Source organism: Hydra vulgaris, chromosome 12, assembly GCF_038396675.1.
Source record: "Hydra vulgaris chromosome 12, alternate assembly HydraT2T_AEP".
NCBI classification, from domain to species: Eukaryota; Metazoa; Cnidaria; class Hydrozoa; order Anthoathecata; family Hydridae; genus Hydra; species Hydra vulgaris.
Window position 1 is genome coordinate 74088236 of NC_088931.1, and position 72089 is coordinate 74160324.

Genomic DNA, 72089 nt, shown 5'->3' on the forward strand with positions numbered 1-72089 from the left:
GTTCAACTGTCTCATCTTGTGATCTTAGTGTTGATGGTTATCTTCCTTTAATTCGTAAAGACTCCAATAGTCACATGCTTCACCTGGACATTTACATTCTTAAGAATTCACCCATTTATCGTGAAACTAGATTTGAATCCACAGACTATTCTTTCATGTGCATTCGTTTAGCACCACTTCAATCTATTGCCTTTTTCTTTGTTCTATATCGCTCTCCTTCATATCAAGATTGGACTCTTTTTGATGTTATTTCTGATCATATTGACCAAGCCCTCTCTCTTTATCCATCAGCTCATATAGATGTTGTCAATGAATTTAATGCTCACCACTCTGAATGGCTTGGCTCTAGTGTCAGTGACTCTGCAGGTTTTAAAGCCCACAACTTTTGCCTTTCTCAATCCCTAACTCAAATAGTCAACTTTCCAACTCGCAGTCCTGACAACCCGAACCATTTACCTTCTCTACTCGACTTATGTCTTGTTTCTGATCCTAGTCAGTGCTCAGTTTCTCCACATTCCCCTTTAGGTGCTTTTGATCACAGTTTGATCTCTTTAAAACTAATATCTCATTCTTCTTCATCACCTGAATCCCCCTATTATCGAACCTTTTATTTTCAAATATTTTCAAAAATTCTGGAGAGCGATCTGATTCGTCTAACTACCGTCCCATTCGTCTTCTTCCTATAATAAACAAGGTTTTTGAGTTTTTAATTAACAAACACTTAATTTCTCATCTTGAATGTAATAACTTACTTTCTGACCATCAATATGGATTTCGATCTTCTCGTTCTACAGTTGATTTGCTAACAGTAATAACTGATAGGTTTTATCGTGCATTAGATAAAGGTGGAGAGGTTAAGACCATCGCTCTTGACATTTCAAAAGCTTTTGATAAAGTTTGGCATGCTGGTCTTCTCCATAAGCTTTCTTCTTATGGTGTATCCGGCAACATCTTTAAGATTATTGAATCCTTCCTTTCCAATCGTAGTATAAAAGTTTTCCTCGATGGACAGCACTCTTCTTCGAACTCGATAAAGAAATGCAACCTTAGCAGATTAGCATCTGCTAAGGTTGCATTTCTTTATCGAGTTCGTCACTTTCTTACTTCGGATTCTATTCTCTATCTCTATAAATCTCAAATCCGGCCTTGTTTGGAATACTGTGCCATATCTGGGGCGGTTTTTCTAATGATGCCCTTTCTCTTTTCGACAAGGTGCAAAAACGCATTGTAAACATAGTTGGACCTGCTCTTTCAGCCAACCTCCAACCATTGTCACATCGTCGTAATGTTGCTTCTCTTTCTCTTTTCTGCAAATACTATAATGGGCACTGCTCTAAAGAGCTGGCGTCTCTTGTGCCATCTACTAAAATTCATTCTTGTGTTACTCGTCATTCAATTAAGTGTCATCCTTTTTCTGTGACTGTTCCTAAGTGTTCCAAAAACGCTTATTCGTCTAGTTTTTTTCCTCGAACATCAGCTCTTTGAAATTCGCTTCCTTCATCTTGCTTTCCTGATTCATATAATTTGCAATCCTTTAAGTCATCTGTCAATCGTTATCTTGCTCTACAATCTTCATTTTTTTTCTTTCAGTAACTTCCAACTTTAATTAGTGGCTGCTTGCAGCCTTGTTGGAAGCGCAGATGTTTAAAAAAAAAAAAAATGTAACTAATACAATTACTGCAAAAAAAGTTTGATTTAATAAACGGATTCGGAAAAAAACACATCTAAACTTCTTACAGTATTTGTGTTAATAAATCCCTGTGTAATCAGTCCCTGTGTAATCAGTTGCTGTGTAATAAGTAAAAAAGTTTAGTACAGGAAGTAATCCACTATTTAGGATGGTAGTCTTCCGATAAAGTGATAGAAGATGGAAATGGAAAGCAGTTTCTTAGACCAAGTTAACTGGCCATCTTTTGGACAGGGCAATCATTCTCCCGCTTCAAAACTGTTACACGAGTGGTGCGGTAAAATTTCCAAGTATGTCTTAGAACTATCAAACAAAATAAAAGATCTTGAGGATAAAGAAAAAAATGATTTGAAAATTATTAATGGCATGAAAGATGATCTAAGTAAATCAAAGCAAAATGTAAATTCAGCCAAATGGGTGAAAATTGTTACAAAATGTAGCAAAAGTGGTAAAAAGCCACCTGAACAACTAGTGGTTGGTTATGCGACCATAAATGAGCTGCACGATAGAGAGAAGAGAAAAAAAAATTAATTGTTCTCGGAATTACAGAATCAACTCTAACAGATATTTTCAATATAAATGCGTATATTGTCTTCATTAATTTTTGTACAGTATAAAATATATATAACAAAACAAAACATTTATTGCACAAAATAACTAAACAAAATATTTATTGGACAATAAAACTGATAAATTTCAAGTTCAACATACTACGCTATGTATATGCCTAATTAATTAATTAATTAATTAATGTAGAGTCCATATGCCTTGTTCATTTGCAGAAACATCATTATTGTGCCCTCTTCTTACCCTTGTTTCAGTTGCTAACCTGCGATTCTGGTTTATCCAAGATTTAACAAAAGGAATGGAATCAAAATTTGCTATTGGTTTCCCCAATAAACTTATTGTCATTAGATTGGACATATGTTCCACAGTAAGGCTGGTTCTTAATTTTGATGCAATTAAATTCATAAGGCTAAAACCTCTCTCAACTTCTGAACTGCTAATAGCAATTGTGGTCGCTATTTTTATTACTATATTATACGCTATATTACTTTAAACTTTAAAATTTCACATAATTTTCTAACCATGTCTTCACCTTCTAGCCATGGTGACATAATTTTATCTAATGACCAGGTAGAAGGATCTAAAATCTCAAAAAGCTGCACAAATTTTTCATAGTCATCAATGTCAATGTTCTCATTCTTATCCTCATCCATACTTATATGACAAGCCAATAAAAGTCTTGCTTTCATATTCTTTGCCACACTATCTAATAATTGCTCTCTGGGAAGAGACACAAATTTATTATTGTAATCAAATGGTATGCATTTGAACTCATTTGATGAAATTCAATTTTGAACTTTTTTTTTCATAGATAACAAAACTATCATTCTTGTGTAGTTCTATAGCTCTTATTGAACGCTTAATTAATTGATCAGCTTTCGATATGGTAATTCTTCTTAATTGTAGCGCATTGGATAGTATTGAAAAATCTTCTAAGATATCTATCATTAAAGCAAAATCTTCAATAAAATGTATATATCAGCTAATTTTTTGGCCATTCCTGAATTTGATTTGGACTGGATAAAATGTTCATACAACGCTAGGTATGCTCTCCACACAGCAGTAGCTGCTCGTAAGCTACAGGATGCCCAAAGAGGTCCAAAAACGCGACCAATTTTTATAATTTTAAGTTCAAATCACTAGAAATAAATTCCAATTCGGCTTGGTTTTTATTTGACTGATGATATATCGCATATATTTTGTCTATAAATATTTTAAAATGATTTACTTGTTTAATGTCGCTTATGGAATCATCTAGTGCCAATTGCAATCAGTGATTCAAACAATGCCACACAATTATATTTTGAAACATTTCAGTTAATTTTGTGGCTACTCCAGATTTTCTTCCTAACATTGCCGATGCACCATCTGAACAGAATCCTATGAGATTTCTTTGCAAATAATTTTTATCAAATCCATAATAAGACAGTCTATTAAGGTATTTTCGGCAGTTGTTGACCTCAATTCTTTTAAATCTACAAAAATCGTGAGAGGTTCAATTGCAGACTGTACTTCACATTGTAAATATATTACCAAAGTACTTTTTTTAGCAAGTGTAGAAGCTTCGTCAATTATGATACAAATTTTTGAATTTTGATTGATAATATTTTTAAAAAAAGTTTTTTTAATCTGCATCGCAATATGTTCGACAATTCCAGTGGCAGTGCGTCTGGAATGTAAACAATTTCCTATATTAACACCATTTTTTTCTTGTAATTTCAAAGCTGCTTCTATATCAGACAATGGTCTGTTTCGTTTAACAAGACTATAAGCTGTGTTGAAAATTTTTACAGTAATGTTAATTGCTTCAGAATTTAATATTTTAACTACATTGGGTAAAACTTGTTTGTTAGATTGAATAATTGTTTCTTGAATTTTTAAATGTGACATGAAGTGGAATGTTCTTTAATTTTTTGCGTAGAGAAGCTTGCCTTGTGTCTTTTTTAGTTCCATTAGGAATTATTGAACATGAGATCCATTCATTTGATACGTGAATATGTTTTTTTCTTTCTATTCCTAAGGTTTTTATTTTTGAACAGTCTTTACAACCTAATTTGCCATCTTTTACCACAAACCATTTATATTGTTCTGTGAACAAACTCACTTGTTTTTTTGTCCAATAATCTGGTAGTTGACTATTGCGTACTGTGCATAATTCCAATGATATTGTAGTTGATGCTGATAAACATGAAGCTGATATTTTATTTGAAATTGATTGTATAGGTTCAATATCTGCAGAATTTATTGTTTTCTCTAGTGTTTCTTCATTGAGTTTCGTTTTTTTGACATTTGCGAAGGACAATAAATTTCCTTGCACTCTCTTCATTTAAAAAAAAAAAAAAAATTTAAATGCTGCCATTATATTCACACAATTTTTAAATGAATGAATTTATATTATTTACAAATAATAATTTACAATTGTTTATTTATGTAAACTAAAAATATGATTTAACTTATATTACTTACCTTAGCAATTAGACTAATTAATTGTATTTTGTATTTTCAATTCAGTAAACAAAGTAAGTTTTTATAGTAAATATAATCTTAGGAATCTCGAAATTCAAATTTCGAGAATTCCGGTAATCGTTTTCATAATATAGTTTTGAATTCCGAAAATTTTACCTGCGAATTCCGAAATTAAAATTGATTTTTTCGTGCTCTATGCAACTTTTATATTGTGTTTTTGTTTGTTTACATATAAATGTTCTACATTCTAATTCTATAAGAAGACATTGTTAGTTCTAAATTCTATAAGTAGACAGAGAAAACATTCTTAAATTGCAGTTAACAGTGTCATATCTTCATTTCATTTGCTGTAATATTTTACGATTTGGAACAATGTTTGTTTATTCGAGTGCACTCGCACTCGCGCCGGCCTTGCACCGCATTAGTGCGGTGCAAGGCTGGCGCGAAGGAAGGGGGGAAGAAGGCATGTGGTAGAGGAATGAGCCCCCCATCCTCATGAATAATTTTTGTGTTAATTTAGTCGGCAAAATTGACTTTTTTAGACAAGTCAGTCGGCAAATAAAGACCTTTGGAACAATTAGTCGGCAAAATTCAAATAAAGAGGACCGCTTTTTTTTTGTTACTTAGCAAAAAATTTAATGACCCCCCTTCACGTGACACCTACTACTACTATTGATTTATTTAGATTAATAATTTTTAAATAAGTATCATCAATATTTTGTACGTAGTTAAGCATTAGAAAACAAAAACTAAGCTCTTAACATTAATGCAAAAGTTGCAAAACAAAATTCAATTAAGTTTATTGTACAACATACCGTCCAGCTCAACTCAACAATTTATAAGTCGGAGCTTTAATTCAAGAATTAAATCTGAAATGAAATTCTTCGAATAGCGCGTCTACTAATTTTTGATTTTGATTTCGCCATTGAGGGTGGAGTCTGAGCGAGCCTTCTCAGTTGCTGGTAACTTTTGTATAAAAGTTCGATCGAGACTCGGAGACTCAGCTTTAAGCGATTTCTGCTTCCTCACAGCGTATTTTAGACAAATAAAACAATAATTAAATATTATTAAATTGGAATTCCGAATTCCGAAAAGATTTATTTTCGAATTCCGAATTCCGATTTTTTTTATTTTCGTTAAAATTTGCATTCCCTATATAATCTGTAGAAAACGAACAAATTATAAAAATAATAAAGTTGTAACAAGTAACGAAGGAAATAATAAAGCGGGCGATACCAAGTGCAGTGTGCCAAAGCTTCACAACTTCTGACTCAATCACAAGCAAGAGCTAAAAACTTCGTATTTTACGTACGCACATGATGTATGTATTATGTGGCGCACATGATATGTTTGCGAGTGTGTGGCACATCAGCGCGATGTGCATATTTTGCATAAACATATTATCAAAATGGCTTATTTTTGGTTTTAGGGTTAATTTAACAAGCGGCTCGCCGAGTTTCAAAAATTTCAACAACCGGCTCGCGCGAGCTGGACCGAGCCGGCTTCAGCCCACCCCTGGATAGAACTGGTGATCATAGAGGTCTATGCTTATTTATGAAAAATTCGCTAGATTTGTATGAGGTGGTTGACACTGATTTTAATTTAAGCAAAATTGAAAAAGTTTTGGCAGTTGTTTATTTTGGTCTAGATAAATACCTAGTAGATTGTCTATATATTATTTTGTTGATATGGTAGATTTTGACAATATTTTTAAGATAGAAAGAAAATATGTTGATGTTAATGCCTTTATAGATGCACTAATTATGGGTGATTTCAATTTTTTAGCTATTAAATGGTCAAATCGTAGTATAGCATCAATTTCAAAAGACAGTGGCATAGAACATAAATTCTATAAAGCTTTAAGTGATCCTTTCCTCTATCAACAATGATAATAGAACGCCAAAGTGAACGCATGCTTTTTTCGCTGCTTTAAGAAAATAAAATAAAAAATCGTTAATAGTATTAATAGATATTTATATTATAATAATTTATACTTATTAAACATGTCTATCACACTTGTTGAAGTTAAAAAATTGATAACGGAAATGTTTATGAAGTTTAAGATCGAGACGGAAGAAATGCTGAAGCAACAAGAAAATACTTTTATCAACATAGTTAGTTCTAACACAAAAATATTAAATGATCGATTAGACAGAGTTGAACTTAACATCCTTCAAAACTCAACCAAAATAGCATCAATTGCATAGGAAGTAGAAGAAATCAAAGAAAGTTTAAATTTTCATGAAGATCTTTTCGATAAAAAAATAAAAACCGCCATTGATTGTCTCGCAAAAGAAAATCTGGCAAACATCAAAGTACAAAATAACAACTATGAACTTAAAAAAATAAATAACAAACTCAGAGAGATTGAGGATAGGTCAAGGCGTAATAATCTAAGAATTGATGGTGTCCCTGAAAATGACAATGAAAGCTGGGCTGAATGTGAAAAAAAGGTAAAAGAAATATTCAACAACATATTAGGAGTCAAAAGTGTAAACATTGAAAGAGCACATAGAATAGGCAAAGTTGTTCACAACAAACATAGTACAATAATCCTAAAACTTCTGGATTTTAAAGAAAAAACTGAAATTCTCAACAACTCTTACAAATTAAAAGGTAAAAATATTTTCATATATGAAGATTACTGTAACGAAACGAATGTTATACGAAAGACACTACGTGAAAAAATGAAAGTAGAAAGACAAGCTGGCAAATACGCGTACATTTCATACGACAAACTTATTGTACGAGATTGGAATTCCAAAAAAAGTAATATCTTATCTTTTTAAATTTATTTTTTATTTTTTATGGTCTACAATAAGTTGATCACTAAGTCTTCCTAAAAGATTTTCAAATTGTCGCATACTATTATTTATTGCTAAATCTAAATTATAGCGAAAATGGAAACAGCTAATAATGATTTCGAAAAAAAAGTTAATTTATTTGAAACGTATAGATTACACCTAGACGACGAATCCGATCCGGATATTAATTATTTTAATGAAATTAATTCTCCTGAATTTGAAACCTCTTATTTTTATCCTAGTAACGTGAGCAAATATTTAAAAGGCGATAATAAAAGTGATTATCTTAATGCAGTCCACATTAATATACGTAGCTTAAAAAAGAATTTTGAAAACTAAATTTTATTAGCGAAGCGGAAAGTTTTTTTAATTTAATTTGTTTAACTGAAACGTGGTGTTTACAAGCAGATTTTAAAAATAATTCAAATCTCCATCTCCCAGATTTTGATCCAGTAATTTTAGAACGAAGTACTAATAAGCGAGAAGGAGGAGTTTTATTTTTGTTAAAAATAACCTTCTGTATAAAGTTCGAAGCGAAATGTGCGTTTCTGACGAAAACAAAGAGATTTTAACAATTGAACTTATCAATAGGCGTTCAAAAAATATACTAATAAGCTGTTGTTACAGGCCACCAGCTGGAAGAATTGAAAACTTTGGCAAATTTTTACTAAAAAACATAAAGCAAACTGATCTTGAAAAGAAAAAAAATTACTTGATAGGGGATTTCAACATAAACTCCTTTGATTATTATGAAAATCAAAGTTCGAGAAAATTTTTTAATGGTTTATTTGAAACTGGAACAATACCTTTAATCAATCGCCCGACTAGAATCACAAGTCATTCATCATCATTAATTGATAACATTTTAACAACCGATTTTTTTAATAAGTCGCTAAAAAAAGGAATTATAAAAACCGACGTTTCCGATCACTTCCCAATTTTTTTTTTATATGTGTTAATTTAAAAAAAGAAAAGCAGGGAAAAGTTTTTATAAAAAAACGGCTTATCAATAATAATAATTTAAATTCTTTCAGAGAACAACTATCACTTGTAGATTGGGGTTATATTAACTTTAATGATAATATCAACATAATCTACGACAATCTTTTCAAAACTTTTCACCTTTTTAAGCGATAAAGAAATATCATCTCCTTGGATTACTAAAGGTCTCAAAAAATCGTCAAAAATTAAGCAGAAACTTTACATAAAATACCTAAAATCAAAATCTGAAAAACATAAACAAAATTATAAAACTTATACAAACTTATTTGAAAAGCTTCGCAAAAGCGCAAAAAAAAACTACTATTCAAACTTGCTTAATAAATATAAGCACAACTCAAAACGCGTCTGGCAAATCATGAAGGAGGTGTCTGGAAAACTTAAACCAAATAAAAATTTACTTCCAAATTTTATACAAATTGATAACAAATTAATAAATGACTCAAATGATATTGCATTTGAATTTAATAAGCTTTTCACCACTATCGGTACAAAATTAAGCGATAGTATTTCATTCGTTAAAGATAAATCTGTTGATGAGTTCGAAACATCAATAAGCTCTAATCTAAATTATACTGAGTTAACTTTTAATGAATTTGAGGTTGCTTTTAAGTCATTAAAACGTAATAAAGCTACTGGGTATGATGATATTAACACAAATATTGTGATTGATTCCTACGATGTTATAAAAGATATTCTTTATAAAATCTTCAGAGCATCCATTGCACAAGGGTCTTTTCCAGATAAACTAAAAATAGCAAAAGTAACTCCAATCTTTAAGACAGGGGATCGTACAAATATAACAAATTATCGCCCTATTTCAGTTCTTCCAGTTTTTTCAAAAATTTTAGAAAGAATAATGTACAACCGAATCTACTCATATCTTGTTGAAAATAAAATTCTATACGAAAACCAATTTGGTTTCAAAAAAAATAATTCAACCGAGCATGCCATTCTTCAACTAACGCGCAATATAACTGACTCTTTTAAAGACTCTTGTTTTACACTAGGAGTGTTTATTGATTTGTCTAAGGCATTTGATACTGTCAATCATCAAATTCTGTTAAAAAAACTAATATCATATGGTATTAAAGATAAAACCCTATTATGGTTTGAATGTTATCTTACTAACCGTAAACAGTTTGTTTACAATAAAGATTCTACATCTCATCTATTAATGAATATAACATGTGGTGTTCCACAAGGATCCATACTTGGTCCACTTATTTTTTTAATATACATAAATGATCTTCATAAATCATCAAACTTAACAACAATAAATTTTGCAGATGACACTAACTTGTTTTTGTCTCATAAAGATATTAATATGCTTTTTACTAATATGACAAATGAATTAAAAAAAGTATCTGTTTGGTTTAAACAAAATAGATTGTCTCTAAATATAGAAAAAACTAAATGGACACTTTTTTATCCACCTTCAAAAAAACAGAAACTGCTTCATACCATGCCAGACCTTTTAATTGATAATATAATAATAAAAAGAGAAAAAGTTACTAAGTTTCTTGGAATATATATTGATGAGAATCTATCTTGGAGAAATCATATTGATAATACCTCCAATAAAATCGCTAAATGCATTGGAATTCTCTATAAAGCAAGAAATGTATTATGTAAACACCAGTTAACACAATTATATTATTCATTTATACATAGTCATATAAACTACGCGAATATTATTTGGGGAAGCACTCATAGAACAAAACTAAAATCTCTTTACCTTCATCAGAAACACGCAGCTCGCGCAATAAATTTTAAAAATCGGTTTTTTCATACGAAACAACTTTTTAAAGAAATGAATATTTTAAATGTATATCAACAAAATGTCTTTAACATTATATGTTTTATGTTTAAATGTAGAGAAAATTTGTTGCCAAACGTATTACAAAATCTTTATTGTATGAAACCTAAAAACAAATATAATCTTCGAATTAATAACAATCTTATTGCCCCTTTTTGCCATAAAAGCAAAGACCAGTTTTTTGTTTCTTATCGAGGTCCTTATCTCTGGAACAAAATAGTCTTACCAAATTTTGATTTTTCTACCCAACTGACTTTTGCCTCATTCAAACAAAAACTTAAAAGAATTATATTTTTAATTGAAAATATTTTGATTTACTTTTAATTGTTTTTTTGTTTTGTTTGTTTGTTTATTCGTTGTTGTTCTATTTTGTATATTTTATTTATTTTTTAATCTTGGCTTTTTAAAATTTTATCTTGGTTTTTACATGTTTTTGCATAAAGTTGTATTATTATTATTATTTCACTTAAGACATTGTATTTTTATCAAAAATTAACCATATAATGTAAAGGGCTTCATGACAAGATCCACATGATCTTCTAGAAGTCCTGTCGTTACTAATGTAAAAATTGTAAAATATAATTGGTTATTGTAATATTTTTAAACGGCAAAATATTTAAAAAAAAAAAAAAAAAAAAAAAAACATATAAACGTACCAACTTTTCAATTGGCTAATGGCTCAACCTCAAATGTTCTAGATTTAATATTCACAACAGAATCAGGTAGTGCATATGCTGATAATCCAAGTTTTGTGTTTGGTGACATAAACAAAGGTCATCAAATTATTTACTTAATTTTAAATTCGTCTTAAAAAATAATGTTAGCAGATTAGCTTCTAGCAACTTCAAGTTTTTGCATAGTTTTTGTATATGTTAAATTTGAAAAAAATTCTGATTTTAAGTCCAATATCGATTGGGTAAAGTTGTACGAAAACAAGTCAGTGCAAGACATGTACAACAAATTAATTTACTAAACCACTGAAGCTTGCAAAGCTCAACAACTCCTTAGATTAGTAACGAAATCAAGCAATTAATAAGAAGAAAAAGAAATTTAAGATACATAAATTGTGCTCACAGATGGAATGATGTTAAACTGACCAAAGAATATATGCAGTTATGCAAATTAATTAAAACAGAAATATACAATGCTCGACTTTTATTTGAAAAGAATCTAGTGTTAACCTCTAAACTTAATCCTAAACTGTTATATAAGTATTTAAACAGGTTAAATTCAATAAAATATTCAATAAAGGCCATTAGAATGCCTAATGAAGATTTATCCCATGAACCAAATAAAATTGTAAACTGCCTAAACAAACATTTTCAGGATGTCTTTTCTATTGAAGAAAAAGGAGATCCTTCACCTTTTCATCTCGAATTAAATGATGTAATTAAATTTGAAGATATTGAACCTGATGATATTAGATTTGAGTTAGTTTTATCTAAACATAAATGACTAAAAGACAATATATCACATGGAGCTGATAAACTTTGTCCAATAGGCTTCAAGAACTGTGCTATATCGTTTACTTTACCTCTTTCTCTTATATTTAGAGAATCACATAAAACCAGTCAACTGCCAATCCAGTTCAAGTCAGCAAATGTAACACCTATATATGAAAAAGGTGACAAAACAGTGGCCAGCAATTATCGCCCTATTTAATTAAATTCTATTCCTTTTAAAATGTTAGAACCTATTATAAAAGAAAGAATTGAAAAACATTTTACGAAAACAATTTACTAACAATCCAAAAGCATGGTTTTGTAAAAGGCAAAACTTGTACCACAAATTTGTTAGTGAATCTTGACTTTATTTCTTTATACAACAGCAATGGTATACCTGCTGATGTAGTAATGCTAGACTTTGCTAAAGCTTTTGATAGTGTTTCTCACAAGAGACTATTTACTAAATTGAATGCATTTGGTATTAATGGCTTAGTTCTAAAATGGATGGAAGCTTTTCTAAATAATAGAAGACAAAGAATAATTCTGAGTGAAGTTGTTTCTGAGAAGGTTAAAATTTTTTAATGGCGCGCCACAAGACTCTGTTATTGGTCCCTTAATGTTTATTATATACATTAATGATCTGCCAAGTAAATTAATGAATAAATGCAAATTGTTTGCTGATGATACTAAGATTTTGTCTGAGGTAATTTCAGATTAGTACACCTCAAGTCTACAGAGGGATTTAAGTATATTATTTAAACGGACTGAAGACTGGCTCTTAAAGTTTAATGTTGATAAATGTGTAGTAATGCACTATAGAGTAAATAACAAAATGAATCTTCTATATATTAATTGCATAAAACTACTAAAATCAAACAGCGTAAAAGATCTAGATGTAATATTTTCTAAAAATCTCAAGTGGAAAGATCAAGTTATTTCTGTAACTAATAATGCAAATAGAATGTTAGATTGAATTAGAAAATCGTTTACAAGATTGGACTGTCATTTAAGTAAATCACTATATGTAACCTTTATTCATCCTTTTCTAGAGTTCTCAGTACCAGTATGGTCCCCGTATCAAAAAAGTGATTGTAAAGTAATTAAACAAGTTCAGCGTCGAGCCACCAAACTGATTAAAACAATTAGGTAATTCAGTTACGAAGATCGACGAAAAGTTTTGAAAATGACAACTTTAACTAAACGAAGAGAAAGAAGTGATATGATCCAACTATTTAAAATAATGAACAACATTAATGAAATAGAACATAACATACAAACTGTTCAAAATCATATTAAAGGTCACTGTTTCAAGTATTATAGGAAACAACAAAAAATCTGGGAAGGCGTAATTTCTTTTACAGTAGATCGGCAAACGGTACTCATTGCCTTTGAAACTAGTCAAATCATTGTCTGTAAACTCCTTTAAAGCAGGATTCGACTGTTGAACGAACAACAATCGATTGAAGCGGCTGTTACAGTGTGCTTAAAAGCATGCTCACTGGCCAATCCAGTTACAGCAATAAATACTAACTAACTAATTAACTAACTAACTAAGTATAATAAGTCTTAATATCAATAATCATAATAAAAACAATAAAAGTAATATAAATATTTCATTAAAAAGAAGCAATAAACAAACATTAAAAAAAATTTTCAATAGCACTCACAAATAAAAACGTGTCCCACACAAAAACAAACATTTATTCACAAAAAGTATAAAGTTTTCATAATAAATGAAAATATTCAAGTAAAAAAGGAAATCGTTTCACCCAGCAAACACTTAGCGTTCTTCAAAATTTATAAAATTTAATAGTTATAATTTTTCGTTCCTTCAAAAACGGAGCAATTTTTATATTTTATTTTAATTCTTTTTAACTACTTTCCATTTTCAAATGTTTTTATTGTCTTTCTTTTATTTATTTTTCATGTTTTTTCTTTTGTTTATTTAATTTGATTTTTAATTTTATGTTAATGTTTTCTGCTTTTTTATTTATCTTTTTTTTTTCTTTATTCTCTTTTAAAATTGTGTATAAAATTGGTTCAGGACACCAGTAGCTACAAATGCAGCCTTAAAACTCATTTTTGTTTCTACTTACAACCAGAGGTCTCTAAATTACTAGCGCTTCGTTGGGTCAGACGACTTTAACACAGGTGAGACACCCTGAATGCGAGATAATTTCAAGTTCTTATATGAACTATATCAGGAGTATCCTCATTACAAAATAAGTTCACGTAAGCCTCAAATCAGCTGGAAGAAACTTTCAAATCCATAGCAAGATAAAATTCTTCTGCGATATATATTGCTATAGAATTTTTTAGTAACAGTGGTGCAGCACTTTGCTCCAGCATGCGATTTTATCTGCTACGAATGGGCAAATGCTTGGTTCCATTCGCAAAACTGCAATAAGGCGTCCTTCAATTAATGTTTATCTAATTCATCAACATAAAATGCAGTTAAGTGTTTAAAGACATGCGTCTTTCAACACTTAATTTCCCTAGTCAGTTGAAGAATTATCAATTGACATTTCCAGATGTAACTAAAAGTTTCGGAACATGCTGTAAAACTGATAGAGAAACTTTCATGCGAAAATTAAACTTTTGAATCTGAAGTTTACGGAAAAAAGTACTCTAGCATTTCTTGAACAGATAACTATTTCAATCCTGCAGATTTTGTTAATCTATTAGGAGCATGGAATGAACATCCAAAAGCAATAAAATCTTTAAGACATTTTGGTCTACAGAGCCAACACCAATTACAACACAACGGTCAAATATAGGTACAGAACGTGTGGTAAAAGTGATGCAAAAAAAAGATTTAGTTATAGCATAGAAAAACTTTACATTAAATATTTATTGCCAAATATACTGTAAAAATATTTTAATTATTCATGTTTTATTGGTTTTCCGTAACAAAGGGTCTGGACGTCCGGCGACCGGACAAATATCTTTAGCACTGTTTGTCCGGCGATCGTACCACGTGATCCCCGTAAAAAGTGTAATTTGTGTAATTTATACGTCGCGTTAGTAATTCTAAAGATGGCATCTATTTTCATATGGGTGACCAATTTACTTCACTTAAAGAAATCCAGGATACTTTAGAAAATTACATGAAAAAATATCATGTCCTATATTATAAAAGAAATACAAGAACTATATCCGGTTTCAAAAAACATTTTCTATCAAAAAAACATCTTCATACTCCTAACTGCCTTACGTATGGAGAATTAGGATTCAACTGCATCCACGCCGTGGTTGATTTAAACTTCTTCCCACCGCGGACCACGGTGGGAAGAAATTTAAATCAACCACTGTTACAAGACTAAAGCAAAGGTATGCCTAACTTATTTAATTTTATATCTGCTTTTATGTATTAAATTACAATTTCATCAGTGGTAATTTTATCATTAATATTACCTAAGTTTACTTAAATTTAATAAATTATTTACAATAAAGCTCGGTGTTGATTAAAGTTTATTTTATACTCAATTATATAAACATAAATTGCTTAAATTAAAATTTTTTCTTTAAATTATTATGTATTTTTTCATAAATGATTTATGCTTGATTTCAGTGGCAAATTAGAATTAATACTGGGATTACATTATTGCAATTATAGAATGAGAGCTAAGGGTTTTAGATTAGATAAATAAGAGAAATTTATGTATTGTAAAGTGAAGAATGAGCAAGTATAAAATACTGAAGAGTGACCATATGAAGTGTGTAGAAAGAGTGTTGAAGAATGCTTTTTTGTTTCCTAATATTAAGAACACAATGTGCTCCTAGTATTATTACCAAAGTGGCCATCATATTATAATGGATTTTAGCATAATGTGAAAGTTAGAAAATAGATTGAAAAAATAGTGAAGGAAAGATAAAGTGTGTTGGAAAGCTTTTTTAATCTTAAAGATGAAATTGGATCAGCTGGTGGAGAAATAGTTTCTACGACAAGAGTATGGGATAAGTTTACAAAACTTTCTATGTTTCTTACAGTATAAGGTGCATTATTATATAGTAAAGGAAAGTTATGTACTACATGAATCCAGAGTATTAAGTGATAGTGAAACACTGGTCGTGAGGGTTGATGTTGTATAAAGTCTGGAACAAACAAAACTAATGATCAAATTTATGTTTTGAATCTAAATGATAAGAAAAGAAGTGATGATCTTAAAAAATATTGGAAATAGTAAGTGTATCTGATAGGATGCATCAGGAAAGATTAAGGTGGTTTAGACAAGTAGAGTGATAAGATATAGATATTGGTTATCATCATTTAGAGAGTTAGTTTCAATAGTCTAAGTTAAAGAGTTGGTTAGTTTCAGTAGTCAAAGTTAAAAGTTAATTTAATGCATATATATATATATATTAATGTATATATATATATATATATATATATATATATATATATATATATATATATATATATATATATATATATATATATATATATATATATATATATATATATATATATATATATATACTATATATATATATATATATATATATATATATATATATATATATATATATATATATATATATATATATATATATATATATATATATATATATATATATATATATATATATATATATATATATATATATATATATATATATATATATATATATATATATATATATATATATATATATATATATATATATATATATATATGTTTCAATGTCATATCTTGTTGTACGTGAATATATATATATATATTTTTGAATATAAAGCATAAAAAACAGCTGCGTACAAACTAAATTTATTCTTCGTAATATTTCGATCTGCTTTTGCACAGATCGTCATCAGACGTAAAATATAATACAAAAAACCGTTACAAATATTACTTAAAAACGTCAAAGAAGACATTAAAAAGAAGCCATAAATGATTACATAATAACGTAAATATAAAACTAGCAAATATTATTTGACTCCTTTTTTTGGATAATTTTTTGAAACAGAGGTCTCCAACTGTTTGTAGAAATTTTAATGCCATTGTCACGGTTCAGAAGTATTGGAGCATTTTTTATTTCTTGGTATGTTGAGGCGTAATTAATTTCAAGTGATTCTCTAACTTTGCGTTGATCGTACTCTGATTTTATTGCTAGAGTTTTCGGATTTGACCAATCAAACATGCCATTACATTCTCGACCATGTTCGGTTGCACCAGATGCATCCCATTTACCTTTTAAATAGTTTTTTTGATGTTCAATGCATCTCGTTAAAATCTTCTTTTTTGTTTCGCCTATGTATATACTGCCACAAGAGCATGTGAGTTTGTAGACACCGGGATTGCTATTTGGAATTAACTTAGACTTGTTGTTGCATAAGATGTTTTTTAACGTAGGTGGTGTAGTAAATATTATTCTGACGTTGTAAGGTTTAAGTTCTTTTCTTAGTTTTGGACCTATTCTTGGGAGCCATGGAAGTTTAACTGTATATTTAAATGTTTCTGTTTTATTATAATTTATTTTAGAAAGGTTGATTCTTTTCTGAATATAGTTCTTAGCAGTTGTTTCAAGCTTTAATCTATCGTGTCCATTTTCTGCAAACATATTTATTAAAAACTGTATTTCATCATCAAGATATTTTTTGGAACAAATTTTAACGGCACGAGATAAAAAACCTTTAAAAACACCCATAACTATTTTTGGATTAACGTTTGATGTAGGTTTTATTTGTATATTAGTGATAGCCGACTTTCTATGGATTTTGAAGTTATAGTATGAGTTATTAGTATTGGTTACAGTTATATCCAAGAAGTTTAATTCCTTTTTATTGTTTTCTTTTTCTGAAGTATATTTTATTGTTGGATCTTGTTCATTTAACAACTCCAGAAACTTATCATGATTTTGTATTGAGTCGAACCTTGCATGACTGTCATCTACATACCTTCTGTAAGTCTTTGGCGAAAATTGACCAACCTCAGCAATAATAAGAGCTTTTGCTTCCAAATGCTGTAAAAACGCTTCGGCAACTACGACCATTAAGGACAAACCTATAGGTCCCGAATTCGGTATAGATCTTATCTCATTTTTGTATAAAAAATAACATTGGTTAAGGCAGAGTTCGATCATTTCATGTATATCACTAAGAGTTAGTTTGGTTCTTTTTTTAAGATTATCAATATCGTTGTTTAAAATATCGATAATCACAGGAATTGCTCTGTCAATTGGAATGGAGGGATATAACGCCACCACATCAAAAGAAACTTGAATTTCACTTGGATCAATTAACCAAGATTTTGCTTCGTTGACAAACGAGGAGGAGTTTAATAATCTTGTTTTGTTTTTGTTTAAGGTTGGTTGTATAATTTTTACAAGATGTTCTGATGATCCATATGGTGGGGTACCTATAGTAGAAACGACTGGCCGCATTGGATAGTTCTTTTCTGGCTTGTGAGCTTTTATGACCCCATATAAACGTGGAGGTACGCAGTCAGAAGGGTACATTTGAAAATAAGTCTTGTTATCTAACTTTTTTTGTTTTCGTAACCTGCATAATAGTTTCTGGAATTTAGTCATAAGGGTTTGAGTCGGGTCATAGTTGATAGTTACTGAGTGTTTAATTTCCTCTTCCAATTTATAAAATGCGTCCTCTTCGTTTATAAGTACAAATCCTGTTCCTTTATCAAATGGATAAACTGCTAAACCATTCATTTTTTTCTTCAAATTATTTAAAGATAATCTTTGTTCTTTTGATAAATTATCGGGTAATCTATGTTTGATATTTTTAATAAGAATTTTACTCACGTTTTGTCGAATCTTTTCTGCATCAGATTTTTTACTCTTTTTTTCTAAATGTAAAGCAAAAGATTCGATCGGCGTTAAAATTTCCATATAAGGCAACTTTTTAAACGACGGTGCAAAATTTGGTCCAAGATTTAGGAGATTTATTGTGGAGGTGTCTAACCGAGTTTGCGATAAATTTAAGATTCCAGATTTAACTATATTTTTATTCAATCCGTTTGATTGTTTTTGTTTATTGTAAGTCATTTTATAAAGTTTTTCAAACTTATCTTTTAAATGTTTCTTTGTAATTTTATAATGATGGTTTTTTGATTTTTCAGTAACATTTTCAATAATTTTATAGTGATTAGGTGTCAAAATTTTTTCTAAATTATAACAAATATTTTTTATAACATTCTTACTTGTAAAAAATCTATATTTTGCTTCGTTTCGGGCGTGTATCAATAAATTTCTTTGATATTGTTTAGTAATATTTTCTGCTTTTTTCGATTTAATTGGTGATCTTACTTTTAATGATGGTGGAATTATATGATTGGAAACGCACCTTTGAAGAAAGATTAATTGGTTTTTTGATATTGCATTTCTAATTTTTTGTTCTTGAAGTTTTACTGTCGAATTATATATCTCCTTGCTGTAGGAATTAGTTATAAAATGTTTCAATGTCATATCTTGTTGTACGTGAATATATATATATATATTTTTGAATATAAAGCATAAAAAACAGCTGCGTACAAACTAAATTTATTCTTCGTAATATTTCGATCTGCTTTTGCACAGATCGTCATCAGACGTAAAATATAATACAAAAAACCGTTACAAATATTACTTAAAAACGTCAAAGAAGACATTAAAAAGAAGCCATAAATGATTACATAATAACGTAAATATAAAACTAGCAAATATTATTTGACTCCTTTTTTTGGATAATTTTTTGAAACAGAGGTCTCCAACTGTTTGTAGAAATTTTAATGCCATTGTCACGGTTCAGAAGTATTGGAGCATTTTTTATTTCTTGGTATGTTGAGGCGTAATTAATTTCAAGTGATTCTCTAACTTTGCGTTGATCGTACTCTGATTTTATTGCTAGAGTTTTCGGATTTGACCAATCAAACATGCCATTACATTCTCGACCATGTTCGGTTGCACCAGATGCATCCCATTTACCTTTTAAATAGTTTTTTTGATGTTCAATGCATCTCGTTAAAATCTTCTTTTTTGTTTCGCCTATGTATATACTGCCACAAGAGCATGTGAGTTTGTAGACACCGGGATTGCTATTTGGAATTAACTTAGACTTGTTGTTGCATAAGATGTTTTTTAACGTAGGTGGTGTAGTAAATATTATTCTGACGTTGTAAGGTTTAAGTTCTTTTCTTAGTTTTGGACCTATTCTTGGGAGCCATGGAAGTTTAACTGTATATTTAAATGTTTCTGTTTTATTATAATTTATTTTAGAAAGGTTGATTCTTTTCTGAATATAGTTCTTAGCAGTTGTTTCAAGCTTTAATCTATCGTGTCCATTTTCTGCAAACATATTTATTAAAAACTGTATTTCATCATCAAGATATTTTTTGGAACAAATTTTAACGGCACGAGATAAAAAACCTTTAAAAACACCCATAACTATTTTTGGATTAACGTTTGATGTAGGTTTTATTTGTATATTAGTGATAGCCGACTTTCTATGGATTTTGAAGTTATAGTATGAGTTATTAGTATTGGTTACAGTTATATCCAAGAAGTTTAATTCCTTTTTATTGTTTTCTTTTTCTGAAGTATATTTTATTGTTGGATCTTGTTCATTTAACAACTCCAGAAACTTATCATGATTTTGTATTGAGTCGAACCTTGCATGACTGTCATCTACATACCTTCTGTAAGTCTTTGGCGAAAATTGACCAACCTCAGCAATAATAAGAGCTTTTGCTTCCAAATGCTGTAAAAACGCTTCGGCAACTACGACCATTAAGGACAAACCTATAGGTCCCGAATTCGGTATAGATCTTATCTCATTTTTGTATAAAAAATAACATTGGTTAAGGCAGAGTTCGATCATTTCATGTATATCACTAAGAGTTAGTTTGGTTCTTTTTTTAAGATTATCAATATCGTTGTTTAAAATATCGATAATCACAGGAATTGCTCTGTCAATTGGAATGGAGGGATATAACGCCACCACATCAAAAGAAACTTGAATTTCACTTGGATCAATTAACCAAGATTTTGCTTCGTTGACAAACGAGGAGGAGTTTAATAATCTTGTTTTGTTTTTGTTTAAGGTTGGTTGTATAATTTTTACAAGATGTTCTGATGATCCATATGGTGGGGTACCTATAGTAGAAACGACTGGCCGCATTGGATAGTTCTTTTCTGGCTTGTGAGCTTTTATGACCCCATATAAACGTGGAGGTACGCAGTCAGAAGGGTACATTTGAAAATAAGTCTTGTTATCTAACTTTTTTTGTTTTCGTAACCTGCATAATAGTTTCTGGAATTTAGTCATAAGGGTTTGAGTCGGGTCATAGTTGATAGTTACTGAGTGTTTAATTTCCTCTTCCAATTTATAAAATGCGTCCTCTTCGTTTATAAGTACAAATCCTGTTCCTTTATCAAATGGATAAACTGCTAAACCATTCATTTTTTTCTTCAAATTATTTAAAGATAATCTTTGTTCTTTTGATAAATTATCGGGTAATCTATGTTTGATATTTTTAATAAGAATTTTACTCACGTTTTGTCGAATCTTTTCTGCATCAGATTTTTTACTCTTTTTTTCTAAATGTAAAGCAAAAGATTCGATCGGCGTTAAAATTTCCATATAAGGCAACTTTTTAAACGACGGTGCAAAATTTGGTCCAAGATTTAGGAGATTTATTGTGGAGGTGTCTAACCGAGTTTGCGATAAATTTAAGATTCCAGATTTAACTATATTTTTATTCAATCCGTTTGATTGTTTTTGTTTATTGTAAGTCATTTTATAAAGTTTTTCAAACTTATCTTTTAAATGTTTCTTTGTAATTTTATAATGATGGTTTTTTGATTTTTCAGTAACATTTTCAATAATTTTATAGTGATTAGGTGTCAAAATTTTTTCTAAATTATAACAAATATTTTTTATAACATTCTTACTTGTAAAAAATCTATATTTTGCTTCGTTTCGGGCGTGTATCAATAAATTTCTTTGATATTGTTTAGTAATATTTTCTGCTTTTTTCGATTTAATTGGTGATCTTACTTTTAATGATGGTGGAATTATATGATTGGAAACGCACCTTTGAAGAAAGATTAATTGGTTTTTTGATATTGCATTTCTAATTTTTTGTTCTTGAAGTTTTACTGTCGAATTATATATCTCCTTGCTGTAGGAATTAGTTATAAAATGTTTCAATGTCATATCTTGTTGTACGTGAATATATATATATATATTTTTGAATATAAAGCATAAAAAACAGCTGCGTACAAACTAAATTTATTCTTCGTAATATTTCGATCTGCTTTTGCACAGATCGTCATCAGACGTAAAATATAATACAAAAAACCGTTACAAATATTACTTAAAAACGTCAAAGAAGACATTAAAAAGAAGCCATAAATGATTACATAATAACGTAAATATAAAACTAGCAAATATTATTTGACTCCTTTTTTTGGATAATTTTTTGAAACAGAGGTCTCCAACTGTTTGTAGAAATTTTAATGCCATTGTCACGGTTCAGAAGTATTGGAGCATTTTTTATTTCTTGGTATGTTGAGGCGTAATTAATTTCAAGTGATTCTCTAACTTTGCGTTGATCGTACTCTGATTTTATTGCTAGAGTTTTCGGATTTGACCAATCAAACATGCCATTACATTCTCGACCATGTTCGGTTGCACCAGATGCATCCCATTTACCTTTTAAATAGTTTTTTTGATGTTCAATGCATCTCGTTAAAATCTTCTTTTTTGTTTCGCCTATGTATATACTGCCACAAGAGCATGTGAGTTTGTAGACACCGGGATTGCTATTTGGAATTAACTTAGACTTGTTGTTGCATAAGATGTTTTTTAACGTAGGTGGTGTAGTAAATATTATTCTGACGTTGTAAGGTTTAAGTTCTTTTCTTAGTTTTGGACCTATTCTTGGGAGCCATGGAAGTTTAACTGTATATTTAAATGTTTCTGTTTTATTATAATTTATTTTAGAAAGGTTGATTCTTTTCTGAATATAGTTCTTAGCAGTTGTTTCAAGCTTTAATCTATCGTGTCCATTTTCTGCAAACATATTTATTAAAAACTGTATTTCATCATCAAGATATTTTTTGGAACAAATTTTAACGGCACGAGATAAAAAACCTTTAAAAACACCCATAACTATTTTTGGATTAACGTTTGATGTAGGTTTTATTTGTATATTAGTGATAGCCGACTTTCTATGGATTTTGAAGTTATAGTATGAGTTATTAGTATTGGTTACAGTTATATCCAAGAAGTTTAATTCCTTTTTATTGTTTTCTTTTTCTGAAGTATATTTTATTGTTGGATCTTGTTCATTTAACAACTCCAGAAACTTATCATGATTTTGTATTGAGTCGAACCTTGCATGACTGTCATCTACATACCTTCTGTAAGTCTTTGGCGAAAATTGACCAACCTCAGCAATAATAAGAGCTTTTGCTTCCAAATGCTGTAAAAACGCTTCGGCAACTACGACCATTAAGGACAAACCTATAGGTCCCGAATTCGGTATAGATCTTATCTCATTTTTGTATAAAAAATAACATTGGTTAAGGCAGAGTTCGATCATTTCATGTATATCACTAAGAGTTAGTTTGGTTCTTTTTTTAAGATTATCAATATCGTTGTTTAAAATATCGATAATCACAGGAATTGCTCTGTCAATTGGAATGGAGGGATATAACGCCACCACATCAAAAGAAACTTGAATTTCACTTGGATCAATTAACCAAGATTTTGCTTCGTTGACAAACGAGGAGGAGTTTAATAATCTTGTTTTGTTTTTGTTTAAGGTTGGTTGTATAATTTTTACAAGATGTTCTGATGATCCATATGGTGGGGTACCTATAGTAGAAACGACTGGCCGCATTGGATAGTTCTTTTCTGGCTTGTGAGCTTTTATGACCCCATATAAACGTGGAGGTACGCAGTCAGAAGGGTACATTTGAAAATAAGTCTTGTTATCTAACTTTTTTTGTTTTCGTAACCTGCATAATAGTTTCTGGAATTTAGTCATAAGGGTTTGAGTCGGGTCATAGTTGATAGTTACTGAGTGTTTAATTTCCTCTTCCAATTTATAAAAAATATCTTGATGATGAAATACAGTTTTTAATAAATATGTTTGCAGAAAATGGACACGATAGATTAAAGCTTGAAACAACTGCTAAGAACTATATTCAGAAAAGAATCAACCTTTCTAAAATAAATTATAATAAAACAGAAACATTTAAATATACAGTTAAACTTCCATGGCTCCCAAGAATAGGTCCAAAACTAAGAAAAGAACTTAAACCTTACAACGTCAGAATAATATTTACTACACCACCTACGTTAAAAAACATCTTATGCAACAACAAGTCTAAGTTAATTCCAAATAGCAATCCCGGTGTCTACAAACTCACATGCTCTTGTGGCAGTATATACATAGGCGAAACAAAAAAGAAGATTTTAACGAGATGCATTGAACATCAAAAAAACTATTTAAAAGGTAAATGGGATGCATCTGTTGCAACCGAACATGGTCGAGAATGTAATGGCATGTTTGATTGGTCAAATCCGAAAACTCTAGCAATAAAATCAGAGTACGATCAACGCAAAGTTAGAGAATCACTTGAAATTAATTACGCCTCAACATACCAAGAAATAAAAAATGCTCCAATACTTCTGAACCGTGACAATGGCATTAAAATTTCTACAAACAGTTGGAGACCTCTGTTTCAAAAAATTATCCAAAAAAAGGAGTCAAATAATATTTGCTAGTTTTATATTTACGTTATTATGTAATCATTTATGGCTTCTTTTTAATGTCTTCTTTGACGTTTTTAAGTAATATTTGTAACGGTTTTTTGTATTATATTTTACGTCTGATGACGATCTGTGCAAAAGCAGATCGAAATATTACGAAGAATAAATTTAGTTTGTACGCAGCTGTTTTTTATGCTTTATATTCAAAAATATATATATATATATTCACGTACAACAAGATATGACATTGAAACATTTTATAACTAATTCCTACAGCAAGGAGATATATAATTCGACAGTAAAACTTCAAGAACAAAAAATTAGAAATGCAATATCAAAAAACCAATTAATCTTTCTTCAAAGGTGCGTTTCCAATCATATAATTCCACCATCATTAAAAGTAAGATCACCAATTAAATCGAAAAAAGCAGAAAATATTACTAAACAATATCAAAGAAATTTATTGATACACGCCCGAAACGAAGCAAAATATAGATTTTTTACAAGTAAGAATGTTATAAAAAATATTTGTTATAATTTAGAAAAAATTTTGACACCTAATCACTATAAAATTATTGAAAATGTTACTGAAAAATCAAAAAACCATCATTATAAAATTACAAAGAAACATTTAAAAGATAAGTTTGAAAAACTTTATAAAATGACTTACAATAAACAAAAACAATCAAACGGATTGAATAAAAATATAGTTAAATCTGGAATCTTAAATTTATCGCAAACTCGGTTAGACACCTCCACAATAAATCTCCTAAATCTTGGACCAAATTTTGCACCGTCGTTTAAAAAGTTGCCTTATATGGAAATTTTAACGCCGATCGAATCTTTTGCTTTACATTTAGAAAAAAAGAGTAAAAAATCTGATGCAGAAAAGATTCGACAAAACGTGAGTAAAATTCTTATTAAAAATATCAAACATAGATTACCCGATAATTTATCAAAAGAACAAAGATTATCTTTAAATAATTTGAAGAAAAAAATGAATGGTTTAGCAGTTTATCCATTTGATAAAGGAACAGGATTTGTACTTATAAACGAAGAGGACGCATTTTATAAATTGGAAGAGGAAATTAAACACTCAGTAACTATCAACTATGACCCGACTCAAACCCTTATGACTAAATTCCAGAAACTATTATGCAGGTTACGAAAACAAAAAAAGTTAGATAACAAGACTTATTTTCAAATGTACCCTTCTGACTGCGTACCTCCACGTTTATATGGGGTCATAAAAGCTCACAAGCCAGAAAAGAACTATCCAATGCGGCCAGTCGTTTCTACTATAGGTACCCCACCATATGGATCATCAGAACATCTTGTAAAAATTATACAACCAACCTTAAACAAAAACAAAACAAGATTATTAAACTCCTCCTCGTTTGTCAACGAAGCAAAATCTTGGTTAATTGATCCAAGTGAAATTCAAGTTTCTTTTGATGTGGTGGCGTTATATCCCTCCATTCCAATTGACAGAGCAATTCCTGTGATTATCGATATTTTAAACAACGATATTGATAATCTTAAAAAAAGAACCAAACTAACTCTTAGTGATATACATGAAATGATCGAACTCTGCCTTAACCAATGTTATTTTTTATACAAAAATGAGATAAGATCTATACCGAATTCGGGACCTATAGGTTTGTCCTTAATGGTCGTAGTTGCCGAAGCGTTTTTACAGCATTTGGAAGCAAAAGCTCTTATTATTGCTGAGGTTGGTCAATTTTCGCCAAAGACTTACAGAAGGTATGTAGATGACAGTCATGCAAGGTTCGACTCAATACAAAATCATGATAAGTTTCTGGAGTTGTTAAATGAACAAGATCCAACAATAAAATATACTTCAGAAAAAGAAAACAATAAAAAGGAATTAAACTTCTTGGATATAACTGTAACCAATACTAATAACTCATACTATAACTTCAAAATCCATAGAAAGTCGGCTATCACTAATATACAAATAAAACCTACATCAAACGTTAATCCAAAAATAGTTATGGGTGTTTTTAAAGGTTTTTTATCTCGTGCCGTTAAAATTTGTTCCAAAAAATATCTTGATGATGAAATACAGTTTTTAATAAATATGTTTGCAGAAAATGGACACGATAGATTAAAGCTTGAAACAACTGCTAAGAACTATATTCAGAAAAGAATCAACCTTTCTAAAATAAATTATAATAAAACAGAAACATTTAAATATACAGTTAAACTTCCATGGCTCCCAAGAATAGGTCCAAAACTAAGAAAAGAACTTAAACCTTACAACGTCAGAATAATATTTACTACACCACCTACGTTAAAAAACATCTTATGCAACAACAAGTCTAAGTTAATTCCAAATAGCAATCCCGGTGTCTACAAACTCACATGCTCTTGTGGCAGTATATACATAGGCGAAACAAAAAAGAAGATTTTAACGAGATGCATTGAACATCAAAAAAACTATTTAAAAGGTAAATGGGATGCATCTGGTGCAACCGAACATGGTCGAGAATGTAATGGCATGTTTGATTGGTCAAATCCGAAAACTCTAGCAATAAAATCAGAGTACGATCAACGCAAAGTTAGAGAATCACTTGAAATTAATTACGCCTCAACATACCAAGAAATAAAAAATGCTCCAATACTTCTGAACCGTGACAATGGCATTAAAATTTCTACAAACAGTTGGAGACCTCTGTTTCAAAAAATTATCCAAAAAAAGGAGTCAAATAATATTTGCTAGTTTTATATTTACGTTATTATGTAATCATTTATGGCTTCTTTTTAATGTCTTCTTTGACGTTTTTAAGTAATATTTGTAACGGTTTTTTGTATTATATTTTACGTCTGATGACGATCTGTGCAAAAGCAGATCGAAATATTACGAAGAATAAATTTAGTTTGTACGCAGCTGTTTTTTATGCTTTATATTCAAAAATATATATATATATATTCACGTACAACAAGATATGACATTGAAACATTTTATAACTAATTCCTACAGCAAGGAGATATATAATTCGACAGTAAAACTTCAAGAACAAAAAATTAGAAATGCAATATCAAAAAACCAATTAATCTTTCTTCAAAGGTGCGTTTCCAATCATATAATTCCACCATCATTAAAAGTAAGATCACCAATTAAATCGAAAAAAGCAGAAAATATTACTAAACAATATCAAAGAAATTTATTGATACACGCCCGAAACGAAGCAAAATATAGATTTTTTACAAGTAAGAATGTTATAAAAAATATTTGTTATAATTTAGAAAAAATTTTGACACCTAATCACTATAAAATTATTGAAAATGTTACTGAAAAATCAAAAAACCATCATTATAAAATTACAAAGAAACATTTAAAAGATAAGTTTGAAAAACTTTATAAAATGACTTACAATAAACAAAAACAATCAAACGGATTGAATAAAAATATAGTTAAATCTGGAATCTTAAATTTATCGCAAACTCGGTTAGACACCTCCACAATAAATCTCCTAAATCTTGGACCAAATTTTGCACCGTCGTTTAAAAAGTTGCCTTATATGGAAATTTTAACGCCGATCGAATCTTTTGCTTTACATTTAGAAAAAAAGAGTAAAAAATCTGATGCAGAAAAGATTCGACAAAACGTGAGTAAAATTCTTATTAAAAATATCAAACATAGATTACCCGATAATTTATCAAAAGAACAAAGATTATCTTTAAATAATTTGAAGAAAAAAATGAATGGTTTAGCAGTTTATCCATTTGATAAAGGAACAGGATTTGTACTTATAAACGAAGAGGACGCATTTTATAAATTGGAAGAGGAAATTAAACACTCAGTAACTATCAACTATGACCCGACTCAAACCCTTATGACTAAATTCCAGAAACTATTATGCAGGTTACGAAAACAAAAAAAGTTAGATAACAAGACTTATTTTCAAATGTACCCTTCTGACTGCGTACCTCCACGTTTATATGGGGTCATAAAAGCTCACAAGCCAGAAAAGAACTATCCAATGCGGCCAGTCGTTTCTACTATAGGTACCCCACCATATGGATCATCAGAACATCTTGTAAAAATTATACAACCAACCTTAAACAAAAACAAAACAAGATTATTAAACTCCTCCTCGTTTGTCAACGAAGCAAAATCTTGGTTAATTGATCCAAGTGAAATTCAAGTTTCTTTTGATGTGGTGGCGTTATATCCCTCCATTCCAATTGACAGAGCAATTCCTGTGATTATCGATATTTTAAACAACGATATTGATAATCTTAAAAAAAGAACCAAACTAACTCTTAGTGATATACATGAAATGATCGAACTCTGCCTTAACCAATGTTATTTTTTATACAAAAATGAGATAAGATCTATACCGAATTCGGGACCTATAGGTTTGTCCTTAATGGTCGTAGTTGCCGAAGCGTTTTTACAGCATTTGGAAGCAAAAGCTCTTATTATTGCTGAGGTTGGTCAATTTTCGCCAAAGACTTACAGAAGGTATGTAGATGACAGTCATGCAAGGTTCGACTCAATACAAAATCATGATAAGTTTCTGGAGTTGTTAAATGAACAAGATCCAACAATAAAATATACTTCAGAAAAAGAAAACAATAAAAAGGAATTAAACTTCTTGGATATAACTGTAACCAATACTAATAACTCATACTATAACTTCAAAATCCATAGAAAGTCGGCTATCACTAATATACAAATAAAACCTACATCAAACGTTAATCCAAAAATAGTTATGGGTGTTTTTAAAGGTTTTTTATCTCGTGCCGTTAAAATTTGTTCCAAAAAATATCTTGATGATGAAATACAGTTTTTAATAAATATGTTTGCAGAAAATGGACACGATAGATTAAAGCTTGAAACAACTGCTAAGAACTATATTCAGAAAAGAATCAACCTTTCTAAAATAAATTATAATAAAACAGAAACATTTAAATATACAGTTAAACTTCCATGGCTCCCAAGAATAGGTCCAAAACTAAGAAAAGAACTTAAACCTTACAACGTCAGAATAATATTTACTACACCACCTACGTTAAAAAACATCTTATGCAACAACAAGTCTAAGTTAATTCCAAATAGCAATCCCGGTGTCTACAAACTCACATGCTCTTGTGGCAGTATATACATAGGCGAAACAAAAAAGAAGATTTTAACGAGATGCATTGAACATCAAAAAAACTATTTAAAAGGTAAATGGGATGCATCTGGTGCAACCGAACATGGTCGAGAATGTAATGGCATGTTTGATTGGTCAAATCCGAAAACTCTAGCAATAAAATCAGAGTACGATCAACGCAAAGTTAGAGAATCACTTGAAATTAATTACGCCTCAACATACCAAGAAATAAAAAATGCTCCAATACTTCTGAACCGTGACAATGGCATTAAAATTTCTACAAACAGTTGGAGACCTCTGTTTCAAAAAATTATCCAAAAAAAGGAGTCAAATAATATTTGCTAGTTTTATATTTACGTTATTATGTAATCATTTATGGCTTCTTTTTAATGTCTTCTTTGACGTTTTTAAGTAATATTTGTAACGGTTTTTTGTATTATATTTTACGTCTGATGACGATCTGTGCAAAAGCAGATCGAAATATTACGAAGAATAAATTTAGTTTGTACGCAGCTGTTTTTTATGCTTTATATTCAAAAATATATATTATATATTCACGTACAACAAGATATGACATTGAAACATTTTATAACTAATTCCTACAGCAAGGAGATATATAATTCGACAGTAAAACTTCAAGAACAAAAAATTAGAAATGCAATATCAAAAAACCAATTAATCTTTCTTCAAAGGTGCGTTTCCAATCATATAATTCCTCCACCATCATTAAAAGTAAGATCACCAATTAAATCGAAAAAAGCAGAAAATATTACTAAACAATATCAAAGAAATTTATTGATACACGCCCGAAACGAAGCAAAATATAGATTTTTTACAAGTAAGAATGTTATAAAAAATATTTGTTATAATTTAGAAAAAATTTTGACACCTAATCACTATAAAATTATTGAAAATGTTACTGAAAAATCAAAAAACCATCATTATAAAATTACAAAGAAACATTTAAAAGATAAGTTTGAAAAACTTTATAAAATGACTTACAATAAACAAAAACAATCAAACGGATTGAATAAAAATATAGTTAAATCTGGAATCTTAAATTTATCGCAAACTCGGTTAGACACCTCCACAATAAATCTCCTAAATCTTGGACCAAATTTTGCACCGTCGTTTAAAAAGTTGCCTTATATGGAAATTTTAACGCCGATCGAATCTTTTGCTTTACATTTAGAAAAAAAGAGTAAAAAATCTGATGCAGAAAAGATTCGACAAAACGTGAGTAAAATTCTTATTAAAAATATCAAACATAGATTACCCGATAATTTATCAAAAGAACAAAGATTATCTTTAAATAATTTGAAGAAAAAAATGAATGGTTTAGCAGTTTATCCATTTGATAAAGGAACAGGATTTGTACTTATAAACGAAGAGGACGCATTTTATAAATTGGAAGAGGAAATTAAACACTCAGTAACTATCAACTATGACCCGACTCAAACCCTTATGACTAAATTCCAGAAACTATTATGCAGGTTACGAAAACAAAAAAAGTTAGATAACAAGACTTATTTTCAAATGTACCCTTCTGACTGCGTACCTCCACGTTTATATGGGGTCATAAAAGCTCACAAGCCAGAAAAGAACTATCCAATGCGGCCAGTCGTTTCTACTATAGGTACCCCACCATATGGATCATCAGAACATCTTGTAAAAATTATACAACCAACCTTAAACAAAAACAAAACAAGATTATTAAACTCCTCCTCGTTTGTCAACGAAGCAAAATCTTGGTTAATTGATCCAAGTGAAATTCAAGTTTCTTTTGATGTGGTGGCGTTATATCCCTCCATTCCAATTGACAGAGCAATTCCTGTGATTATCGATATTTTAAACAACGATATTGATAATCTTAAAAAAAGAACCAAACTAACTCTTAGTGATATACATGAAATGATCGAACTCTGCCTTAACCAATGTTATTTTTTATACAAAAATGAGATAAGATCTATACCGAATTCGGGACCTATAGGTTTGTCCTTAATGGTCGTAGTTGCCGAAGCGTTTTTACAGCATTTGGAAGCAAAGCTCTCATTATTGCTGAGGTTGGTCAATTTTCGCCAAAGACTTACAGAAGGTATGTAGATGACAGTCATGCAAGGTTCGACTCAATACAAAATCATGATAAGTTTCTGGAGTTGTTAAATGAACAAGATCCAACAATAAAATATACTTCAGAAAAAGAAAACAATAAAAAGGAATTCAAACTTCTTGGATATAACTGTAACCAATACTAATAACTCATACTATAACTTCAAAATCCATAGAAAGTCGGCTATCACTAATATACAAATAAAACCTACATCAAACGTTAATCCAAAAATAGTTATGGGTGTTTTTAAAGGTTTTTTATCTCGTGCCGTTAAAATTTGTTCCAAAAAATATCTTGATGATGAAATACAGTTTTTAATAAATATGTTTGCAGAAAATGGACACGATAGATTAAAGCTTGAAACAACTGCTAAGAACTATATTCAGAAAAGAATCAACCTTTCTAAAATAAATTATAATAAAACAGAAACATTTAAATATACAGTTAAACTTCCATGGCTCCCAAGAATAGGTCCAAAACTAAGAAAAGAACTTAAACCTTACAACGTCAGAATAATATTTACTACACCACCTACGTTAAAAAACATCTTATGCAACAACAAGTCTAATTTAATTCCAAATAGCAATCCCGGTGTCTACAAACTCACATGCTCTTGTGGCAGTATATACATAGGCGAAACAAAAAAGAAGATTTTAACGAGATGCATTGAACATCAAAAAAACTATTTAAAAGGTAAATGGGATGCATCTGGTGCAACCGAACATGGTCGAGAATGTAATGGCATGTTTGATTGGTCAAATCCGAAAACTCTAGCAATAAAATCAGAGTACGATCAACGCAAAGTTAGAGAATCACTTGAAATTAATTACGCCTCAACATACCAAGAAATAAAAATGCTCCAATACTTCTGAACCGTGACAATGGCATTAAAATTTCTACAAACAGTTGGAGACCTCTGTTTCAAAAAATTATCCAAAAAAAGGAGTCAAATAATATTTGCTAGTTTTATATTTACGTTATTATGTAATCATTTATGGCTTCTTTTTAATGTCTTCTTTGACGTTTTTAAGTAATATTTGTAACGGTTTTTTGTATTATATTTTACGTCTGATGACGATCTGTGCAAAAGCAGATCGAAATATTACGAAGAATAAATTTAGTTTGTACGCAGCTGTTTTTTATGCTTTATATTCAAAAATATATATATATATATTCACGTACAACAAGATATGACATTGAAACATTTTATAACTAATTCCTACAGCAAGGAGATATATAATTCGACAGTAAAACTTCAAGAACAAAAAATTAGAAATGCAATATCAAAAAACCAATTAATCTTTCTTCAAAGGTGCGTTTCCAATCATATAATTCCACCATCATTAAAAGTAAGATCACCAATTAAATCGAAAAAAGCAGAAAATATTACTAAACAATATCAAAGAAATTTATTGATACACGCCCGAAACGAAGCAAAATATAGATTTTTTACAAGTAAGAATGTTATAAAAAATATTTGTTATAATTTAGAAAAAATTTTGACACCTAATCACTATAAAATTATTGAAAATGTTACTGAAAAATCAAAAAACCATCATTATAAAATTACAAAGAAACATTTAAAAGATAAGTTTGAAAAACTTTATAAAATGACTTACAATAAACAAAAACAATCAAACGGATTGAATAAAAATATAGTTAAATCTGGAATCTTAAATTTATCGCAAACTCGGTTAGACACCTCCACAATAAATCTCCTGAAATCTTGGACCAAATTTTGCACCGTCGTTTAAAAAGTTGCCTTATATGGAAATTTTAACGCCGATCGAATCTTTTGCTTTACATTTAGAAAAAAAGAGTAAAAAATCTGATGCAGAAAAGATTCGACAAAACGTGAGTAAAATTCTTATTAAAAATATCAAACATAGATTACCCGATAATTTATCAAAAGAACAAAGATTATCTTTAAATAATTTGAAGAAAAAATGAATGGTTTAGCAGTTTATCCATTTGATAAAGGAACAGGATTTGTACTTATAAACGAAGAGGACGCATTTTATAAATTGGAAGAGGAAATTAAACACTCAGTAACTATCAACTATGACCCGACTCAAACCCTTATGACTAAATTCCAGAAACTATTATGCAGGTTACGAAAACAAAAAAAGTTAGATAACAAGACTTATTTTCAAATGTACCCTTCTGACTGCGTACCTCCACGTTTATATGGGGTCATAAAAGCTCACAAGCCAGAAAAGAACTATCCAATGCGGCCAGTCGTTTCTACTATAGGTACCCCACCATATGGATCATCAGAACATCTTGTAAAAATTATACAACCAACCTTAAACAAAAACAAAACAAGATTATTAAACTCCTCCTCGTTTGTCAACGAAGCAAAATCTTGGTTAATTGATCCAAGTGAAATTCAAGTTTCTTTTGATGTGGTGGCGTTATATCCCTCCATTCCAATTGACAGAGCAATTCCTGTGATTATCGATATTTTAAACAACGATATTGATAAATCTTAAAAAAAGAACCAAACTAACTCTTAGTGATATACATGAAATGATCGAACTCTGCCTTAACCAATGTTATTTTTTATACAAAAATGAGATAAGATCTATACCGAATTCGGGACCATAGGTTTGTCCTTAATGGTCGTAGTTGCCGAAGCGTTTTTACAGCATTTGGAAGCAAAAGCTCTTATTATTGCTGAGGTTGGTCAATTTTCGCCAAAGACTTACAGAAGGTATGTAGATGACAGTCATGCAAGGTTCGACTCAATACAAAATCATGATAAGTTTCTGGAGTTGTTAAATGAACAAGATCCAACAATAAAATATACTTCAGAAAAAGAAAACAATAAAAAGGAATTAAACTTCTTGGATATAACTGTAACCAATACTAATAACTCATACTATAACTTCAAAATCCATAGAAAGTCGGCTATCACTAATATACAAATAAAACCTACATCAAACGTTAATCCAAAAATAGTTATGGGTGTTTTTAAAGGTTTTTTATCTCGTGCCGTTAAAATTTGTTCCAAAAAATATCTTGATGATGAAATACAGTTTTTAATAAATATGTTTGCAGAAAATGGACACGATAGATTAAAGCTTGAAACAACTGCTAAGAACTATATTCAGAAAAGAATCAACCTTTCTAAAATAAATTATAATAAAACAGAAACATTTAAATATACAGTTAAACTTCCATGGCTCCCAAGAATAGGTCCAAAACTAAGAAAAGAACTTAAACCTTACAACGTCAGAATAATATTTACTACACCACCTACGTTAAAAAACATCTTATGCAACAACAAGTCTAAGTTAATTCCAATTAGCAATCCCGGTGTCTAGACTCATATGCTCTCTGTGGCAGTATATACATAGGCGAAACAAAAAAGAAGATTTTAACGAGATGCATTGAACATCAAAAAAACTATTTAAAAGGTAAATGGGATGCATCTGGTGCAACCGAACATGGTCGAGAATGTAATGGCATGTTTGATTGGTCAAATCCGAAAACTCTAGCAATAAAATCAGAGTACGATCAACGCAAAGTTAGAGAATCACTTGAAATTAATTACGCCTCAACATACCAAGAAATAAAAAATGTCTCAATACTTCTGATCAGTGACTATGGCATTAAAATTTCTACAAACAGTTGGAGACCTCTGTTTCAAAAAATTATCCAAAAAAAGGAGTCAAATAATATTTGCTAGTTTTATATTTACGTTATTATGTAATCATTTATGGCTTCTTTTTAATGTCTTCTTTGACGTTTTTAAGTAATATTTGTAACGGTTTTTTGTATTATATTTTACGTCTGATGACGATCTGTGCAAAAGCAGATCGAAATATTACGAAGAATAAATTTAGTTTGTACGCAGCTGTTTTTTATGCTTTATATTCAAAAATATTATATATATATATATATATATATATATATATATATATATATATATATATATATATATATATATATATATATATTGATCCTTTAGCATTTTTGGAAATTTACCAATAAAAAGTGAAGTTGTCGAAAAAAGTTGAAATAAAAAGTGAAGGTTAAATGGGTGAGAAAAAAGTTTAAAGTTTTTTAAAATATAAATGAATTTTACAACTGCTTAAAATAAATGCTTCTTGCATTTACTTTTTTTTGCAACTATTTTTATTTTAATAAAAAAAAGTCTGACCAAAAGGCTTATCTACAGCCTAAAAGCCTATAACATTTCTTTGGGATTCTAAAATGGTTTGTGCTTCAGAATATGTGTCTTATATATATCATCAGTGTATACAGTCTTGTTACTATTGGTAAATATAGCTTCAGCTTTGGCAAAATCTTGGATTCGGTACATTTTTAGATAAAAACAAAACAAACAAAAAAAAATATGTACTTTTCCAGAACATTTGGACAAAATTGCAAAGCATGCATTAACTTTCAACTGAGTGATGATGGGAAGAAACTTCAAGTTGTTAAAATGATTGAAGAACACTCTTATTGTATCACAGAGGTAATTTACTTGTAATAATTTTATAAAATAGTGATATAATGTATTACAAAATAATTTTAAATAAATTTGTTGCAGGAATCATTTATGCATCTCCCACATCAGCGTCAATTGGATGGAGATGAAAAAAATTAAATGACTCATATGCTTGCTGTAAAAGCTAACAAAAAGTTGATACAGCAACATATGATGAAATCTACTAGGAAAGTTATTACACTTAAGAATTTTCCAAATATTAATCAAGCTTTTAAAAATCAGGATGATAACAATTTGACAACTCTGTTAAGTGAAATGCTTAAACAGAAGGATTCTGTGACAGAGGTTGTTATTAATGATGACAATCAACTTCAGGCATTGTATTATCAGGAAAACAAGATAATGAAGTTATTTGCATAATATCCTGAATGCATAAGAATGCAGTGGGTTGAAGGTTTAAAGAAGAAAAAGTTGAATCTAATGAACAGCACAACAAACCGTGTTGAAAATGTAAACCAGAAGTTAAAAAGTGTCATATCCAAAAACTCTGGGATGGTTACATTTTTTTTGGATTTGATTGTTATCATAAGAGTATTAGAAAATGAGCGCAGACATAGAGCCATATGTGTTTTTGATAAATCATCCACTAGTTTGATGTCCAGTTCACAGGAAGAGTATGCCGCTTTAGTAACACTTTTCGCCATGACTCACATAAATGCACAGTTGTTAGCTACAGAGAAGTTTTAATTCAGCAGGAAACTACCAGTATTTCATGCAACTGTAGTTTTGCTACTTTAATGGGCTTGCCATGCAAACATATTTTTAGATTCCGATTGAATAGTGGAGAGAACTTATTTAAAGAGTGGCTTGTTTTAAAAAGGTAGAGATTAGATTTTTTTCAAATTTAACTGAGTCCACTGAGTATTTACAGTCAAATTTCATTAGTGTTTCATTTATTCAGCAAGATTGTAGAAAGCCTCTGTCACAACAGGCAAAATATAGAAAAGCGTTCTTGATATCTTAGAGAATTGCTGCATTGACGCACCTGGAAAGCAATTTGATATTTTGCTATTAAAATTGTTAGAGTTTGAAAATTCTTTACAGGTTTTTCCAAATAAAGAAATAAATGATATGGTGTTAGATATCAGTGAAGCTGATGACTTTTAAAATCCAATAGTTTCTAGTGATGAGTTGATCTCCAATTTTTTGGTTCAGCCTCATACACAATCTCTATCTGTGATTCAAAGCAAAAAAATCAGCCAATGAGTCAAAAGTAAATGTGCTTCCTCATTTACATTTACAAACTCCGTTGTTGAATAACAACACTGCAGCTAACTCACTATCACTTGATGAGTCTATTCTAAGTGAGTATTTTTCCTCATTATGTTATTAAAATTTATAATTGTTCATTTTTTTAGAATTGATTTTTTTTTCTGCCAGATCCCAACCTATATAAGATGCTGTCACATATACCCAGGCGTGGGTGACCAAAAGTATCTGAAACAACAGTTATTGGATTACCCAAAAGAAAGAGAGAAGCCACTTTTAAGTTGTTGTCATTTTTAAAGATGTCCCCGACAGATATGGAAACAAGTACTAATAAAAAATATATAATGATAGAATAAATAATCCTATAAGATTTACAATACCTAATTAATAAAAAGATTTATATTACCTAAATATTGTAATCCTTAAAGTTTTTTCAATATTGTATATAAGCTAAATATGTTATACTTATTTATATATTGCTTTTATCATTTTTTAATTCTGCTTCAGTGCTGCTTGGGTGGTTAATAAAGCCAAATATCTTGTTATTAGTCCTCAGTGGTGAGCAACTTGTTGAGATGGTTTATATTCTACCTTGGCTAAAAATTCCAACCAAAGTGACATGAGCCAGTTGAAATAAAAAAAGTAAGAAAGTATTTTTCTTCGCTTTCTTGGTCATATCTGACTAGTAAGCTTGAAATAATCAAGCAAAGGAATCTTTGGCTGTGCCAAGCTTGTGACAACGAACTCTGTGACACATTTGTGATATGTTGTGATCATTGTCTAAGTTGGTTTGATAGAAAATGTGTTGGTTTAAAGGCTGCTCCTAAGAGCAAAGCTTGGTTTTGCAAAAGCTGTTTAAATAATAAGTCTATGAATTTAATATCCAATCAAAGGTAATCAAGTTTTATGTAAAAAAAACTGTTGAATGATGTGCAGTTAAATATTTGTTTTTCAACAAGTTTCCTATTTTGAAATTAAACGTTTATTTGCAAGTGTTACATGCATAACTTGGTGTTGCATTTTTGTATTTTCAAAGTTTTTTAAGTTTTATCTTTATCTAGCACTATCTATCCAGCTGAACTTTCATCTAATAATGAGGATCAATTTTGTACACAAAATTGTGACATCTTTTTAACATTAAAGCTTTCTGCAGCTGATTTGCAAGATATTTCAGCCAAACAGATGTTATCAGACAATGTGGTTCACACAGTTCAAAAAATGATAAGAAATGTTTGTGGGTTACAAGATCCAGTTCTAGGACAAAATTTGCATGATGGTGCTTTACACTGGCTGACAATCAGCACTTTTGAATGTGCTAAAGATGAGGTTTAGATAGTATGTTTCATAGAAACATAAAGAAGCATGTTATCAGACAAATTTGTTCAATTGTGAACTATTTCAAAGATATTTTAACAGTACGTGTTTTGCCAGTGTAGCAGCAAATAAATGGTGTCGATTGTGGTTTATTTGCATTAGCTTTTGCGCAGTACATTGCTTGCACTAGCTCAAATCCTTCTTTTGTTGCATTTGATTCACACATGATGAAAAAGCATTTACTTTAAAGCATTACAGAAAATCATTTAAATGATTTTCCTAAGACTACAAAATCAGTAAAGTTTTGCAAAGAAAAAGTGTTTTCTTTACGTTGTATTTGTTGGCAGTTATGGATGCTTTTAGGCAAATTTGAAAAAAAAAGGTAAGTCAGTTGGTAATTAATCTAAAGTCTATTTAATCAGTCATTTAAGTCTCATGTATAGTTTAATGTTTTTTAAAAAAATACTGTCTCATTAACAACTAACTAATAATAATAGTTATTGAATTAAAATTTATTATGATTGATTTTAAAATCAAATAATGATTATAATAGAAAACTGATATTAATAGATTTAGGGATATAGTACAGTGCAACAACTGTGAAGATTGGTTTTATGGTATTTGTCAAGGCCTGCTAGAAAATGTTTCCGAAAATGAGATTCTTGAATGGTCATGTCCAGAATGTTTAGTAATGTACAGTTTGTAGTTGCTATTAATAATTTTGTAGTATTTGACATGATTATCTAATAATTCTTCTTGTGTTTTAATATTTTATTTTCTTGAAGTTTTGTAAAATATTGGTTACAATAATAAACAAAATAAATGTAACAGTTGTAAAAATGATTATGATCATATAACTAATTGCAATTTGAATACTATTAGAATTAGAATATTATTTAAGAATATTATTTATCTAAGATTAGATTATTAGTGTAGAAATCATTAAAATATGAGTTGAGAATTTATTAGAATATAAGTTTAGAATCCATTTAAATATGAGTTTAGAATGCATTAGAATATGCGTTTAGAATTCATTAGAATATGCGTTTAGAATTCATTAGAATATGCGTTTAGAATTCATTAGAATATGAGTTTAGAATTCATTAGAATATGCGTTTAGAATGCATTATAATATGAGTTTAGAATTGCAGCAGCATCAGATTTTTATATTTGCTTACATTTTTATATTTGTATTCTTAATGTTTTGAAAATTCGGCTCTCAGGGCTGTTTAGCACGCGTAATGTTTAATAATCTAAGTTTTTATGATATAAAAGAGGTATTTTAAACAATTTTCAAGTAAATTTTAACAGTTTTCAAGAAAATCGATATAAAAAAATTTAATTTTATTATAAAAACATATATGACACCTTTTGGATCTTTAATCACCCTCTACAACATGGCAAAAGCCCTTGTAACATAGTTGCATGGTGAACGGCATATTGTGTAAATTCCGTATGATCCATTAATTAGGCAATGTGAACACACACATCCAAAGGGTTGCTTTTGTTATGGTTTTTATGTGTGTAATTGTGTTGATGTAAACTATGCTCATTACAGCTAATGCGAAAGTCTGGACATGCTGATTTATTTTACTTTTTGATTAAATAAATTCTTTTTCTCAATAAGCTACGATTACAAATTTGCAATAAGGTACAATATAACAATTGTTAAGAATTCAATTTTAGTATTTTTTTGAGTGCGTTAAACGTTTTTAACTGTCCAAAACCTATTAATGAACATTATTCTGCGAGTGTATATATATATATATATATGTATATATATATATATATATATCTATATATATATATATATATATATATATATATATATATATATATATATATATATATATATATATATATATCTATATTTATATATATATATATATATATATATATATATCTATATATATATATATATATATATATATATATATATATATATATATATATATATATATATATATATATATATATATATATATATATATATATCTATATATATATATATATATATATATATATATATATATATATATATATATATATATATATATATATATATATATATATATATATATATATATATATATATGTATATATATATTTATACATACAGTATTGGACAAAACATTTGCAACCAACATCGAACAATGCTAAAAAGTGTTTCTAATTTTACATGTCTTAAAAACGAAACGAACTATACTACCACAGCAAACAGTTCAGGAGTCTGGAGTCATAGCATGCCATGACATGAGCAATCAGCTGACAGGTGACAGCACACAGGCAAAATTTCGTTGACAAGTGCCATTTTGCAGCGGACAAAACAAGTGCAACTTTTTTGGTTTGTTTCATTTTCTTAACTCTGATCCGTGTCAACGTCATGGAAGTTTTTAAATAATTAAAGGAAGTATCCAGAAGTTTCCAGAAGAAGCATCCAGAAATATCCAGAAACATTCAGAAGCATCCAGACGCATCCAGAAGCTTCCAGAAGCATCGAAAAGAAGCATCTAGAGTCTTCCAGAACAGGTTCACACAGGTTCATTTTACTATATAAGAGACATGTAAATCGACATGTAATTCAGTCAGTATATGGAAGTTAATCAGTCAGTATTATCAAGACAGTTTATCGAAGTGAGTTTTATCAAAGTGTTTTATCGAAGAACATCAATACAAGAAGTGAAATACAACAATTTTTTCATTACATCAATACAGTCCACATCCAACCAAGACGTTGTGTTCCACAGAGCATTATTGTATCATCACAAGGTAAATGTAACACGGTAAGCCTTGAGAAGCGTGATTATTTATTTTTATTATTTTTATGACTTCAAGTGCAAAAATGGCTCCCGACAGTCTTGGATTGGAACTAAGAAAGAAAATTATTGGCGATTACGTAATTGGAATGTCACAAAAAAGTATTTGTGATAAATATCGCGTGAAAAAATGGACCGTATCAAGACTATGTTCCAAATATCGTTCTACGGGGAAGTTGGCAGCAGATAACAAAGGTGGAAGACCGCGTTCCACCACTTCTAGAGAGGATTCTATGATCGTCAGATCCGTCAAGAAGAATCCCTGGATATCATCAGTCGAGATACAAAAGCAATTAGAGCTGCCTGTATCGGACCGAACAATCAGACGACGTGCTGTTGAAGCCGGATTGTTTTCTCGACGCCCTGCAAAGAAACCGCTGAATTCACTAAAAAACCTAAAGGAAAGACTCCTGTTTGCTACATCTCATATTGACTGGAATGTGCAGAAATGGCGAACTGTCCCGTTCAGTGATGAATCGAACATCATTGGGAGCAATGGCATTTGCCGTGTACGTCGACCGGCCGGAAAACGCCTCGATTTACGTTACTGCCATAAGACCGTGAAGCATGGTGGAGGCAATGTAATGGTCTGGGGGTGTTTTTCTGCTAACGGTCAGGACCAATACATCGAAACGATGGAATAATGGACCGTTTCATGTATGAAAATATTCTGAAAGATGTTATGTTACCTCATGCTGAATGGAATATGCCAATAAAATGGGTTTTTCAGCAAGACAACGATCCGAAACACACTGCAAAAGTAGTCAAGCAGTGGTTTCAAGACAACCACCTATCGGTAATGGATTGGCCGCCTCAATCTCCGGATCTCAACCCTATCGAGAACCTGTGGAAGATCGTCAACCGCAGAATTAATCGTGAAGGTGTTCGTAATAAGGATCAACTTTTTGAACAAATCCAAAAGGCCTGGGCAGCGATTCCACAAAGTTTCATTGATCATCTGATCGAATCTATGCCTCGAAGATGCAAGGCTGTGATCGATAACAAAGGATTCGCCACGAAATATTGATAGCGAAATACAGCTTGGTCAACATTTTGTCGAGTTGCACTTGTTTTGTCTAGAAGGAAATCAACTTTTTTTAATACTTTTGATTAATTTATTAATTTTCGTGTACAAATAATGAACTTTGTGATGAATAAAACTTGAAGAACTTTGTCTCTAAACAGTTACATAGTTATTTCTCTAAATTGAAAAAATGGAGCACTTTTATATAAAGAAACTAAATTAGCATTATTTGGTTGCACTCGTTTTGTCCGATACTGTATAATTATATATATATATATATATATATATATATATATATATATATATATGTTGTTGAATGTATTTTATTTTTTACGTTTGCTCTTTCGCCAATGCTTGCAAATTATTTTGATGCGCTACGCCGCTTGTTTATACTTGTCGCCTATTGCATTTTCAAATTATGTTGCAAGATATAACAATATTTTTAAAATACAATTCTCATCAAGTAATAAAAAGGTTCCCATACCCTTGTTTTTCGAGCTAGATAGCTTAGCAATAATTACCTTCTGTAAGATCTTTGAAAGAAATTTGAGAACTTTCTAATTTGAATTTCCAACTAGCATTTCGTTATAAAAACTTCCGTAGCAAAATACTGAAAATTTATGTAACTGAACCAAATTAAGTCTTTATCGGCTATTATTTTCATCTATATATGGTATTTGTTTTTAAAATTTCGCCTGAGGCTGTAAAGGTAAGGCCAACACTAATGTTTGATCGTAGTCTAAGGACTTTAGTTAAATACAATTTTATAGGCAAGACTTACATATTGTATGTGACATTATTCCAGAGCTATTTTAAAGTAAATACAGTTTACAAAAGGACATATCGTTATTAAATTTGTAGACAGCGTCTACTTTAATGTATGATTAATACATTTTAATAGATTAAATCATTTTGTGAGAAAAACAAAATTTCCCTCAAATTATTCAATTAAACTTAAAGCTATGATGTGTAATAAATCTATAGGCAATCAATAGATAAGAAAAAAGCAAATCAATTTCAGATTTGAGGTGTTTTTTTTTTTTTTTTAATAATGCTTTTCCATTAACTCTTTAAATTCTGAGCTTTATATTCAGAAGATTTTTTATTTAGGAAAACATCAGCATCTGCCCGACAGTATTATATCCGCCAGAAGAATAGCTGTCAAGTTGTAATCCGGCAAGTGTAGCTTGACGTAACCTAACGTAAATACTCGCCGGACGTATATCCCTATCACTATTTGTCCGGTTGGTCACGTGGTACGCTCGCCGGACAAATATATCCATCTCTATATGTCTGTTTAGTCACGTGATACATCGCCGGACAAATAGTGCAGAAGATATTCGTCCGGTCGCCGGACGCGTAGACACTGCCTTTCCGTAAAGTACCGAAACATGAAGAGGATGAGGGGGCGTGAACATTTTTGAGATTCAGTATTAGTATTAGATATGAGATTCAGTATTAGTATTCTTGGTTTTTGCCTGAAAACTCCATTAAATTGAGTATGAATGTCTATTTCCGTATTCCGAATGTTATTAGAAAAAATTGAAAAAGGCAATCAGATAGCAAATTATTCTTTATAACTTAGTATAAGCTGCCAAACACAAACAGACGAATAACTCAATAATTGGACTAAAATTTTATAAAATTTTTAGCAAAATCTAAAGTTCCGTGAAATGTTTTGGGTTAACCAAGTTGGCGGCCATTTTAAAAACTAGTTTCAAAAAAGTCACGTGACACCGTCTCCTGTATTAAACTTTCTTGGATTTCGTTTTTTCAAAAGAATTTTTATTTCAAAAATTTGAATCAATTTATTAGTTAATTCTAAATGTTTTGAGGAGATGAATTCTATGAAATCTATTTCTGTTAATTTTCAACTAAAGTGAATGTGCACTCAATTTGAATAAGATATAGTAATACTTAAAGCAAAAAAGAAAAAAAATCGAACAAACAAGTTTACTGTGAAATGAAAATATCTTTTTAAAAATCATTAACTAAGGTGTTACATTCATAAAAACCTGGTTCTACTGAAATTTATATTCAGCAAATAAGGAGAAAAGTGTACAAATTGTCTCTTTAAACCATGTGCCTAAAAATTAAATTATAAAAATATCATTTAAAAAAACTTTACTAAACTAAAGTTAAGCCTGCATCTGAATATGTGTTGAAAATTTTCTCAAGAGCTACGACGTAAGCAGCAGCGCGTATATCCAATCCAAGGTCATACTCTTGAGCACACTTCATAATGCGCTAAAATAAAAAATAAGAAAAGCATAAAAAAGGGTAAACAAAAATTTTATTCATCACCTTTAACAACCAATTAAACTCACGTTAGCAGATCTTTCCATGGTAAATTCAAGACCAGAGTGAACAATATCTTTTTCTGATGCTCCCTATTTATCACAACAACAAAAAAATTATTTATAACAATAAACATTAAAACAGGACTTTTTTAATTTCCGGAACTCACCCTAATTTTCTTTTTAAAAGAATCTGTTGGAGTGATAGGAATGCCAGTATTAAAATGTCTCTGTAAAGATTCTTGAACTGAGTCCAACAAATTGTAGTTAGAGTCCTCCTCATACTTCCATGTCAGACGGCCATACGAAACATGGTTAATATTTTTAAGCCATTCAAAGTATGAGACAGTAACACCACCAGCGTTAATGTAAAGATCAGGTATCACAAGGATTTTACGAGATTGAAGAATTTTATCTGCTCCAGGTGTTGTAGGTCCATTTGCACCTTCAGCAATAATCTAGTAAAAATCAAAATTAATATTAGCTTATATTGTTAGTAACTTTTTAAAAATATAAGATAAAAAAGTCAACCCCTTCCCCAATTAAAAAACCCTCTTAAACTCTTCTACTTTTAAAGACACACCTATATACTTTCTAAGGATGTTTTTAAAAGAAAAAGGTTCACTTTACTAACCCAAATTCAATATAAAATTCATTATAAAAACATACAAATTTCGTCTTACTAAAAAAAACTTTATTAGGAAAGAGATTTATTAAGAGGAAACCTAAATTTTGATTTTGATAACTAATGTTAGAATGACAATTTTTGATGTTAAAATGATGATAAAAAAAAACAAAAATAACCTTGGCTTGAATAAAGGGAGCATTTTTCATAGTAATTTGTCTTTCATTTGCAGCAGGTACAAGTATATCACATTTAGCTATCATTAGATCTTCATTGGTATCGACTGCATTAGGAAAACCACGAATTGTACCATTTGCCTTAAAACAAATGAAAATAATAACTTTTTTTTCTTCAAGTTAATGCAAATTTTCAAATATTAAAAATACTTTATACAAAATTTCAGAAAAGAACATACCAGTTTGTAATCTTCGAGTTCTTTAGGATCAATGCCATTTGGATTTTTTATACTTCCATCATGTTCAATTATTCCAACACATTTAGCACCATAGCGATTGAGATAACGACATGCATGCAAACCAACATTACCGAACCCTTGAACGATAAAGGTTTTTCCCTTTAAACCAGGCTCCAAACTAATCATTTTCATGTAATGCTCATTGTTAATAAAATTATTAACACCATGATAAAGACCCTAAAGAAAGAGAAAAAAAGTATAACAAAAGAATCATTTTTTCTTGGTATTGTAAAGTCACTTAATTATTATAATAAAAAAACTTAATAATGCTAACATTAGCCGAGCATAAATATGTTAAAATTATCTTTGATGCAAATCTGCTTTAGTATTTACAAGATCAATGCTATATTAACCAACCTAATTTTTAATAAAAGATTGATTTTATATGAATATGTATATATGCAGCTCTTTGAATTAGGGTCGGCATTCGGCAATGCTGACCTAAAAGTGTTTGAGGTTGGCAAAAAATTGCTGATCTTGTTTTATGTTTTATGGTAACCCCGTTGTGTCAAATGTCTTTTGCTGAACTGATGCTGACCTGTAACAGTTTGAGGTCGACAATTTATTGCCAACCTCATTTTTCCAAATTCCGAGGGTTCATATATGTATGTGTGAAAGTAGGTATGTGCACATATGTATGTATGTATGTATGTATGTATGCATGTATGAATATATATATGTATGCACATATACGTATACACACACCAAAACCAATAAATATACAAGAGATTTTTGCTTGTATTTTTACCTGCATTTAAGCATACATCTTTTAATTTAATTAATTAGTAATAGGCGATTTACTGAGTTACTGATTTAAAATGGAAATATTTTCTTTTTCAAGACAAGCTACAAACATAATGTTTGAAAAAACAAAATTGAAAAGATTATTATTTAATCAACATCTTTGTTATTATACTCAATTAAGTTTTACTCAAAAGAAGATGATGGGAAAACCTTATCTTAACTATGGATGTGGGTTTGAATATCCCAAGAGTTATTTATTCTCACTTTCAATAGTTGTTATAGCAGTTATAAAATTATTTATTCTCACTTTCAGTAGTGGTCTAATGGTAGAGCACTCGCTTTATAAACAAGAAGTTCCGAGTTCGTTCCCCACCGTCTCCCTGGTAGTAGTGAGTTTAACTTGTTTCTGCGCAGCGACATTTTTCATCAAGATTTGGGTTTTGGAATTATAAAGTTGAGAGGATTGCAACCACATTTAAGTAGCCTCCTAGTCTGTAGTGGAGGCTTGTGTAGTTCTCGGCTTTAGGGAGGTGAATTAACATTAAAGAGGAAAAAAAAATACTTTCGAGAGTTTAAACTAATTTGACTTTATTTATATTTGACTTCCTGAGTATTGTTCCTGTATTAAGTAAAAATGTTTTTACTAACATCACTATTGATATGCCATTAAGTGGCAAAAACACAATTGATGAAATCTTGTTAAATCTAGCTTTCCTCAAAAAGACAATCAATGAAACCTTGTTAAATCAAGTTTTTCTTAAAACAGCTTGGATATGTGCTAGCACATTTATGTCAACATATATACTGTATATAAAATGATTTTTTCTTTTCAATAAAGATGACTTGAAAACCACACCCAGTCTTTTAAAAACTTTAGAAAAACAACTAACTTGCTAGCTAATCAATAGAAAAGTATCTAATCAATACTTAAGACCCTAATTTGCCAAAATAAAAGTGTGTGTGTGTGTATATATATATATATATATATAGAGAGAGAGAGAGAGAGAGAAGATAGTGTCTCCTAATTCATACACACTATACCCTATATGGATTGAGCATGGTCAGAAAGGCATGCGATTGCATGCCATTATATGACAAACAAATAATACTTTGTTTTGACGATCTGACTGCTGCTATTACAAAAACGCACTGAATTTTTTATAAACTATATCTTAAAAATAATCAACAAACTTTCATATTTTTTCAAGTGACAATTTACTGATAATAATTTTTGTTTAAAGTTGTTACAACTTTTTAAATTAATATTATATAAATTATACAAGCATTTTCATACAAATTTTTAAAAATATTTTTTCACACAAACATTTTTTATAATAAATGACTTTTTATAATAAATTACATAATATTACTACCTAATAAATCAGATTAAAAAAATAAATAAAAAAACAAAGTCTAGGCTGCAACTCAAACCTTTGCCTCAAATTTCTAAGCTTTAGGCGCACTTTATTTTAGGCTTAAACTTTATGGATGACCACCTAATAGTTATAAACAGTTTCTTTTTTTAAAATTTTTTTTTCTTAAACTAACACCAAAAGATAAATTTTTCTTCTTAAACCAAAAGATAAATCAAACTAGGTCTTCCAATAGTCAGAGATGATAAAGTATATGGCTGAACAAATGAAACATAAAAACAAACAAGACTGAATTGTTTTATTTTACTAAATTTCAAAATTTAACCTTAGAAGTTGATTTCTTTGATTTATTGAACCAACACAAAAGTTGTACAAACAAGAGCAATTCTAGGAAGGAGAATAGGAAAGAGTAAAGGGTAAAAGCTCATTTAGTAATGTATGCGAAATTAGTATTGCCTTTGAGTTTAATTTGGAAATTCAAGGGATTTTGAATATTAAAATGAGGCAAATTAACATTCTCAAGACAAAAACTTTTTTGTCAAATACATGTAAAAAAAACAATTGATTTTTTGACAAATACATGTAAAAAAACACACAAAAAAACAGAACCGTTTAACACAGTTAATATAGTTAAATGTTATATGTACAAAAAATTGTATAAGCCTAGTAAATTAAAATAAAAAAGATCCAATAACTTAGTTATATATTCTAACCAATATTTGTTACCAGATTAAAAATATTGGATGATAAAGATAAAAGCTGCAGCAAGTTGTAACAAAATATTTTTTAATATCATATGGAATTTGGATAAAAAAGATAATTAAATTTTACTGTGCTTCAATGGTTTTCAACAGTCTCTCTTAATCACCAACTTTGAAAATCAGTTTTAAAATATAGAGCTATTGCAAGACGCATACATGACTTTTTAATACACTTAGCTGAAAAGCCATTGTTCTGTAGTGTAATTTAGTTCACAAAAATTTAATACTAAAAAAAATATAATGAAAAGATAAAAAAAATACAAATACGTATTTATTGAAAGAAATGAAAGCCAAATTAAAAAACCTGCTTATTATACGATTTAAATCATAAAACATTAATTATGCTTAGTTAATTATGCTTAATTATGCTTAAAACATTGCCACTTAATTATGCTTAGTTTAACTAATAACTACCAAAAACCCATGTAAAGACAACTTTAATATTTTTAATATTTAAAAGATTTTTTGTTGAAAAACATTTATCTAAAATGTAATAAAAGAAGTGGTTTGGATAGAATTTCTATCTGTTATATTAGTTATATATAATCTTACAAAAACTCAAATTTAAAAGTTAGAATCTTTAGAGAGCTAATGAGAGGTAATGGGTCATTAAGCAATCAAAATTCAATAAAAAAGATATCCAAGTAAAATAAATTGTTTTAATGATGAAAAAAAAGGAGTGCACCCTAGTTTATGAATACTTAACTGGGAAAACATGCTATTCAAAGTAGCATCTATTAAACGAGTCAGATTCAAATATACCCAAAACAGTTACTACACAGAAGCTAAAGTGTTAAACAATTTAGCTATTAAGAGCTATAAACAATAAAAAAAAAATTCAAAAAAGCAATAAAACTTTCATAAATAAATATTTAACTTAATATAATAATCAAAGTATTTTTAAATATTTTAATATTATATTATAAAATAAATGACAAGATAATGAAATTTTTTTCAAATATACTGAATACAAGTTTTAAATATTTGAGCAACTCGTATAAATGTTACTCTGTTATCTTTAAAATTTGTAGATTGTGCAACATAATAGGTACGTTAAAATTAAAAGATCACGCTTGTTTGTTTTTAACCTTGTAAACAAGAGATAGAATATGCTGCTTAATGGAAGAATAATGGATGGGTTTAAAACTTTATTGGGTAAAATTTTGCAAAATTATTAGCAAAGATTTTTAATACTTTATACTATACATTATATTTGTTTTCAAAATAAAATAAAAGTTAATGTGACGTTCTGCAAAAAATTAACTGTTATGTCTAGTTTATGAAACAGCTTTATATTGTGTTTTAAAAAAATAATATATAAAAAACTAAAAAAAACACAACCTTATAGTAAAAATTATTCTTATATATATATATATACATATATATATATATATATATATATGTATATATATATATATATATATATATATATATATATATATATATATATATATATATATATATATATATATATATATACACAGTGGGGTGCAAAAAAAAGAAGCCACACTAACATTTTTTCTTGATTTTAAGTATATAATGTATATTGAAGCAAAACTAAAAAAATTGAGTGTGGTAGTAAAAAATCTTAGACAGAAAAGGTATGTTTATATTTACACTAATATCTATTTAAATAAAATCTTTAAAAAACAGATTAATACAAACACATTTAATATTTTAGAAAACAACTAACAATTATAGAAATGGGAAGAATTATTGAAGTTGCCAACTAAGGAGAGTCTCACAGAAGCATTGGAAAACGTTTTAAATGACTAACTCAACCATTAGTAGATTGGTAAAGAAATATAAACACACTGGTACAGTTGAAACGTGTGTCGGATCTGGGAGAAAGACTTAAAACATCAAAAAAGGAAGATTGCTATATTCTTAACGTCATCAAAAAAGATTGTTAAATTAAATGCAAAGATTGGGCATGTGAGCAATTGGCTAAAGTTATTTGGAGCAATGAGTCTCCTTCGTGTTGTTTTATAATGGTCGATCTCAATACTGGAAATTAATTGGGGAAAAGTTTAACCCCCAAACATGCAAGGCAAAAATTAAACATGACAAAAAGATTAATGCATTGGGTTGTTTTAGTGCACACAAAGCTGGAAAGCTTTACCGGGTGGAGGGTACCAGGGACCAGCATTTGTATCACAAAATCTTAGTTAATCAACATGGACCAAGTTTAGAAGAACTTTTCCCTAATAATGACTGCATCATTTAACAAGATATTAATCCTAAACATATGGCACGGTTAAATAAAAGATATCTGGAATCAAAATTGACACCAGTTATGTCTTGGTCAGCATAGTCTCCTGATTTAAATCCAATAGAAAATCTTTGTTCTATATTGGATAGAAAATAACAAATGAAGATACACTGTTCCGAATTCTTCTTACTGGTTGGAATGCTTTACCAAATGACTTATTAAAAAGACTTGTAGATAGTATGCCTTCTAGATGTGCAGAAGTCATAAGAAACAAAGGATAGCCAACTAAGTACTAATACAGCTAAAACTTGAAAAATACTTTACAAATCCTAATTTATTTTTATTATATGTAATGTACAATAATATTATATACATTTCAATAAAAACTGTCCTAAATTACTTAAGTTATATGAGTTTAAGACATTTTTTGTTATTTTTTTTTCATCAAAAAATTAAGTGTGGCTTTTTTTGCACCCTCTTGTGTGTGTGTGTGTGTGTGTGTGTGTGTGTGTGTGTGTGTATACATATACATATATATATATATATATATATATATATATATATATATATATATATATATATATATATATATATATAAAGAGGCTTACTCGACCAGTAGCAGCTGTTCTTCCATGAATTCCTCCTTGGCTTATAGGCTTTCCTGTGACACAACCAGCAGCATTCATATTTCCATAACCAAGTGTCATGGCAAAAGTATCAGCCATCCAACTCATTTCTCTTTCACCAGTTCCCATATCAGGTGCTGGTACATCAATACCAGGTCCTATAAATCCTTTACGAGCAAGTTCAAGTGTAAAACGCCTTGTTATTTTTTCAATTTCATTATCCTAAAAATAACAAAATCAACTCCAAATAAATTAACTCAAGAATACGAAACTTATAACAACATGTAAAATATCTAACTTTAAAATAGTAAGATAGAAAAATAATAAACTTATTATGAACTTTTTATAAAATTAAAGTAAAAAATTAACCGAATAGTCCGGTTTATGAATAGCTACTCCTCCTTTAGCTCCTCCAAATGGAACATCAACTACTGCACATTTAAATGTCATCAACATGGCCAATGCTTTAACTTCATCCATGTTAACATCAGCAGCATAACGTATACCTTAATAATACAATTGTTTTATTTTAAAATTTTCCGAAAAAAATTGTTGCCATTTTTTCATAATCATTAATAAGGTATGCGAAAACAATAAATCATAAGTTAATATTACCTAATCGTTGAACATTAATTATTAAAAATAAAACAGTTCAGTTAATCTATTTGTAAAATAAAAATTAAAAACAAATAGACTTTGATCACTTCTAAATTTTTTTTTACAGTTGGTGATCAAAGTTTCAGTTAGTGTTTAATGCTAAGTGATCAAAGGAAAATTGTCTAATTATTCTATTGTATTAAATAACATAAAATTTTTTAGTAGATAATTAAGCTTTTTTAAAAGAGATTTGACTAACCATATTAAAAAAAAAAGATATCACAATATCAATAGATTAAGTTTTAAATTTAATCTATGTTAAAGAGACAGCAATTTTTTTTAATCTGCCTTTACTTTTTATAATGATTAAAAAAATAACATTTTAAAATTGTTTAAAATAAAATATTTTTCTCTGCACTAGATCATTGTTTTTCTTAAGTTATAGGGTTGCAACAACTATAACTTAACTATTTATTATCTACATAGAAAAATTTCAAATAAGTTTAATATAAAGTCAACATTCTTAAAATAAAATTTTGAATAAACAAATAAAAATAAAATTTGTAGGAACATCACTAAATTTTAATAGCAAAACTACTACAAAAAAAACTGTTATATAAAATTTAAAAATGTTGTGATTATGTTTTTACTTGTTCTAAAAGTTATAAATATACTACAAGAAAATTAAACCTACAAATACAAGTATATTTAAAATTTATTTATTACGGTATGAACATGTAAGATACAAATGGAATAAATAAAAACTGTTTATCAGGTTTTGCTTGAATTTAATTTTCTAATTTATTGTTTTTCTAATTTATATACTGCTTTAAGTTTTGAGGTAGGATGCCTGTAAATCTTTTTGCAAATAATATATATATATATATATATATATATATATATATATATATATATATATATATATATATATATATATATATATATATATATATATATGGGAAATTCCATGAGAGTGACAATCATAACATTTGACATTCTTTAAGCTATTAAAAATGAACCAAAAATTGAAACTTGAAATACTCCATAATTGTGAAACACTATCATATAATTTAGATACAAAAGTTAAAGCATTTAAGTCCTAAACTTTTTCAAAAATTAACTCTTCATAGCGTGACGGTCATAACATCATCTTTTTACCATTTCTTAATATAACAACTTTGTCAGACTTAATGCAGGGAACATCATGGTTAAAAAAAAATCATTTGTAATTAGCACATATTGATATTACTATATACTGAGTTTCATAGTTTTTACTTGAAGTTTTATAAGCACTTTTATGTTTTTTTTTGTCATTACGGTTGTAAGGAAAAATCCAATATTAAAAAACAACACAATCAACGATGTAAGAAAAGAAAAGTAGAAATGATTATTAAAAACCATGAAAATTATGATAAAAAAGTGCACTATAACATTATCAAAGTTCTCATTATGGTTTTACGATATGAATTTTTTACACTACACAACAGGTAAACATTTAAACAACCCTTACAACTTTAAAATCATGCTGTGGTAAGATAAAATGATTTTTTTAAATAACTTTTTCGCTTGAAAGTATTTTTAAATACTTAAAAAAAAAAAAGAGTAATGAAGTTTAGTATGTGTTTCCATAATTTTTTTTCTTTTGTTTTTTCCGTGGAATCGCCCATATATATATTATATATATATATATATATATATATATATATATATATATATATATATATATCTTTTAAAATCATATTCTTTTTATACGATATTTATATTTGTTAAATTTGATTAAAACGGCTGCGTATAAACTTTTTGTTTTAAATTTATTTTGATGTAATTATATATTTACACAATATTTCGCTGACCTTTTGCGATCAGCATCATCAGGTGTAATAGAAAACGTTACAAAATTGTTACAAAACTACATAAATCAAACCGTCAAAAAAGAAGACATTACAGGCATAAAATAAAGATATATATATAATGCTTTGTTTAATAATTAATAAATATTTTTATTAATAAGTTTTTAAATTACCTCCTTTGCATGGTAATCTATGGTGACTGTGCTGAGCTCGATATCCTTCAATAATAACTATATCACCATTGTCTCTTTTCAAAGGAAAAGAAACAGACAAAGCTGTGTTTGTTGGTTTAATGATATCCAAAATACCTAGTAAATAAAGAAAACTATTTAAAATTAAAAAAAAAAAAAGTGCACTGCGGTTAAGCAAACAAATTACAGATTGTTAATAATATATCATAGATACAAATTTAAAATTTTAATTCAAGCTATTTGAATAATAATAAAAAAATTAAAAGCACATTTACATTTTTTAAAAAGTATATATTAGTTTATTACAATTATTATATAATGTTTGGGTTAGTGATTCTTTAAGCCATTTATACTTCCTAAAATGTTTTGTTTCATTTATATAAAATTTACTAAAGAATATACCTCTGTAATTAGGGGGAGGGGAGGTCTAAAATTCTATATTTATGTTTAACCAGTTACTCTTAATTAACTTTTTTAGAAAAATTCAAAAAACAATTCAGTTTTGGCTATTTATTGTGATTAATTTTCTACTTCTACTTCAAACATTTTAATGAAATTAAAATCACATCATAATGTTATGAATTTATTTTGCATTTTCACAAGTAATTGTTAAAAATTGTTCTTTATATGAACTAACTTTATGTATAATGCCTAATTTTTTGTTGTATTTATAACCACACAAAATGATTACATATTTTATTGATAAAGTAAAAAGAAAAATATTCCCTCTGGATTCTACTTTAATAATAATAATAATAATAATAATAATAATAATAATAATAATAATAATGGCTTCACTTAGTTAACAATTGATTGTTTTGTCAAAATAATCATTTTCACTGAAATTGAAGTAGAAGGCCTAATATTTATAACGAAAAAAAAAGTATTAAATTACTCGAAATCAGCATAAAAAATTAATTAAGAAAAAGGGATCAAACTACTTTTATGACTTTTCCTAAGATACAAAAACGTTTATCATTTTCAATGACACATTGTTTTTCTTGAAGAAAATTTTCAAATTGTAATTTTTTCTTTTAAAAAAAATCTGATTTGATTGATGCGTTTATTTTTGATATCAATAAAAACAAGTATTGTTGTAAATGTTAAATATTTTGATTTTGGTTTTACCTTTTCTAATCTGTTAGGTAAAAAATAAAAAATAAATTAACAAAGAAATGAAATATAATGAAAGTAAAATATAATGAAAGTAAAACATAATTGTCGATACTTTATAATAAAAATTTAACAGCTTGTCAAATATGCATTAATAGTGTTATATATTGAAATAAATTATTGACAAATATTTTAATAAAAGGAGAAAAAAACATAAACATCTTAATTATTGAAGAACACAAAAATTTTTTTATGTTGAAGAGCATAGTAAAAATCCTAATTTTAACGAGGTTTAGTACATTGCCTTTATACACAAAATTCTATAAAACAATAGTATAAATATCCTAAACAATCAAGTAACACTTTAAAATTCTTCAACTTTTTTTTAATATAATTTTTATATATAATATATATATTTTTTTATAAGTTATATAAGTACTAAACAAATCTAATATAAAGAAGACATACAAATTAAACTTTTTTTGGATTGAGTGAAAAATAGTACAAAAAAAGAAGGGTGCTGATAATCCCCGAAAACAAAATAATGCATATTATTTTTCTTTTTAAAGAAAAGCCTAAAAGTTTAACTATATTTTTCATATTGCCAAAAGTCTCTAGTGACGCCATAAACTAATGTATATACTATAATTAAATAATTGTAAATAATTATAATTAAACTGCTGACAGATTACACAGGTCAACAAAAATTTTTTTTCTTCTGTTGACGAGCAAACAATTTGTATTTTGTATAGCATTTCTCAATTTGATTTCAAATATGCAACTCAATTTTCATCATCACGTCAAATTGTAAAGATATTTGGGTTCAAGTCTTTAGCATTTGGGGTAAAATCCCTAATATTGTCAAAAAAAAAAGTTTAAAAGTATGTCAACATAGATCTCAAAAGAAGCGTATTTTCATAGAGATTTTAAAAATGTCATTATTTTGTAATAAAAATAAATATTTTTTGTATTATTGCTAAAAAACATTTAAATAAAAATTTTTCTAAAGTCTTTAGCATTTTTTCACATATTTTTTTTTCAATAAATTTTAAGAAAAATATTTATGTTTTCTAAAATGTCTATAAAAATACTCTTCTTTTGAGACCCAGGTTGACATACTTTTGAATAACTTTTTTTCTGACAATATTAGGGGCTTTGCCCCAAATACTAAAAATTTGAAACCCATATCTTTACAACTTGGCGTGATGGTAAAAAATGAGTTGCATTTATGGAATCAAAACGAGAAATGCCATACAAAAAACAAATTGTTTGCTCGGCAACAGAAATTTTTTTTTTGTTGGCCTGTGTTATTAATTTGTAATATTAATGACAACACCATCAACCAAAATATTATTCAGGAAAAATGATTTAAATGAAAGAAGTTGAGTTATTTTAAAAATAATTGCATTCCATATTTTAGTAATAATATTAATATGACATGAACCACATAACTTTGACTATGTGGTTTAAAGATTTCAAAGATGATCCATGATGTATTTTTGCAGGTATTATGAAAGCGTTTGTTATATTTAAGTACGTTCCTCACCATTTAAGAAAAACAAATTTTAAGAAACACAAAGAATTTTAAAAACTTTTGGACCATTAGAACAGTAAAATGTGCAACTTTACAAGCAGTTCCAAGAGCAGTGCTTTGTAATACAAATCCCCATAAAGCAAATGTGTGTGAATATCAGATTTTTATTTTACTTACTTGAATTATACAAAATATACAACTTACCTTATAAAAATTATGCAACTTACTTTGAATTATACAAATGATCACCATTTTGATATAATTAATATGATATTTATTTTTATAATACCACTATTGATCACTATTAAAGTGGCCACTGAATTGTAGCTGCATGATATTTTATTTGTTTATCACAAATTATTTTAATTAATTTAAAAAGATTTTTTAGTGGGCAGGCACAAAACTTTTCTAAATTCAACAGATACACCATATGGTAATGTGTAAATATGTCTGGTAATTTAGTAAAGTTTACATTTTACACTAATTTATTTTGTTTTAAACCATTTTGTATGCAATTACCATAAACTCAACCACCATGTTTATCATAATTCAAAAAATTTAAGAAAACAGAGATGTTATTTTTTAATAAGAAAAAAGTGCAAAAAACAATGAGAACTATGCCACTGGCCAAAAGTCAAATTCATGATTTATTATGGTAACCCTTTATACAGTAACTAAAATTTTTTACTTTGAAATTTTCTTGGACTTTAAAATTTTATTTTAAGTTGGGAAGGTGAGTGGGTGTGTGCATACATGCGGCTGGCAAACATGTCCTCCAACAAGTCTATGTATACACTAGGGTTATTCCATATGAAATCACCTAGTTTTTCAAAAATGCCCCAGGGTACCACCTCCAATTTACCTCAAACTTTAACTACCCACAGCTTTTGAGAAAAAAATACAATCCTGAAAGTTTCAGCTTGATTGACCAAACCGTTCAAAAGTTCGAACTGAATCAGTATAGACTAAAATCGGCAAAATTTATCTGGAGTTTACAGCAGATTTTTTTTTATTTTAACAAATCATAACTTTTTACTTAAAATAGACGATCACCTGAAATTTTTACGGTAATAGTTTTTTACCCAAATTATCTATTTTTGCAGATATTTTTGTCTGATTCTAACCAATTTTTGAGTTCTTGTACCTAAAAGTTGCTAATTAACGCAATATTAGACAAAATTTTGGAAACTTTAATGTGCTACAGTTCAATACCAACAGACAAGCTGTGCCAATTTTGTTTTTACTTTGCGTATTAAGAGTAACTACTTGCGGAAAAAATTAAAACTATGCGTTGAAAGTTATCTTAGCACTTGCAGCAGCCTGTTAAAACATTACTTTTTAAAAAAAATATAATAAATTACATTCTTTTTGTAGACATAGAAAAAGGCGTATACAATTAAAATAAATTATGAAACTTTTTTCTGGCGAGGTTCCATATATATACAATCACCAAAAAAAATTTAAAGACCTATACTCAATCTTGTGACATGATTGTAGCCCTATGACTTAGGTGTATATTTTAGTTTTTCCCTAAATAAACATAATCGGTTTTCCCAAAAATAACATTATCAGTGTCTTAACTCAATTTATTTGATATAATTTTATATGTATTTGTTACATTTTATGCATATAATATAATTACAATATAATTTTCACATGGTTATAATTTGAGTGTAAAATACTTCAATTGCTTCAAGAATTTGTAATTATCTAAATGTGCACAGTATTTTTTGGATTTTACTATTTTAGTTTTTAATATTGCAAGAACAAAAACTAAAAGTGTTGTGTATGCAGAAATAGCTATATGTGGAAATAGTCACATTTGTACTTGAGATTTTATTTTTACTGATTTTATTACTGGAAAAATATAAAAAAGTTATTTTTAGATTATAATGTTACATAATTAACCCTCAATTTTAATATTTTTAGATTAGTAAATAATGTCAAAGAAATGTTGTGTGGGAAAAGTTTTAAATGAAGATTTTGATAAAATATCATATTGTAGAATGGTAATAAAGAATAAGACTAAAATATACCGATATTGAAGTTTTAATTCAAAGGATAGGATGCGCTTTTGAACCAAATGAGGAGATATGTTTTCACCATGTAAATACCTTTATTTCTAGATATGAACACCTCAAAAATACTGTTGTGATCCATTTCAAGTCCACAAGAAAAAATTTATCAAGAGATTGTGCAAAGTCAACATATCAATAGCAAATCAACTAAAGATCAAATCTGGTCAAAAAATTTGCACTAACTGCATAAATAAATTCTGTATAAAAGAATTCAAACTTGAAAAAATTACAGAAGTTAGTCAAGATGAAGCTGCTGAAGAAGATTTTAGTTGTTCAGACCTTGTTAAGACAGTTCTTAATAAGAGCGTGTCTTTATAGGAGATATCTCCTCTCAAAAATGTAGGTAAACACGATAAATTAGGATATGGAAAGCAAAAAGCTAAAAAAATTGCAACAAGTTTGACAAACCTAGTAGTGTCAGCATTGGATATAGACCCAAAAGTACTGTAACATTGCATTGGACATAGACCCAAAAGTAAAAAAAACTGTCATGATTTAGACAAAGTGTTAGATGCAATAAAAATAAAATGAAAATAAGTTTGAAGAAAGAGAAAGTTCATCTACTAACACTAACTCCTGATAGTTGGTTATAGAAAAAACTTGCAAAACATTTTCAGTTTTACAACATCTCTCTAAGAAAGCTGGAAAGTTGAAAAATGAAAAAGGAATACTTGCTAAACCTGAGGCTAAAATAGGACAGCCATTGGAAGATATTTTTGAACAAAAAGTTATTGAAATTTATGAATATCCAAGCAAAAAAAATTTCATTTCTGTGCATATAAATAATGTAAAAGTTCATAAACAAAAACGTTTAATATTAGTTTGATTAAAATAACTTTATCTTGAGTTTAAAAAGCTTTACTCTACACGCAAAGTACACACGTTATCAAAGAAGCACAATCCACCTACTTATCAGGGGCAAAAGAACATTAGATCAACACACTTGTCTTATTCTTATGGATTTTGCAGAGAACTATAGTTTTCTTGTGTAAGATGCTGTACAAGGATTTTACTGACAAGCCGATCAAGCTACCTTACATCCATTAGGTGTTTATTACAAAGATGAAAAAAATCTACTCAAATGTGAATGCTATTGTACAACTTCTGACCATCTTTCCAATGACCAAACAACAGTTCATTGTTTTCTCACAAAGTTACTCCCAATGATCAAAATCAAACTACCCACAATCGATAAAGTAAAATTCTTAAGTGATGGTGCTGTGTCACAGTACAAAAATGTCTGTTAAACTTAATGTACCAACTTGAAGATCACAATATAAATGCTGAGCATCACTTCTTTGCTACATCCCATGGCAAAAGTCCATGTGATGGAATATGAGGAGATTCTTACACCAAATGAACTATTTACATGGGCTGAAAAAAACATTAAAGGTGTTAACATATTTTACAAGGTGTTAACATATTTAACATTTTAAGTGATGATATCAATAACCATGAAACTTATTTTAACCTAATGAAACGATATGAAGAGATGAGCACAGTCCCAGGCACAAGAAGCTATCACAGTTTGGTACAAGGTGGATACAAATTATTTTTATGGAGAATCTCTAGCGATACTGTCTTTGATACCTATTTGCAGAATAATATCAATTTGGCAAAAAAAGATCCTTCAAACTTTCAACCTAGTAAATACATTGCATGTTTTTACAATGATGAATCAGGGTTCATGGCAGTTTTAAAAATCCATTTTCCCTGATAATTCCCTGATTTTTCTATATTTTTAAGTATTTTTTCCCTGAGTTTGTGCGGTGGAAAGTATATATTTTCCCCTGTTTATTTTGAAGGATATATTACTTTCACAATTGAATCCTTGTTCCCAAAACATTTAGTTACTATATATTATAAATGTTATAAAACCACTGTAGTAAGCAACTTTTAATATTAAAAAAGATTCAAAAACTGGATACTGCAAAGTAACTTCAATCTAAATATTAAAATAAAAAATATTCTCTGAGTTTTCCCTGATATTAAAGATTTTCAAGAAAAATTCTTTGACTTTTCTAGGTATTCCCTGATTTTCTAAATTTTAAAAACTTTTCCCTGGTTTTCCCAGAGTGCCATGAACCCTGTGAATGGTACATAGGGCTTGTGCTTGAGATTTTTAATGAAAACCAAAATAAATGTAAAATTTATACATAGAAACAAATTAAATTAAAAATGGACTAATGATGCATGATCAAGTCAGTGTTGGGTTCCATTTGACAAAGTAATATGTCAAATAAGTGCTCCATCTATTAAGGATAGAAGCTCTTGACTACAAACTTGCTAATAATGATTATGACAATATTATGAGTTACATAAATCAGAGATAAAGAAGTTAGTGCACTTGTGTTTCATGTGTATATACACTTCTTCTTTCAGCATTTTTATTTTTTGTAATGTAATATAACTTACGCTACTAGGATCCTATTAAACTAAAAAAGCATTGCACTCAAAATACTAAAATAATGTCATAAAATAGAGTGCAGGTTTTTGAATCTTTCTTGATGATATATAGAATCTCGCCAGTTAAAAGTTTTAAATATTATTTTAATTGTCTACGCTACTTTCTATGCCTACAAAGTGAATTTAATTTATAATGCATTTTAAAAAAGGTTTAAACAGGCTGCTGTATGTGCTAAAATAACTTTTAACACATAATTTTCATTTTTTCCACAAATGGTTACTCAAAATACACAAAAGTAACAAAAATTAGCACAGCTTTCTGTTGATGTTGAACTGTAGCACATTAAAGTTCCCAAAATTTTGTCTGATATTGCATTAATTAGCAACTTTGAGGTCAAGAACTCAAAAATTGTTTAAAACCAGTCAAAACACCTGCATAATTGGATTATTTGGGTAAAAAACTATTAATATAAAAAATTTAGGGTGATCACCTTTTTTATTTGCAAAATTATGCTGTCAAAAATCAAGAAAATACTGTAAGCTCCAGGTACTTAAATTTTTCTGATTTTTGTCAATATTAAATCAATCATAACTTTAGAACGGGTTCAGCCAATCAAGCTGAAAATTTGTATTTTTTTCATAAATACTGTGGGTGGTCAAAATTTAACTTAAGTTTTAATTTTTTATCATAAAATATAATCTAAATCTTAATGACTACACCTAACTCTTATAAACCTTACTGTGATAACAACTAACCTTTTATATGCTTTTCTCTAACAGTGGGGTCTTCTTGCTTTTTTCCTGGAGCAGGCTTTTTTTCTAAAAGTCTTTTCAAAGTTATAGCATGTGCATTTTGAGCGTAGATACTAACCATCTCAAGGAAGTTAGGCTCGCCATCGTTGGTATTGCTATTTAGCACTGAAGTGCTAGACAGCATAGCACATCTTGATGTATCCAAAACATTATATCTTTTAATATTATGGCCAGCAAATTTTGAGAGAGACGATGTGAGCCTGTACATCTTAGATCGATAAGAGCGCTTTGACAACACAGGTTAAATATAGTGTGGGCTAGGCGTGTGTGAGGTGTGTTGAGGCGCGTGTATACGTATTAATCGCGAGAAGTTTGTTTATTTGAGTTAAACCCGCGGGAATTTTTCAAACAAGTTTGTTTTATAAAATACATTTTAACTAATTAGGTACTAAAGTTTTCTTAAAAATGTAATCTTTAAGTTCAAGCCCTTAAAAGGTTCACAAAACTAAGGCCATCTAACGACATTACGAGCAGAATTTGACAGGCGTCAAATTTTGCTCGTAAACCTTTTTCTGATACAGCTTAAAAGGCAGAAAAAACATTTCAAAGAACATGTACAATAATCTTCTTAATTTAAGTAGTAAAAACATTTTTAATCAAAAAGTAAAGTTTTAAAAGAAGGGGTTTACACAGGTCATCTATAAATAGTTAAAAAATGTTTTAGCGTGTGCTTTTGTCAGCTTTTTAAAGTTAAATTTACAATGGGATGTCACAATTATCATAGTAGTTGTTCTATTGTTTATCTTTTCCTCTACAAAACAAACAAATATTTTGATTTAACACATACAAGTAACTTGAAATTGAAAACCATTTAACATATACTTAATAATTTGAAGTTTGTAACAAAGTATTTGTGGCTTATGATATTGTAGTTATGTGTTAAATGTAAATTTTTTTTCTCTTTGTAAAATTTTGTATTTTATTTTAAAACAGAGTTTACTTATTGCATAACTTTAATACACAAATTTTTTCAATTTAATAAATTTGATAAAGCAACTTAAAAAATTGAACATATTGCGGTCATGATTAGAGTGGTTTTAAATGAAACTTTCCAAAATTTATTACGATAATGTACCGATTATTGTTTAGACAATGTTTTTTTTTTGTTGTTTTTATTATAAACGGTTTATATAATTTTATATATAATAAAGAAGTATAAACAGGATGTAAATAAAGCAATTTTTTGATTTTTAGTTTTAATAAATTATCTTTTGAAGGGAAAATTATTTTTAATTTTTTTTACAGTAGCATAGGGACAAGTTGGGCAGTTAAAATATCTCAAAAACTACGCATCACATGACAAAGCATCTAATGGATGAAAGTTAGGGAATTAGAATGTTAACACAATGTGCAATAAAAGATTGCTGAAAAGCTATTGAGTAAGATTCACGGGTTCTTTTTCTATTTTGGACCAATGAAGTAAAAAAACATTTTTGCTATTTTTTTCTTGTATGCTTATAAACTTTTTTATCTGCCATCACTTAAGTGTTAATAATTTACCAATTTATCGGACTTTTGATTAAAATTCGCTGTTTTTTCTTAAGTCTTGCTGTTCTTTTTAAAACCTAACTGATGCGTCACCTTGTCTAGTAGGGGTAAGTTGAGCATCTTTGAAAAAAATACTATCAAACTGAACTATCAAACACTATCAAACTGAACTATCAAACTATCAAAACTGAACTATCAAATACTATCAAACTGAACTATCAAACACAAAGAAACAACTTTGATGAGAAATAATAGAGCGGTACATTATTTATATATATTTTTAAGGTAGCAGATCCCCTTAAAATAAAGTTGCTTAAATTGTTGTAATGGAGCATCAATTGCAATTAAATTCTATTTTATATCAATTAAATATTTTTATTATTATTTTGAGATTTTGAGAAAAAAGTAACCAGGGAGTAGTTAGCAGCCATTTTGAAAACATTTAAGCATTTAAGCAGCCATTTTGAAAATTTTTCAAACAAGATTATAAAAGTTTGGTAAATGCTACTGACCCAAAATTTTTAAGGTATGTTAGGAGAACTATTAACTAGGGTTTCAACCACTTTTGTGTAAAATGGGTAAATATTTCAAAAGATAATAAATTAAAAGATTTTTTTTTTAAATTAGTAAAATTAAGTACCTAAAAAAATAAAAAATTGTACTTAATATACAAATTAGATCTTTGTTGAGGTACAAACCCCAGACAACACATCAAGGAACATTTCCTGAAAATTTTAAATCAAAATCTTCTTTAGAAGTTGAGAAAACGTGTTTAATGTGTTGCAAAGTATAAAAAAAATGAAACACAAGAAAAATACTTTTACAGATTTCGTAATAAAAAAATAAATAAAATTGTTATCATTCTAAAAACCAGCAGAGTTTGATGTTCCGTCTTTATTTTCTTTATCTACGAATCCATTTTTTATTGCTCTCAGCACCTTTCTTCTACTGATACCTGCTGTGGAAGTCTTTTTGGTCATATAACCTATTCGAGTTTAATTTTTTTAAATTGTCCCAATGTGCATAAATTGACCGGTTTTTATCTGCAGTTAAAAACTTCATATAGCCCAGTTGCTCCATCATTATTATTTTGCGTCTGTCCATGCAAACACTTGGATAATAATTCATCTCTGCTTAAATCTTGAAAAATAGGTTTTAAAACTTCTGTTATTGCTAATGGAAGATTTAATTTAGCTTTGTTATTCGATTTACCTGTTAATTTATTTGACTGCCACATGCACCAGCAGTTTATACATTGAGGACAAAATTTATGCCGTTCTGCTTCATCAATAATATTTGAGTTATGGAAAAGTGTTGCCCAAATACTCTTTTTCATTTCATAAATGCTGTTGAGATTTTATCTTATTGCAGTACCATATTTCTGCAAAGTATTTACGGCTTTATCTGTTAATTGTCCTTTACCCATTATTTTCCCCCCATCACACAGTATATTTAGTTTCTTTAATTGACGCAAGTTTTGCAATTGTGTTCCCATACCCTTTTGAACATGCCCAATACACTCTTTTTTATCAATACTAACATTAGGCCCATATGGTTCAGACTTAACATAATAACATCATTATACGAGGATGTGTCTCCATCTCCAATATAAGATGTATACCTTAGTTTGTACTTCTCCACAGATCGTCCAAACATTTCAATGGCACCCACAGATTCCATTGATCCTGAAGTAGTTAATAAGGCAATTGTGATTATTTTACCAGTTATTATAACCAAGTTCATTCTTTCTTTTGTTCCAATATTCGCAACCTTTGCATTGTTTTCATAAAACAAAATGGTCTATACATTTTTGATTATTTGTTGATATCAAAGTAACAACACCGTTAATGGATGTATAACCTCTTTTTTGCCATGCACCATCTAGATGGTACATGTTTCTGTAGATATCTACAGAAACATGTACCATCTTGATGGTGCATCTACAGAAACATGGCAATCAACAATACTTACATCATGACTGTTATTATCCAATAAAACAATATCATATGTCTCTTTTGCAGCATTCAACATGCAACTACTAGCTGCTTCAACATAAGCACTGTGGAGTGAATTTAATTTTACCATAGTTTTTTTTTGTCATTGGTAGCGATTCCACGGCTTAACAAAAAACATTTGACGTTTGACAAAAAACACGTAATTTTCATAAACTTTGCTCTCTTATATCTTTTTGTATGGTTAAGCCAGCGCCTTGAGGTTTTTTGCATCAGTTAGTGTTACATAATCTCTTTCTAACCATATATAGAAAGTACTAAGCTTTGTATGGCTTCATTTATACATTACCCATATCTTGAGACCACTTTTCATAAAAAAACTTGCCGCAGGAACGTTTTTTTAAAACGAAGCTTTTGAAGGTAAAGATTCCTTAGAACTTAAACACATCTAATTTTTATGAAACTTTCCATATTTATTAAGAAAAAGACGAGGAATCTAATGGAATCTGGACGTCTTTTAACATTTGTACAAAAAATTTTAGTTCTCAGCGTTTAAAAACTTCAAGGTTGATTTATATAGAAAAAAAAGTGTTTTTGAAAAACGTCCAGGTGGAAATTGCAAGTTTAGCCTTTCCTCTATTTAAAACAAGTCTTTATTTAAGTTTATCTAAAGAATTGGTACTAAGGATTTGCATATATAAATTATGTGTATATATATATGCTTTTCTTCGCGTATTTAATGACGTTATCTGTTTTGATTTTTGCGTTTGTTTTAGTTAAATTATGAACATTAAATTGAAAGTGAAAGTATAATTCTTAAAATTTTAATCAAATGAAAATAAATCTTCTACTTTTTCCCAGGTAAAAGGTCTGCATTCTTCAAGAAAGTTTAAATCTTGATTTTTACTATTTTAACTACAGGTTGCTCTTATTTAAACTGTTTTTTTCAAAACAAAATGGAGCTTTACCAAAATGGAGTTGTGTAAGAAATTCTTTATTTCTTTTTATATTTATTTGCCTCTATTTGTTTGTTGATTAAATACTATGAAATCTTGTAATAATTATTTTAATTCCTTTTTTTTAGGTGTTGACATTAACAATAGTCTCACCAAAATGGTTTCTCCATCTATAAGTCAAGAAAGTAAGTCAAAATTATAAATTAGGAATACTGTAGCACAAATTTTTTTCATTTTAATAATTCTATTTATTGAAACCAAAGTAATCCACCCCTTATTTTTCTTTATGTCACTTAAATTAAGTTTACTTTTAATTTTAGTCTCTGACACTGTTTTGGATTATCTGAATATTAATGGAGGCATTGTATCCCTCAAAAATCCAGATTTGGTTTTTTTCAATCGCCATTTTTTACAAATTTGTAAAGAAAAAGATAAATTTAACTTGACATGGCCGAATCTTTCAGTATTTTTTACATACTTGTTTAAATACCCTATATCTAGAGTTATGCTGATCAAGTGCCTTCAAAAGTCAAAAGATTTCATTGCAAAATTAAATCGTGCCAAAAAATTTGATTTAACAAAGTATTTTTAAAGCTCTGCTTTATCTTTTATTGGTGCTTTTCCGGATTTTGTTGGTTTGTCACCTTCTGATGCTTGTTCTACCCCAACTTCTATCCACAATAGTGAAGTTGTTTTAAATCAAATTACTGTTTTTGTATCTTCTGATTTAAACTTGCAAATTGCTAATGATACCCCAAACTCTACTGTATACACCTCTTTAGGAAATGATTCTGAAATTTTTCTTCTTATGCGCAAGTTAATGAAGTGAATCTGCCAGTTTCCAGTTCGAATAAAAAACTACCTATATTATCAGGTGATTTGACCTATCAAATAAAAAAATACAAACAGAGAATTAATCATCTTAAATTACAAAATAGACAAATTAATAAAAGATGTAATGAATATAAAAGAAAATATCAAGCAACCTTGTCAAAATATAATGTCAGAAATGTCAATAAAAGAGAAGTTAGAAAGGATTGTAGGATTAAGCAGTTGTTGCAAAAAAATTTTAGATTAAAAAAAGAAATTGATTTGGCTAGAAAACGTTCACAATCAGATCGACAAAAGGCATGGTCTTTTAAGAAAAAAAATGAAAACACTGTTTCGAAAACATCTGATGAAACAAATGATTCAATCTTAATGGAGAGTTTAAATTGGTTTAAATGGAGAGTTTAAATGTACTTTGAAAATCTTTCAGAAGAGCTGAAGGAAAGAGTTAAGTTTTTTGAAAAAAATGTAATTGATGTTTTTGAAGGAGGTAGATATAATGATGAAATTCGCTCTGTATATTATGACCTTTTAAGTAAAAATGTTTCTGTTAACAATGTTGAGTCTGTTATCAGAACTGTACTACAAAAAATGGCTGGAATTTCATGTGGCACACTTCCAAAAAAATCTTTGTCTGCTGAATTTTTTAGTGAAATGAACCTTTTATCAAAAGCTCAGGTTAGAGAAGCTATATTGAATAGTACACACAATGTTCTTCATACAGATGGCACAAAGTATAATTTTAGAGAGATTGGTAGTTTTCAAGTCACAACGTCATCTGGAAGCTACACGTTTGGGATAGAAGATATGTTTTCAGGTGAGGCACAATCTTATTTTGGAGAGCTAAAAAATTTACTCACTGTAATGTCTCAAATATTTTCTCCTGAAAAGGAAAACTATGAGGATGATCTTCGGAAGCTTATTTTTTCATTTAAACCTTTGATGACAGATCGCACCATAGTTAACTCAAGTTTTTTTAGCCAATTTAAACATTGGAAAGAAGCAATTTTGGGAAAAAGTGGTTGAGCATGAAGGTAGTATTCATGGTGGTTTTATAAATTCTCAAAACTCACGTACCTTTGATATTTTGTATGAACTTTCAAAACTTACAAGCTATAGACATGGCGATCAACGGAACGTATGTATATTTGATTTTTGTTGGACCTCTGCAGCCATGGCAACATACTGGTAAGTCATGCTTTCTATTTTTGCGCTGATGTACCGTTAATATATGTATCCTTGTGTTTAGGTATTTGTTAGTCATTATATGTATATTTTTGTAGGTGTATCTACAAGTCATTATATGAATACCTGTGTTCCGTTCACCTCTGCAGCGGTGTTGATCTACCGATAAGTAATTATTTGTATGTTTGTGTTTACGCACCTGTAAGTCACAATATGTACATTTTTGTTTATGTACTGGTTAGTCATTATGTGTATGTTTGTGTTCTGTTGGACCTCTGGAGCGGTGTTGACGCAACCGTAAGTCACTATATGTATATTTGTGTTTATGTACCCGTCAGTCATTATGTGTATGTATGTGTTCTGTTGGACCTCTGGAGCGGTGTTGACGCACCCGTAAGTCATTATATGTATGTTTGTGTTTATGTACCAGTTAGTCATTATGTGTATGTTTGTGTTCTGTTGGAATTATATGTATGTCTCTGTTCTCTGGCACAGCATTCATGCACGCGTAAATCATTATATGCATATTTATGTTTTGTCAAAGAAAAAAAAAGTTTTTACCCCATGAAGGAACATATACAGTAAAAAGATGCTGAATGATTAGTCACACAAATAAGAATTTTTGTAGCACTTAGGGACAGTCACAGTAAAAGGACGAGACTTTTTTTGATATTGAATGATAAGTAATACAAGAATGAATTTTAGCAGATGGCATAAGAGACGCTAGCTCCTTAAAACAGCACCCTTTATAGTATTTTTAGAAAAGAGTAAGAGAAGCAACACTATGACAATACGACAATGGTTGGCTACAAAGGCAGGTCTTGCTATTCTATAATTATTTGTATTTTTTATTTTTATTATTAAACTTGTGTCACCCTCTTATCTGAGGTTTTGTTAACAACATTTCTTTTTAATTTTTAATTTTTTTTCGAAATTTATTTGTCTTTGTAACTATTACAATTTCAGTCACATTAAAAGGATGAGACTTAATAGAATGATGAGTAACACAACAATGAATTTTAGTATATGGTACAAAAGACGCTAGCTCTTTAGAGCAGTGTTCATTATAATATTTATAGAAAAGAGAAAAAGAAGCAACATTACAATGATGTGATAATGGTTGGAGGTTGACTGCAAGAGCATGTCCAACTATGTTTACAATGCATTTTTGAACCTTGTCTAAAAGAGAAAGGGCATTATTGGAAGATCCGCCCAGATAGGGCAACGGTATTCCATACTAGGAAGGATTTGAGATTTATAGAGATAAAGAATAAAATCCAGAGTAAGAAAGTGGCAAGCACAATAAAGAGATGCAACTTAGCAGATGCTAATTTTGCAGTGGATTTAATATATGATTTCCAAGAAAGATCGGAAGTAAGAGTTAATCTAGAAGATAAAGGGTAAATGACTCATGGAGTACATTACTGTTTATAAATATAGGAAGATCTAAATTATGGCGATAACGATTAGCTGAAAAAAATTAAGTTTTCTATGAGTTAAAGTTCACCAGCCACTGTGAACCTCATGCTGTAGCAGAAGTGAGATCCTTTTCAAGCTCAAATGCCCCTTTCAAGCAATTAGGGAGTGTTGCGTTCTTATCAAGGCAGGAATAAATGGTAGTATTAGCTGTAAAACCAGGCGATTGAAATACGTAGTGATGATCAGAAAGTAAGTTATTAGATTCAAGAAGAGAGCATAAGTGTTTGTTAATTAAAGACTCAAAAACCTTGCTTATATTTAGACCATTAGATATATCTACCTTCTTTAAAAACATCAATTACATGTTACAAATTAAAATTTCTTTATTTGATAGGTGAAATCATCATATAATATAGGTAGTATCCAAATTGGAAACTGGGAGATTCTCTTAATTAAGTTGCGTTTTAATAAGAAAGTTTTTAGAACCATTTCCTAAAGGGATGTATGCAATAGAAGTTGGGGTAGCAGACAGGGGCGTCGCCTTGGAGGGGGTAGGAGGGGGAGTCTCCCCCTCCCAGAATCTAAAAAATAGAAAAGTTGGGAATTTCCTTGCCACGAGTTGGGGCAGTTGGGAAATCGGTGATAAAATCAAAAAATATTTTCTAGTTAAATAAAATCAAAATTTTTGCGAAAATCCATCAAAGATCTAATTCTTTTTTGACTTGGACAAATAAACTTTACGTTTATTAAACGGCTTAAGGCTGTATTCCACAGCTTTAAGTTTTTTTTCGCGCTTCTTTTTTTTGTTATCAACAATAAAAATGGCAGCTGCAAGTTTATGTTTGACTAAAAGCAGTTATTCATTTTTTTTCATACTTAATACTAAAGTAGGATCAGAATTAGGTTTGTAGGAGTAATATGCCTAATAAGAATATATAATAGGATTATTAGTCTTATTCTACTATGGTAAGACTCTTATATCTTAACACATTTATTAAGAGTGATAACTTTTATAAATATTAAATCATTTAAAAATTACGGTAAATTATAGCAACGCGTTTGTTTTCCAGCACTAACTATGAAAAGCAAAAGATATATATTATAATGTTGCGTATGCAAAGCAGTATTTGATAACGACTATAAAACCAGTAATGAAAGATCCGTTCATTGTGGTTTGGTAGAAAGGTTCATATAAACATATATAACAGTGGGCGCCCCAGAGAATTCTTTTGTAGCCTCCTTAGCTTCAAAAAAACGAAAAATAGAACCTTCGAATGCTGGTAACGATGTCGAAGTGGATGATGAAATACAAAGTAGTGAGCATACAAAGTTAGACTTGATAATAATTGAAACATCAACTTCAACGTGTGGTATATCCATAGAAGAAGAAACAACATCTTCTGATAAAAAATTTGAATAGGACGCAAGTTCAAAAATCCAATAGACTTGCTCTAATAGAAGAGCAAAAAATAGAGGTGCAGAATTGAAAAACTGTCGAAGTTCTTATCGATAAATGCAAGACTTTGGGATGCCAAGGGCTAACGTTTAGGGAATCAGGCAGTGCTAATCAAGGTAACTTTGTTGCAGTTGTGAATCTAATCTCTCACCACAATCCCACACTAAAAGCCTGGATTGAAGATAGAGCCCTTCGTCCATATAGAGTTATACACAAGTCCATCGTCTCAAAATAAAATGATTAGTTTAATTGCAACTGAATTAAAGAGTAAGATCATTGATGAAATTAACAGCTCCAATTTTTTTTCCGTTATGGCCGACACTACTCCCGATATGTCACATAAGGACATAATGAGTATAGCTGTGAGAACAACCAGTGAAAACGGTGAGATTCAGGAAAGGCTTTTGAAATCTGTCGAATGCACTGATAAGACTGGAAAAGGGATGGCTGAGCTAATTTTATCTTCTTTACATAAAGAAGGCATTGACACATCAAA

General features: G+C 29.1%; 8 protein-coding genes and 1 pseudogene across 8 annotated transcripts; 4 read left to right on the forward strand and 5 right to left on the reverse strand.

Moving 5' to 3' along the window:
- Positions 1-2406: 2406 nt before the first annotated feature.
- LOC124817888 (E3 SUMO-protein ligase KIAA1586-like) lies at positions 2407-4580 on the reverse strand (annotated as a pseudogene).
- A 12124-nt stretch (positions 4581-16704) lies between these two features.
- Positions 16705-18786, reverse strand: LOC136088333 (uncharacterized). The gene has a single exon (XM_065812030.1). The coding sequence runs from the start codon at positions 18784-18786 to the stop codon at positions 16705-16707; it is 2082 nt and encodes a 693-aa protein (XP_065668102.1).
- Positions 18787-19432: 646 nt separating this feature from the next.
- Positions 19433-21514, reverse strand: LOC136088334 (uncharacterized). Its single transcript, XM_065812031.1, has one exon. The coding sequence runs from the start codon at positions 21512-21514 to the stop codon at positions 19433-19435; it is 2082 nt and encodes a 693-aa protein (XP_065668103.1).
- A 646-nt stretch (positions 21515-22160) lies between these two features.
- On the reverse strand, positions 22161-23699 carry LOC136088335 (uncharacterized). The gene has a single exon (XM_065812032.1). The coding sequence runs from the start codon at positions 23697-23699 to the stop codon at positions 22161-22163; it is 1539 nt and encodes a 512-aa protein (XP_065668104.1).
- A 1461-nt stretch (positions 23700-25160) lies between these two features.
- On the forward strand, positions 25161-27242 carry LOC136088336 (uncharacterized). Its single transcript, XM_065812033.1, has one exon. The coding sequence runs from the start codon at positions 25161-25163 to the stop codon at positions 27240-27242; it is 2082 nt and encodes a 693-aa protein (XP_065668105.1).
- Positions 27243-27888: 646 nt separating this feature from the next.
- Positions 27889-29970, forward strand: LOC136088337 (uncharacterized). The gene has a single exon (XM_065812034.1). It carries the CDS (start codon positions 27889-27891, stop codon positions 29968-29970), a length of 2082 nt encoding a protein of 693 aa, XP_065668106.1.
- Positions 29971-30618: 648 nt separating this feature from the next.
- Positions 30619-31880, forward strand: LOC136088338 (uncharacterized). Its single transcript, XM_065812035.1, has 2 exons — positions 30619-31615; positions 31657-31880. The coding sequence occupies exons 1-2, from the start codon at positions 30619-30621 to the stop codon at positions 31878-31880; spliced, it is 1221 nt and encodes a 406-aa protein (XP_065668107.1).
- A 91-nt stretch (positions 31881-31971) lies between these two features.
- Positions 31972-32607, forward strand: LOC136088339 (uncharacterized). Its single transcript, XM_065812036.1, has one exon. It carries the CDS (start codon positions 31972-31974, stop codon positions 32605-32607), a length of 636 nt encoding a protein of 211 aa, XP_065668108.1.
- Positions 32608-44566: 11959 nt separating this feature from the next.
- Positions 44567-62626, reverse strand: LOC100210563 (glutamate dehydrogenase, mitochondrial). The gene is made up of 9 exons (XM_065814394.1): positions 62253-62626; positions 54348-54482; positions 52097-52233; positions 51710-51949; positions 45952-46188; positions 45716-45853; positions 45082-45369; positions 44942-45004; positions 44567-44861 (listed from the first exon to the last, which is right to left on the reverse strand). Exons 1-9 carry the CDS (start codon positions 62515-62517, stop codon positions 44742-44744), a joined length of 1623 nt encoding a protein of 540 aa, XP_065670466.1. The 5' UTR covers positions 62518-62626; the 3' UTR covers positions 44567-44741.
- Between the last annotated feature and the right edge of the window lie 9463 nt (positions 62627-72089).

Excerpts from the sequence above, each read along its gene's own strand:
- LOC136088333 (XM_065812030.1), bottom strand. The coding sequence starts at position 18,786 with ATGACTTACAATAAACAAAAACAATCAAACGGATTGAATAAAAATATA.
- LOC136088334 (XM_065812031.1), bottom strand. The coding sequence starts at position 21,514 with ATGACTTACAATAAACAAAAACAATCAAACGGATTGAATAAAAATATA.
- LOC136088335 (XM_065812032.1), bottom strand. The coding sequence starts at position 23,699 with ATGTACCCTTCTGACTGCGTACCTCCACGTTTATATGGGGTCATAAAA.
- LOC136088336 (XM_065812033.1), top strand. The coding sequence starts at position 25,161 with ATGACTTACAATAAACAAAAACAATCAAACGGATTGAATAAAAATATA.
- LOC136088337 (XM_065812034.1), top strand. The coding sequence starts at position 27,889 with ATGACTTACAATAAACAAAAACAATCAAACGGATTGAATAAAAATATA.
- LOC136088338 (XM_065812035.1), top strand. The coding sequence starts at position 30,619 with ATGACTTACAATAAACAAAAACAATCAAACGGATTGAATAAAAATATA. Across the intron at positions 31,616-31,656 it reads ACCGAATTCGGGACCTATAG|CATTTGGAAGCAAAGCTCTC; the intron begins GTTTGTCCTTAA and ends GCGTTTTTACAG.
- LOC136088339 (XM_065812036.1), top strand. The coding sequence starts at position 31,972 with ATGGGTGTTTTTAAAGGTTTTTTATCTCGTGCCGTTAAAATTTGTTCC.
- LOC100210563 (XM_065814394.1), bottom strand. The coding sequence starts at position 62,517 with ATGTACAGGCTCACATCGTCTCTCTCAAAATTTGCTGGCCATAATATT. Across the intron at positions 46,189-51,709 it reads GAACAGCTGCTACTGGTCGA|GGTCTTTATCATGGTGTTAA; the intron begins GTAAGCCTCTTT and ends CTCTTTCTTTAG. Across the intron at positions 44,862-44,941 it reads CCATGGAAAGATCTGCTAAC|CGCATTATGAAGTGTGCTCA; the intron begins GTGAGTTTAATT and ends TTTTTATTTTAG.